Source organism: Argiope bruennichi, chromosome X1 (assembly GCF_947563725.1).
Source record: "Argiope bruennichi chromosome X1, qqArgBrue1.1, whole genome shotgun sequence".
Lineage (NCBI taxonomy): Eukaryota > Metazoa > Arthropoda > Arachnida > Araneae > Araneidae > Argiope > Argiope bruennichi.
Genome location: NC_079162.1, coordinates 57,046,491 through 57,118,579, shown reverse-complemented (window position 1 = coordinate 57,118,579; position 72,089 = coordinate 57,046,491). Strand labels below are relative to the sequence as shown.

At 30.6% G+C, this 72,089-nt stretch overlaps 1 protein-coding gene across 1 annotated transcript; it reads right to left on the bottom strand.

Moving 5' to 3' along the window:
- Positions 1–18,445: 18,445 nt before the first annotated feature.
- LOC129959234 (uncharacterized) lies at positions 18,446–62,430 on the bottom strand. Its single transcript, XM_056072058.1, has 2 exons — positions 59,730–62,430; positions 18,446–18,618 (listed from the first exon to the last, which is right to left on the bottom strand). Exons 1-2 carry the CDS (start codon positions 62,428–62,430, stop codon positions 18,446–18,448), a joined length of 2,874 nt encoding a protein of 957 aa, XP_055928033.1.
- Positions 62,431–72,089: the final 9,659 nt, after the last annotated feature.

Genomic DNA, 72,089 nt, shown 5'->3' with positions numbered 1-72,089 from the left:
AAGTTGAAAATAAAGTTAATCGAAAATAATATTGCACTTCTCAGTATCACGTATATTAGATACCATCAAATATATATATATATATATATATATATATATATATATATTAATCTGCTCTAAAGTTGGCATTTTTAGTATCTCATACACCCCTAAAGTTGAGACACTCGTCACGTCCCTGATTGAGGCAACTTTTCTTAGTTTTGGACGTGTTTGGAATTTCGATATTATGAAGAGCGCATTTGCTAGTTTTTGATTTTCAGATTCCAGAACAAAATCAAGATTTTAGAAAGAAAAACTGTCACCTTAAAGCAAGCCTTAAGGAAGGCTTGCTTTAATATTTATTGAAAGATCTGGTGAAAGTATCTAAAGTCACGATTTCTGTTGCCACAATAATTGTATTTCGTATCCTCGTTTGAAATTAAATCCAGTATTTATAACTCTATTATAATTTATATATTTTATAATTACGATAAAGTTATGGAAAGGAGTCAATTATGATAGTTTGCAATGTATTGAATTACCAAATAAGTTTAATATATTTAACACAATTATCTCTATATGCATAGGTTAAAGTTCAGTGTCTTAGGCCATTTTCAAACAGAAAAAAAGAAATGCTTATAATTGCTGCACAAATTGCAGCTCAGATTTTCCGTTCAAGGGGAGAAAGCGTTTTTTATTTCACTATGCGCAGAGAGTGAATTTTGATGTTTCTCAGAGCTATTCATCGTGCAACCCTGTCCTCTGTCTCATCTACTTGCTGATTCATTTTCTTTCTTCTTTCTTGGTTTTATTATTATGATTTTCCTTTTTGTTGCCTATCGAACACTCACTGTTGACAAATAAGCAAATGAAATTAAGAATGAAACACAAATTTTTAAAATAATTTTAGGAATGCTGCATCTCTAATGAACGATCTGCTAATGGATATCGAATTCCCTATTGCGGTGACCAACAAACTGCTTTTAAGGCGAAGATTACATAATTACAATGCAATATTACAAATGTATTCTGCAATTAAATGCAATATCACAATTTTTTTCTGCGAAAACAGGTATTTATTAAAATGCGTCTTTAGTTCATAATTGAATAACCTTCCAATTAATGCTTGATTTCGCAATCGTACTATGAATATTAATTCCTAAAGTCGCAAAAAATATTTTGGACATGAAAGCTTATTTTGTTAGTAATTAAGACCTTCAAAATGATTCCTTCATCTATCAACAGATGGCACTGTTGGAGAACGGGCAGATATTGGGCAGCAAGGTAAGCTCAGAAGGAGCATGCCCTAAGGCGATAGAGGAATTTCGACATCATATCTTTTTTTACACAAGTATTCTAATATAACTAGAAAATAATGACGACAAGCGAAAATCATTTTAGAAGTTTCAGCAATATGAAAATGACATTGCACACTTGTCAAGACGCGTGTGCTGATAAGGTCACGTGCCGCGAACATATATGAAACGAATGAAACACATGAATATGTAAAATATAAGACGGCTTTGGTTGCACTAGAAGCGCCGCTGACCAAATATTTTGCCTGTGCCTGTACGCATGGATGTTAAAGTGATAATGCTAGGCAAACAAAGTTTCAAGAGTAGTTTCCTGTCAGCATGATGCATAGATTTTTTTTTAGCTGTCCAGAAGTGGTGGACTGGGTCTGAAACTTCTAAAATTATTTTTACTTTTTTTTACACTGAATGAGTCCCACTCACATCTACATTGCTATTATTCTGTTTTCATAAGGAATAAATAAAAAAAAATTTAAAAAAAGGAAAAGAAAAAAGAACTGAAGCCAAATGCTGATAATATAATTTTTTGTAATTATATATGAATTGAAAGTCTGACTATATAAATAAAAGTAAAACTCATTAATATTTTTCACGCAATAATAATTCATTGATTTTTCTCAAACATTACAAATAATATGACATCCAAGGAAGGTTCTAGTTAAAGTTTACTGATAATCAAGGATATGATTATTTTTTTATTAATTAAAAACTATGAATTCTTCTGTAGAAGATAAGTTTATTTATACCACTATTATTCCAGTTTCATTAAAATACTGTAATATTAATTAAAATATTAAATTAAATTTAATTAAAATATTAAAATATTGTAATAATTTTAAATCAATTTATTTATTCACTTCAAAGGCACCACTTGCAATGCTTCGTTAAATTTTGCATCATCCTTTAAAAATTATCAACTTTCAGAAAAAATTTCAGAATTTCAGCAGGGTTTAAAAGTCGTTTGGTACTGTCTGTTATTTCTATAAGATTTGAAAGTTGTTTGATGGAAATAATATTCATATTTTAATTAAAAACAATCCATACTATAAGAGGGTTTTGTATAGTATAATAAGTTTATCTAAAATTATTATTATTTTGCATTACAATACTTTTCACATAAAAAATATTATATTTTTTAATGCGTTTATTTGTGTGTGCGTTGACATTCTGACAGGTACTTATACTTTCATAAGAAAACATTAACAACGCTATTACATAACAATTATTTATGTTACTTTAAAAACCCAATTAAATTTTCGAAATTTAAAATACTAGGTATTAAAGACTACGAAAATTAAGTGACTGGTCAGGTTAAATTGCCGAATTCAATGAAGTAATCTTTAAAAAGTCAATGCGAATATTAATCAAATCCAACCTTTAAAAATGTCAGTGCATTTTCAAATGCAATAAAGAAAGAAAAAAAAAAAAAAAAGGAGATTTCTCCTATTTATCAGGAAGTCTGTATTTATTTAAAGGATAATCTTTTCTAAATTATAAGGAAAAAAAATTTACAAATCCAGGTTAATTAAAACGAACATCAGTGCCCTGCAATATTCTGAAAAACAAGTTTTTCAAATTTAAACCGAAACTTCAACGAAAAAATACGAAAATATTTAATTAAATTTTTTTCAATATATTGAAGATTCTGCTTGAATATAGCAACTCGTTTTGATAAAGCAGAGTTTTTATTATTATTATTATTATTTTGGTATACATACTCAATGCACCACCGGATTTTCCAGCAAAAAGTTCAAGAAAACGGATATTGTCAAAAGAGTTTTAATAAAAATAATCTGTTTACTGCTAATACGAACTTGTTGTTCAGACCGTCATTTGTAAAAAAAAAAAAAAAATCGACAGAGGCGAAGTGTTCTGTTGCCGAATGGAACCAACTAAATAAGGTTCTTTTTTGTGGTTTTCGCATAATGCTGTCATGAGAATGAACTTTTAAAAATATCCAAGAAAAAAGATTATTTTTCATATGGCTTCAAGAAAAGCAATTAAAATCATTTCCTTATTGTAGTGTCTACCAGATTTTGCGAACTAAAATCGCTACGTTTGTCTGAAATAAGTTCTAATTTTCTACCAGCTACTTAAATCAATTTTTGTTCCTATTATACACATTAATTTAATTTGACTTTTTTCACGTTTATGAAGAACGAATTTTGTAATTGATTTTCATTCCTTTCTTGTGCAATAGAATTTTAATTCTTCCACATTTATGCATTCTCAATGACAATACACTGTTTTAATATTTCCCTAACTTAATTGTCCGTTAATCAATTGATTTAACTGAATATCGAAACTATACTAGTGTCGCTACCTGGAATTAAACTGGGGAAAATTGCTATTTCTGGATGCCATGATATTTATAACAATATTAAAAATTAATGACTAAAACCTGAAAAATTATCAAAATAAATAAAAAAACATCTGTTTTTTAGCAAAGTGTGTGTTTTTAAATGCTGTTTTTAATAAATTTTGACATTAATTTACTCATTTCTTACTTCCTTTAAACTGGTGCAAATTGATATTTCCAGTTTTAGATGATAAATTTCCTAAAAATAAATTTCTAATTAGCAAAACTAGTTTGAAAAAGCTCGCGCCGAACCAGATGGGTGTTACCCCTAATATATGATCAAAATGTGTTTGCACAAAATGAGGAAATAACAGAATCTGCATGGTTCTTAATTTTAAAGCCTGATTTAAATCCAAAATTAGACATACCAGTAACGACCTCAAATATAGGGATGAGAAGTCACCAAAAAGTAAGTGGGTTCGCCGAACCAGATGAGCGTAAGCTTTAATATATGATCAAAATGTGTCTATACAAAATGAAGAAATAACAGAATTTGTATGATTCTTAATTTTAAAGCCTGATTTACATTCAAAATTTGACATCCCAGTAGCGACCACCTCAAGAATGTGGATGAGAAGTCACCAAAAAGTAAGTAGGTTCATGCTTCATAAAAGATACAATAATGGTGGTGTAATTGTATTGGCTACATCTGAATGACTGGCTGCACCTCTTATATGAGGGGTTGGTACATGAACTAGTAATGGCTATATTATAATTTACATTAAACCCGTATTACTATTCTTAGCAGCCAGTCATTCAAATACACTAAGTACCAGGTAATAATACCAAGTAACCATAATAATGCCAAGTAACCATAATAATACCAAGTAATCAAGTACCAAGCAACCATAATAATACCAAGTACCAGGGCGAAATTAACAATATTTACTAAACTCGAAACGAACATTTTGCAATCGATATTTAACTTGGAAATATTTATAATGTTATTATTGATACCTAGCCTGGACCATAGGTTTACCTACATAAAATGGTTCTCAGGGCAATTATCAAAATAGTTCACACTCCCCAACTTTTTTTTTAACTCCAATCCTCATATTCCACCCCGAAATCTTATGGCAGAGAATGCTAAGACTGAAACAGCAATTAAAGTTAAATAATTATTTATAAAATATTCTCGAACTCATCAGATACTTGCTACTTTTGACCAGAAGCTTATTCACTGATTAAATTAATTTGGTATTGCCAACTTATCTTGATATAGCTTCTGAAGTTATTTAATTTTGGTACGTCGGAGGCATGAATTGCTACAAATAAAAAAAGAAATCAATGGAAAATAAAAAAAATATTAAATAAAAAATGTGTTGTTGTTTGAATTTAATTTTGATGCATAAATAAAATGAAAATGCTCTGAATTTTCCCAGCTAATAAAGTTAATGATATCTGTCTATATATTTAACCATAAAAAATCGTAAAGCTGAATGGTCTAATGGTTTTCTAAAAAATATGAGATTTAACGAAAATTATTTGTTTTGATAAAACGAATATAATTTAAATTATAATAATTGCATATTACTTTGTTAATTACAAAATAAATATTTAAAAATATATAACACATCACTAAATGACAAATTAACTGCTGGAGAATCTTTTACCCTGAAACTAAGCAAAATTACTGTCTTACGAAATTCTGAATTAAATACGCCTTGAAACTGAGATGCTTTTTTATTAACCTTACTGGTTACTTCGAGCCGCCGGAAGACACACGGAAAAAATCTGAATGACCAAACCGCCTCACCGGCAACACTGGCGGCAACTGTCGTTGAGTCCTAAGGGTCATCACCAGCCACGGTATAACCTTTCTCGATGGGAGGAGACAGACCTGCCCCCCCGACCTTTTTATGTACAAAGATGGCGAGAACCAACCACCATGCCGGAAGCTACTCATCCTCAATTACAAATTGCCCCTCCCGTGTGACACACTTTTGTTTTACTGGGGAAATTATATTTCAAGAAATAAGTGCCCTTATTTCATTTTATTAAACTACAAAAATAATTCGTTAATGAATATCACAATCAGTGCAAAGATTAAAAAAAAATTAGCACAGATCATTAATGGAAAACTTTGTGTTAAATACTAAATTAAGTAACTGAACTCAAAATATTTTTTAAAAATTCAAAAATAATAATTCGAAATTAATTTAGAATCATTTTTTAATGCTAAGAATCTAGCACTAAACCTTCAATATAAAAAAATATATATATTCAAAAATTTTAACAAATTATATGTTCTGCAAACTTAATAGTATTTATTGTTAAATATTCTTAATAATTCAATGATATATTGAATAAATCTTGTTTTTTTTTTATTATAAAATTCTCTGAAATTGAATCAATCCTAAAATGGAGATCTAATCTCAGCGAAAACTTTATGTACAAGCGAGGATAAAAATATCAGAATAATTATTAATTATTATATCTAGACTATCTTTCATCAAAACATTATTTTTATTTCAGGAAATTGTTTTCAATGCTATTAAGTTAATATAGAAAATTTATTGAAGAAATTTATTCCTGCCTCTTCTTATTCAGTTTGTCTTAGAGCAATATTAAATATCAAAACAAGCTTCTGAAAATACTAATAATTCTCTTAGGCTGGATTTTCAATGACTAAAAGAAAAAAATAACTATAAAGAAACCTGTTTTTCAACTAAAGAAAAATAAATTATTTAAAGATTTAATGAAACAATTAACAAAATTGAAAAGCAATTTTAAAGCAAAATTTTTGATATAAAATGTTAATTGAGATTTAAGGATCTTTTACAACATATTTAAAAATATTTTTGCAACTTAGTTAAAATAATAGTGAAATTGTATAAAAACTGAATATATATCATTGAAAAGGCAATTTTTGGAATTTTAAGCTGGTGTAAAAATTGTTTTTGTGCAACAATGTTTACTGCAGTTATTCATTCAGAAATTCTGAAATTTCGTTTATTGTTTAATTAATAAAATTCTAATTAATCTTCCCAAAAATCGCTTAGAGGTGCACATTCTTATTCTTCAAAATATGATTGTGTCAAAATGTTAAGCAGCTTCTAAGTTGCATAGTCTCTTACTTGAAAAAAAAAAAAAATAAGACGAAATGTGTTCAAATCTCTTAATATGCTGAAAAAATCCAAAAAAATATCAATAATAAAGACAAAATCGATTCTCACTGCGCTTTTATCAATGGAAATTCTAAATATTCATAACCTGGAACAAATTCCGTTCACATTTTACCAAACAAATAAAAGTATTTCTTTTCGCAGTACTGACTTTCTTTACTATACTATGAAGCACCCATTCTCATGTGTGGAACTCTGAAAATAAAAATCTGAGCACTCAGGGCATTCATGGCCTTGTTCAGGGTCCACAATGCTATGCGTGGGAGGGGGATAACACCTTTATCAAATAATATGAGAGAAAATATTCTTTACGAATATTTTCTCTCATATTATTTGATATAACTCCTATTGGTGTTATCCTTAACGAAGTTGAATTTTTCACTTTCTAAAAATACAATCTTTCGTGTTAAACAATCAATATATATATATATGTAATGATATTTTAAATTCTTAATTTCAATTTAATTAATTTCCAAGAATTTATCTTAATTTAGCCCATAGTAACTTCATTCTAAAAATATTCTCTTATTTCGTGATCTAATTCCACTTTTCTACTTAATTAATTCAAGAGAAGCTTCATAAAATTGCTTAGTCAGCTAAACACCGAGATACTTTCACACGCTCGGCGTGAAGGGGTAAAAATGTCCAGTAAGCACATTCTTTCTTAAAAGATCCCTGTGTTTCCCTTACATGTGATCGACATGCGTCAGAAATCCCTATCAGAATCTTATTAATATACTGGCACTGTGAAGAAATATTTTCCCTATCAAAATCTAAGGTTATATAAGGCGAGGGATAATTTATTTCGGCCCTTCTTCCCCATTTCGGCTTTTGTCTGCGCTGCGGCTGACGTCTTGTCCGCGTCTCTGCTTGTAAATAATTATGCTTTCCCGATGGATATTAAAAAGAATTTTAAAATGTTAAAAGGTCTCTTCACTGCTGGTCACAACTGCATTCTGCTCACATAAAATAATATTAAATATTAAAAAGCCGACAGGATTCCAAAAGTATTACATTTAAAAAGCCTACAGAACTTCGAAATTTAATACATTAAAAAGTCGACAAGGATAGTTTCCTGTGAAAAATTATGAAAAGAATTAAAATTAAATCCGCGTGAAAGGAAAATGAATCGTGCAATAGCTCTTCGCCGACGCTCTTCGGTCCGGCCAGCCGTCTGCTGTATCTCCGTGGCCGTGGTTCGAAATGACCAACCGTCTACAGTCTCCCGTGGCATGGCTTCGCTGCGTCTTTCCATGTCAACTGATGCAATATCTCCTGCATTCCATAACCTGAGATCTCATCCGACGTTCCTGCTCTGCTATTCAATAGATATTCTTGTGTTTGTGTTCCATATCGTCATGTACGTGCTCCTTATATCTTCAAGGATTTGGGTCTCCTTTTCATCATAAAAAATTTCTGGCTCCTTACCTGTGCTGAATAATCCCGATCTCGACGTCATTTGCTTATTATATCATCACCACAATAATAATCACCTGCTTTACTCGCCAGTGGTCTCCAGTGCTAAATTGAATCAACCAGATTTTCAAAATATCACTTGTGTTTTCCGTCATCACCAAAATAGTTTTCCGTCACCTGCCGTAATCTCCAGTTCCAGTGTTCAAAATTGCATTTTGTGATTGATTAAAAAAGTGATTATTCTTCAAAAAGTGATCAGTGTTTAAAGAATAAAAAATCATCCATCAACTGACTCAACGAATGAAATTCAAAATTTATATTCTGTACTTTTGATCTGATTTTAAATTGCATTTTCTATTATAATACAATTGCAAATAATCATTTTATATTATTATTCAAAATATCATGAGTTTTAGTTTAAAAATATTGTGTTTTTAAATTTTTTTCAAATCTATTTTTTAAAATTTATTCATAATTTTATAATTTGTTGAATTTGAAATTTATATGCTTGCTATTAATAACTAAGAAAAAATGATTTCCCCAATTTAATTAAATTTATCTAACTCAAAGGTTTTTAAAAATTATGCATACAAACCTTGTGAACGGGAAAAATGACATACCAAGATTCTTATATACTTAATAATTAATGGCACATGATAATTAGACAAATGTAGTGAATACCTCAGAGGAAATATTTGCACCTCTGACAGTTATTGAGCTGCCGTCTGTTATCACTGTGTCCAAATACTTGTTTTTTACAAAATACAAATATTTTTTTATATTACATTTTTTTTTATCTTTTCCAAATACTATAAGATTATTTTGAGTCTTGCGTTTGTTACATTCATTCACAAGTGTTTTGTTTGATATTTTTGAATTTTGCAATTATTATTATCATTTCCAAATGATTTATTTGAAATATATGAATCTCACATTTATTTACATTTCCAAAAGTTTTATATGAAACCATTCAATTTTACAAGTATTATTTTCATTTCTTAGAATTTCATTACATATTTTTGAATTTTATATTTATGGTTTCAGTTCCAAGTGTTTAATATCAAATATTTCAATTTTGCAAGTATTATTTTCATATCCAAGTTTTTTACCTGAAGTTTTGAAACTTGTGTTTTTATTTACAGTTAAAATATTTTACTTAAAATCATTATTGTACTGATATTTCAATTGGGTGAAATCATATCAAGATTGATATTATATTTAATACTTTTGAGTCAGACTTTCTAGAATTTAAGAATAATATAAGCAAGACAAGAATATTATTTTCATCAAATTAAGTGAAATGCAGAATAATAACAAGAATACATTTGTACACTATAACATTTAATTTTTAATATTTTGTTATTACTGATGATTATTAAGATTTCTATATACTATTTTCACAAATATAATTCTTTTTATACTTCTAATGTAAAATGATGAATGGGATTTCTGAATTAATGTTTATATAATGTGAAGGTAAGGGAAACTTTGTATCAGTTATAATATGCATTTAAATTTTAATTTTTCTTACTTGACCACCACTGTAAGATAAGGCTGTGTGTCAAGGGCCCGACATACTTTCACGTCTTGCAGTGGGGGGAAAATGTAATGATATTTTAAACTCTTAATTTCAATTTAATTAATTTCCAAGAATTTATCTTAATTTAGCCCATAGTAACTTCATTCTAAAAATATTCTCTTATTTCGTGATCTAATTCCACTTTTCTACTTAATTAATTCAAGAGAAGCTTCATAAAATTGCTTAGTCAGCTAAACACCGAGATACTTTCACACGCTCGGCGTGAAGGGGTAAAAATGTCCAGTAAGCACATTCTTTCTTAAAAGATCCCTGTGTTTCCCTTACATGTGATCGACATGCGTCAGAAATCCCTATCAGAATCTTATTAATATACTGGCACTGTGAAGAAATATTTTCCCTATCAAAATCTAAGGTTATATAAGGCGAGGGATAATTTATTTCGGCCCTTCTTCCCCACTTCGGCTTTTGTCTGCGCTGCGGCTGACGTCTTGTCCGCGTCTCTGCTTGTAAATAATTATGCTTTCCCGATGGATATTAAAAAGAATTTTAAAATGTTAAAAGGTCTCTTCACTGCTGGTCACAACTGCATCCTGCTTCACAACAAATAATGTTACATATATATATATATATATATATATATATATATATAATAGTATTTTCGGAAGCCCCTTAGCTCGGGGTAATAGGATATGGCTTTGGAGGTAGTTACCGTCCTTCTAATATGATTTAAAATAGTGATTTTCAAAACTTCATAACTCGGTCAGTTTTGGTTGCAGATGAGAATTCTTTTTATGTGTTATGTTTTTAAAATGTTAGCTTGTCAAGAATGTTTTACTATAAGTAAATGATAGAACCAGGTGATTATATAAAAATTTAGATTTCATAATTTTTCAGAGGTACGTTTATCGATTCAAAAAATAGATATTAGAATTATTTATGTCATTTAGAGCAATTTCCCAACTGGAAATTTATTTCTACCTCTTACGGTTTAGAAATATGCTACTGATCCCCGATTAGATCGAACACCCTTTATAAAATTATACTTTGCATATCTGGTGTATATGAAATGACCTAGACTGCTTTCATAATTTTTTTTAAATCAAGAAGTCATTTTTTTTTGTACTCACAATATTTTCTCTTAGTAGATATTACATATTCGAGAAATCAACAAACTAAACTAAATTCTGTTTTTTAAATAAACAATAATTTAAAAAATAAATCCCATCAATAAATTCTCTCAAATAAATTCTCGTTTTTAAAAATCTGCTTTAAAAAAATTCCCTATTCCAAAGCTGAGTACAAATAGAATAGAATAGCCGACAGCCAACAGAATAAACTCACAATCTTATTGCCACTGTGAATGGCAGAATATGAAAATAAATAAATAAAAGGTAAAATATATTGACATTATTTCTTAACGTTTCCCGCTCCCTTTTCTTTTCCAAGGTTTGCTTTTTTCATAGCTTTGAAACATTGTTCAGATTTTGTCCACTTCCAGCTATACCCCCCCCCTTACACATATCCCCCCCTGAAAGCGCTTCGTATCGAAATTCCAAAAATTCTGGCCAATTTAATACATTGTATCTATCTTTACAAATAAAACTACTTACCTCACTTTTCCACGAGGAAGAAAAAACTTGAATTTTACGCATTTAGTAAAGAATATTTCTGTGGGTTTTTCCGCCCATATATGGTTTTAAGTTCAAATAAAAAGTATTTGATATTGGATTCATAAAGCTCAATTTATTCTTCCTTTTGAATAATTTAGAAAGTTTTGAGATTGGTTGTTTGATTTTGTTTAGCGGCGGCATTCCACTTCACGGTATTATATCTGATCATCGAAATTGCTTTCTTAAGTTGACTTCTTAAAAGCAATTTCACTTCACGATATTATAAATATCTGATAATCGAAATTGCTTTCTTAAGTTGACTTTTTAAAAGCAATTTTGATTTGAATTGATTTGAATTTAATTTGATATTCAAAGAGCACCCGCAATGAAAATCAGATACATTCTTAACAAACCGATACTTTATAACTCTCATTTGTCCTTGTGAGTTGTTTATATCTGCACCTTGACACTTGACTTTTTCTATGTAGGAGAGAATAAAGGTAACTTTTTTTCTCTGTCTTCTGAACGTCCTTTACTTGCAAATAAGCGCCTAGAAACAAAATCGATTGCAAAATATGCTAATGTGTAATCCAAAGGGCGTATTTATTTCAGTGTTCTACTTTTTATTCCGCTGATGTTTAAGGTAAAAATAGGGCATTGATATTCTCTGGGAAGATAAATATGTTATCAATATACCATTATTCAATTACTTTCGTGGAAAAATATTTCTAAACACTATTAATATGATAAACTGGCTGCCAGCTCACAATTAATCTCACTAGATGCAATTTGAATTTAAAGAAGAGTATTCTTAGAGAACTCTGAAGATTATGTGTTACACAATGCTGTTATTATGCAAAGAATTAAACATTCGTTAATTCCTTGCATATTGTTTTTACCCCTTAGAATAAATAGCAGTAATGTTCTGAAACACGTATCTAAAAATTATTGAATAATTTTTTATTATTATCTTTATGCTGTTTTCTTAACTGTTTAAGGACATAATTCCGAATAAAAAGTCATGTCCAAATTCTAATTCCCCACTCTTTATATACCAGTGTTAAAAAAAGCACTTATTATTAATGAGGTGATCTTTTATTCATAGCAACTAACGTCCGTAATATTGTGTTACTGGTCGTAAAGTGTTCATACTTGTCGACCATTTATTTCTTATTAACTATCTTTTTCTATTAACTAATTAAATGATATCTTTGAATTAGATGAATTAGGACAGCACTTCATTAAATGGCGTGTTCTGTTTAGATTTCGGCATAATTAGATACTTCCCAATCGGATTCTGCGATAATTATATATCATTTAGTTAGATTCGATTCTAATTAGATGATGCCTTCGAATTACATTATAATTCTAATTAAATGCTATTTTCTGCTCTGGAAAAACTCTTGTTGAAAAACTATTTTCTATACTTGTGAATTTTGAGGCAATTTTTATATCGGAATTATAACGTGAATGAATAATTTAAGTTAATAAAATATGATAATCTCATATGCGTATGATGAGCGTGCCGGAAAATCAAATAATAATTTTTTTCTTCGTAGAAAATTACGAATTTTCAGCATTCATTTAAATTTTTAATAATTTTATGAATGAAATATAATAACATCAGTTGAGCTGTAAAATTGGCAGCGTCGTCTTTCACCGATTTTTTCCGATGGAAATTACATATGGTTGGTCATGTAAATGTAATTGAAATAAAGGTAAAATGGGCAACATTTTTCAGATTTTTCTAATAAAGCCTCTAAACGCTTAATGTGAAATGTTTTAAACCATTTCCATTAGCATATGTTAGAAATGGTTTTTTTCCCTATATTGATTTCATAATTGCTGCATTTTCGGATTTCTGAAATGATTACTTATATTTTTATACAACATTTATATCTCCCCCCTCTATAATAATGAAAATTAGTTTTAAACCAAATAATCCATAAAATATTGTTAGGGCAAGGCTCTGAACTTCGAAACAAAAAATAGTTTTTTTACTTTATCGTATGCGTGTTTAGAGAAAGAATAGTAATCGTCAAAAAATTCGAATTCAAGATTTTGACGAATCTACACGTCCATCCTCAGTTCGAAAAATATATGCTTGGAAAATGTCCGCCTGTCTGTCAGTGTCAGAGATAACTCAAAAAACTTTGAGCTATACGGATGAAATTTGGTGTACGGTCCTTATACCAAATTTGCAGATATCTATCAAATTTTATGCAAAATCTGTTCAGAGTAAATTCGTGTGTTCGAATATGAGTTAATACGATAACTGCAAAATTAAGAGAGCTAGATAGATAAGATTCGGTACACAGATTTAACATCTATAGTTTAGACACCTGTCAAAATTTGAGCCAAATCCAACGATAGATTGATTGTCTGTCGGTCTGTACTTTCAGAAATATATAAGTGCGATAAATCAAAAATGCAGTGACTTACATTTATCAAATTAGATATGTGTCTGTGTGACTACAAATGCAGTTTTGTGTCAAATCTCTGTTTCAATCGGTTGGGAAAAATGAGTGTAAAGGACAGATTCGATTTTCGAATACTATTAACGGCATACCAGAGATTAATCGCCAAAAAGCTTGCCAAAGATCACAGGATAGTCAGTAAAAATGGTAAATTCACTCCAAAAGTTAATATTTCGTAACTATTGCACGCCAATGAAATACAAGCCGTTCTCTGGCATGACAAGTTTAATTAATCTCTAATAATTATGCGAGAAAGTTTTAGGGAGACAACCCCCATGGGTTTAAAAATTTTTTAATTAAGTAAAGTTTCAAATTGTACAATTCCAGCTGTATGAATGTCGAATATATAAGCAATGAACAGCTATATTTAAATAAATTATATCTCATTTATAAAGGAACCTAATAATGTTTTACACTCTTACGAATGTCTCCAGGTACAACAGGGTGTGGTACCTTGGGACGCATAGGGGAAAATATATATTTTAGAATTTTATTAATGACTAAATACAATCATTATTATTACTACTGGCAATTTTTGACACTTTTGTCAATCTAAAGAATATAATAGATTTTTTTTCTTTTCTTAACAAAATTACTTAATGAAAAAGCCTATCTATACTTATAATAAAGCTCAATGTGTGTGTGTGTGTGTGTTGGCGCTCTACAGGCCAGACCATTCAACTTACAGCTACCAAATTGGGTACATGTATACCTTAGAGGTTGGGAATGTGCACCTGGGGTCCCTTTTTTTGAAATTTTATTTAGAATTTTAATTATTAATTAAAAACTAACTTTCCCGCCAAAAAAATCTTCAATTTTCCTCACCGCCAAATGAGTAAGGCTTCAGTTTTTTTTTCTCCCAACAGTAATGACAGTTTCTCCCAACAGTAGGGTTAACATTTTTCGGCGAATTATTTCAAACGATTCTGTTTGTTTTCTTAATGTTTTATGCATTTAAAATTAAACATTGTTAATTAATCCATGTTTCATATTCATTCTGAAGTACTTTTGAATTAAAATAACACAGAATAAAGGAAATTAAAAATGTATAATCTGCATAGCGTTACTCCAACTGGCGTAGAAAAATTCACGCATTTGCGTTAGCATAACTGGCGAAGTAAATTCACGCATGCGTAGTGTATTCTGATTGCTGCCATGACAACCATTCTCAACGGATGATTTAAATTATTTTTCGGTTAGTTGCATGCTTTTGTAAGTAAATTTTATTTATGTTAGTTATATATTTTTTGTATATGCTTATAGTTTTAAGTACATCGTTTTTTAAGTAGATTTTTTTAAACCTGTTTTAGACCGATTATTTTAAACGATTCATTTTATTTTCTTAGTGTTTGATGCATTTAAAATTAAACATTGTTAATGAATCGATGTGTTCATGATGAATCTGAGAAAATTTTGTTGACAATTTCTTGAGAGATTACATAAATTAAGAAAGATATTCTTTAGTGCCCATAAAGTTTAAACGCTCAGTGACTCTATTATCAGTAATCATATTATTAAAAAAATGCTTTGTTTCAGTAAAAAAATATTATTATATTAATCGCAGATTAATCATTTACACTTTAATTTAAAGCATAAATTCTACGAGGGGTAACAGAAAATTAGAGAGATACATATCACGTTATAACTGAAGGCCTTTATAATATTATGAGTGAATTATATGACTATCAAAATTTGAAGTTTTAAAATATTTTGCTGAAGAATCTATTAAAGTTGGAATTGCATAAAATATTTAATTATTAAAATTTTAACTAACATTAAGATTGGCGAACCGGCTGGTCGCCAAAGGCGGCTAGTATATAATAAATCGCATCAATTGTGACTTATTATGCCAACTCTGCTGTACCTTAGGACATCCTGAGCTACATGTTATTTATTCTCAAGTACACCAGTATACCATGGGAAAAGTAGCATGAAACATTATTTGAGATTAGCTACACAATAGCACTAATCTTACCGTTACATAAAACATATTTCAAAATTATATTTGACAGCTTAATATGAGAAAATAAAGAATAGCAAAAGTATAAAAATCAAAATTGTGATAAAAAAAATGTTTATTTGCTATAAAGTAGTTTTAAATTTTTCCTAATCATAACAACAAAACATGTGATAACAAACCCTGCTCTCTTGTGGCTAGGCGAGTAACGCCATATATCAGGTAGTCTGACATACACTACAAGAATGCGTTTAGTCTCAAGGTACAACACCTGCCTTTATTTTTTTTCTGCTAGTCAGTATTCTTTTTGTAAACTATATATATATTTTTTTTTCAACGCATTACTTTGAATTTTTCAAAAATCGCAATAATTATGGTTAATAAATAACAGTTTTATATTCTTCTTATTATTGTTCCTCTAAAGCGTTATGTGACGTATTATTTATACATAGACAGTGAAAGAAACGTAAAAAAGAAACAAAATTCCAAAATATGAAATAGCAGAGGAATTTTAAGCAATAAAATGAGCATTTGCTTAAAAAAAAATAAGAATAAGAATAATAATAATTATAAAAATAAAAATGGAAAAACTGAAAATTTTATTAACAAAATCAATACGTTTATGTGTCAAAGTATTTGTGCAATGAAGAAAGAAATCTATATTTATAAGATTAAAATTAGATAAAAAAGAAACACGAAAGCCATTGAAGTCCAAAAACTATCAGTGACATTAATTTATGGGAAATGTATATTATATGGTGTTTTCAGTGCCAAATATAATCCAGATAGGAGTATTGGCTTTCTTGTAATATCGTATAAAGCCGGTAAAACCAAAATTAAACAAAGACGAAGTGAATGGATTAAGGACAATGAAATCAAATTAAAATAATTGAACTGAAACAGTAAAAAATAATTAAAAGCTGTTTTGAAAACCACACTTCTGTTAATGTACTAAACAGTAGAATTTTTGTTATTCTTAATTATCTTCCAATTCTGCATTTAGAGATCAATTTTTCCAAATTAACTACCAAGTGTCGCCACAGGTACAGAATTAAAATTGTATTCAATTAATGATTAGCTGAGGATTAAGCTCTGAAAATGTTAAATACTATATCGTCGACAAGAATGTATATTTATGCAAAATTTCAAAATTCCAGCGCAATTGGAAACGAGTGAAAATTGATTAGAATTCCATCTTTGCAGATATGAAACAAGTCAATTTAAGTAAAAGTTTATAGGTCATTAAAATTTATTAAAACTCAGAAAAATATGCCTCTGCGCTTCTGGAACTAGGCATTGTATCTTCTTTTTAGTAGATACCGAATGGAGAAGTAAATGCTTCATTTATTTATATCGTATTTGGGACAAAAATATAACTTGATTACATATTTGCAGTTTGGAATTTTATTGAACTTTTCCTTAAATTTAGCTTTAGTTATGCGCGAAAATAATATTCGTTAGGAAGTTGATGATTTAGTTTAGTTACGTTGGCGTCTTATTTTAAAATAACACGAAGGCTGCAATGAGACAGATTTCATTACTTCTTGCCATGGTCAAACGACACTTGAGTTAAATAGTTATCAAGACTTCAGTGCAACACCAAGGATACAAGGCTTCACCCTTGACGTAAGAATTTGCACCAGGTGTCGAACCCAGAACTTTCAGGCTTCGAAACCGTGACCTTATGCCATTACGGATATCGTGTATTTTTCAGGGGAAAAAATATTCTGAAGCTGGTTTTGACGTCTATAGAAATAAACATTCATCAATGTGTTAAAAATGTTTGATATTACATGTTAAAATTCTGTTATAAATAAGTGCGATGAACTAACAGGTATGTGCAAATAGTCTTTAATGGGTTTTTTTTTTTTTTTTGGCATCTAAAAAATTTGGCATTATTTCCTGAAAGCAAAGTCGTCTAAGATGTAAAAATTCGCATTTGTTTTTAGTAACTGTTTTTTTTTAAATCTAACTATGATTCGCAATCAGAATATACTTAAAAAAGTTTCTTTCTTTAAATTATGTTCATAATATACAATTGAATTATTTGTTATAGTTTTTACGTTTACATCTAAATCCAGCAATCAGAATGAAAAATTGAAGCAATTCTGAAAACTTGAAAAAAAAAAAAAAAAAAAAAAAGAAAGAAAGAAAAAGAAAAGAAAGAGAAATCCTTTGTTCAGCAGCTTTTTTTTATCACCTTTTTTTTCCCGTCTTATACTGTAATTAATGTAAATATATGAGAGCAATTAATCACAAGTCACCTTGGGGTGCTATAATTCCACTCAAAGTTCACAAATCAACAACATATCGAATGCCTATACAGCACATGTTGATTTAATATTCACGCATCCCTTTACCAAAGAAAAAATGGTTAAGCTCGAAAAAAGTTTCGTAAACAACTATAAAAAATCATTAAAAAAAAGCGAAACTCAGAGGAAATGCCTATCAGGAATGAAAGATCATTTTTTGCAATTGCGGCATTGAATCTTCTTCCTACTATAAGAAGTATAGAAGTGAGAAGCAAACAGTGAGTACGTGACAGTTGCAACGACGAAGGTTACCAGAAGAGATAAAAACAAGCCATCACTTAAAGAGGCCCCATCCGTCCCCTTTTCAGGGCCTCACGTGGATTTCTTTGACCCCCGTCGACTGTATAGGTACGTTGTTTAGTAGGGGATGAAATGCCTGCAGACACCCTTCCCCCTCTCTTCCTCTGGCAGTTTCCGTTCTGGGTACTCATGTCCTAAACGATGGGGATCTTGAACAGGAGTTGCATGGGTTGCCTCAGGAGGGTGCGTTGGGTTGGGTGGAAGAGTTGGAAATTGTTCAGAAATGAACCCTGTTTTAATATCCGGTGATATGTTTTGCAGGAAATTAAATTTAGGTTTTTAAAACTTGAAATATTCGCTAAAAATCGAAAGTAGTAGATGGATGAATGAGGAGAAAAGACATTCCAAAAAACTGTCTATCTTATTTTGAGAAATTCCTTTGTCCAAATTTCGTTTTTCGAAATAATTATGCAACTTCTGGCTCGAAATGGAAATATATGGAAGAAAATATTTAATGCTGGGAAGAATAGAAATCCTATTTAGAAATCTTTATTTTTTATAAAATATTAAATTGGCCAGATATCCCAATATTTCTTTGTTCTGCTTGCATACAAAAACAACCCTTATTTTTCAGTTTTTTTTTTTTTAAATTTTTTTTAGCAATTTACTTTATTAATGAATTTACCTTGTAATCTGCGTCTTTAGAATGATATTAAAACGGCAAGACGTCCGTATGATTGATCCTTTTCACGATTTTAGAAAAAATAAAATAAATAAATAAATCCCGAATTCAATTCTTATTAATAACGTACTTTATTAATGAGCTTATTTTATAATTTTTGCATTTAAAAAATATTAAAATGACTAGATGTTCCTATATTTCATTTTTCGTCTCGATTTGAAAACAAAAATTGTCCCGGATTCGACTGTTCACTTATTTATTAGTAACCTACTATAATAGTAATCATTCTTCATAATTTGAATCTTTAAAATATTGTTAAAATGATCAGATGTTTCGATATTTGACTTTTCGACCCTATTTAAAAACAATGGTCCGAATTCTACTGTTTATTTATAAACTAGCAACCAGCCTTTCTAGTGAATTTACTTTACAATCTGCATATTTAAAATACTATCAAAACGATAGGATATTCTGATGTTTGATTCTCTGGTCTAACTTTGAAAACAAATATGTCCGAAATGCTCCTTCTTTTTTTTTTTTCTTCCCTTCGTGTTCTTCTTTTTAACAAATTGTTCTTAACTGAAAAATACTAAGAAGATATACTATATATTAATTTTAGAAAACTAGCTTTTGAGCAATTCCCCCCCCCCCCAATTTTAATTATAGATAGAATTTGGTCATTCATATGCCTCGGGATGGACTTTTCACTCAGCTTGATTCCTTTCTTTCACTATATCAGAAATTCTGGCGAATTTAGGAATAAATAAAATTTTGAGATTAAAGAAATCTATGACAACTAGTAGCAAAACATCGAAAATTCGGCATTGCCCAATTTTTTTTTCTCCCCTTCCCCGCTAAAATTCAGTATTTTGAATTTCATCTCCCTTGCTTTTTTCCAAGTCACACAAGAGAATCGATGATTAGACAATACGAATCGAGTGAATTTTAATTTTTTGATCCGTAACTAGATTCACCGACAAGAAACTGTCAGTGCATTTCTTTCAAATATTAATTTGATGCGTTTATGAAAAAGTAAAAATATATAATACTTATATTATAGATTGATATTTTTTAGTTAAGGCTGCTGAGATAATTAAGTTTTATTTTGTAGAAAAATCACTACGCTTGTTTTACATCATATTATTACTTTCTCGCATTTACAAAATGAAAGCATTGTAATCGACAAAAAATTCAAACTCGAGATTTCGACCCATCTCCATAATTCAATTCACCCCGAGTCTAAAATACACATTTCTGGAATTACATATTTTTGATCTGTTTCCTTGGGAATATAACAAATCAAATTGAGTGAAACGGATGAAATTTGGTATAGGATCTTAACCTCAAATTCGTAGATTTCCATTAAATTTTGAACGAAATTCCTTTAAAAGTCTGTTTGTCCGGCTGTTCGAATACCATTTAACACGATAATCACAAAACGAAAAGCGCTGGATGCATAAAATTTCGTACACATACTTGATATCTAAAGTGTAGATATATACAAAATTTGGAGCCAAATACTTCAAGAAGTTGACCGTCTGAAGGTCAAGGGCATCGAATCGTCGCTCCTCAAACCTATAATCTGAAATTTAAATCATTAATTATCGCTTATATCTATACAAAAATACAGAAGCAAAATATCCAGATAATATATTTTGACATATAATATATAATATCCATATAATATATTTTGCTCATAATCCAGAAGCAAAATATATTACATGGATTCTTAATAGAATCAGTAGGGACAGCATATTCCCAAAACAGAAGGTAATATATAACTAGAGGAAAAAATATAGTTAAGGGGTAAAATTATCTCTCATTGGGACTATCTCGCTTTCAGGATTCACCTCTGGACGTTGCTGTCGTAACTTCTTTGAGGCGCCGTTTGCACACTAAAGCCATTTCTCATAGACCCCCCCCCCCTCCTCCACCCCTTTTTCAAGGAAAATCTCTATCGCACTTTTCCATCAAAATTTATTGCAAACTTTCTGAAGAAAATGAGAATTTATTGGCCGTTATTTTTTTGTGTGCAACTACAACGAAGTGGCCAACGCTGCCAATGGATGCTCTGGCAATATATACATCTATTTGAGGGACGCCAACTAAGATCGGGGCAGGATTATTTAAAGGAAAGAGTCGGCAGTTACTATTGGATTCCAAGAATTTTAATTGTATGTTTTTGTTTAATTTAACCCGTTAAGCGCGTTCGACGCGCATATGTGTCAATCAAAATCTTCATTTAGGCGCGTTGATATATAATTTTTATCTAATAAAAATGAAATCTTATTCGCTTTATAATGATTTTTTACAAAATTTGTGAGGCAACCATTTGTATTGTATTCGATGTGCATATGCGTCTTCGCTTGATTTCAAAAAGGGGAGATTGAGGGACTTTAAAAAATAAATTCCGCAATTAACTGGTTAAAGGTCTATATGCTCGAGACATTTATCAAATTAATTTATTAGGTTCGAATTGAATATTATAAAATTTTGTATTTAATTTTTTCTAACATTTTTTTTAAGTGGCTCCATTTGCACAGAATTAAAATTTAATGAAATTAATCGATGACCTGATGGTTAAATCTGAAAATAATAAAATATTTTACCATCTTGATAATCCGTAGTATTATATAGAATACACCAACGTAGAAAATTTGAAAACTTTGACACATCAAAAAGTAAGTGAAAAATCGATTGCAAAATTCATAAGCACGAATAAAAAACATACATATTTGTAAACATGAAGTAAAAATAAAATCTTTACAAAAAAAAAAAACATATAAAAGTATATAAAAATATTTCCTGCAACGTTTAATATATATAAATAAAAAATATATATCAGTTGAAATCAGTCTTTCAATAAAATTATAATGTAAAATTTAGTCAATTAATCTAATATTTTTAATTTCGTTGTAATAATATTCAGCGTCGATATAAATATTTATCTTTCATTAATTGTTAATTGAATTTGTGATTTACAGCATTTATTATGTTTCTTCATTGTTTGATTAAGAAGCTTGTGTTCTTGCTTTTTAAATTTATTTATTTTTGAGTAAAACTAGAATTTGTTTTTAAAAAATTCAGGGGTTTCATAAGTTTGGAAAATTTTCAGATTAAGTCTGTTAAACACCATAAATATCGAACACAAAATTAGAATTTTTCTCTGAAGCACTAATCTTATCTGAAAACAAGCAGCACGTGTTTTTAAAACAGAGACAGCGAAGAATTTCTTCGTATTTTAGAAAATTCTCGATAAAATAATACTTTTCTATTGAATTTCGCTTCACTATTGAGTTCTGCTGTATGAAAATTCAATTACTTCCCTAATTATCTAGCTTTGAATTTTGTTATCCTAGTTTAGGACCATCTCTACGATAAAAACAGCCCTGATTGAATCAAGTTTGCTGATTGATATAATTTCTTACTCAGAGCTGGTTTTGCCATTGGGTGACCCTAGGCAACCGACAAGGGGCGCCACAACAATGGGGCTCTTGTCCATCAGACAAAATTGCTTCTTAATAAATATTAAAATGCTGTGTTTATTTTACTTTAAGTATATACATGCTTTCGACAATTATATTAATATTATAGATTTAGTAATGTGAACCACTTTGATGAGCTACATATTACCCCAATAGCAGAAAGTTTTATTTTAAATTATACTTGCTGAATATGCATAGAGTATTCTGATTGGTTATCTATGTTTCTAAAGTTGTGAAATAAACTGGTGAAATCACATTAGTTGTTGAGGCTAGTAGCTCTGTCAAAGTTTTATTTTGAAATATTTCACGACACTGAAGGGTGGTAGGGGTTGAGCCACCATCGACGATGTTTCCATGCACTATGATCTTTCATATGAAATAAAAATAAAAAAATTTCGAAATCGATACAGTGGTTCTGGTGGCAGAACCCTGTGATGGTTTTTTTTTCATAGAGAATGTGCAATGAAGTATTTTTTTGAGATTTTTCTTACGATATCTCAAAACATGGAAGAGAGGAGGTGGGACAGGAGATCTAAAGATCATAAACTTTCATATTAAATAAAAATCGGCGAAAATGGACCAGTGATTGGGGCAGATGGACTGTTTTTTTTTTTAATTCTGTTGATTCCATTGGTGTTTTTACATCTTTAAATGCTCGAAATTTTGATAAAACCTTCTTGCAAAAAAATATCATAAATTAAGATATAATGAATATTTTTTCGTTCAGATTTAATATAATAATTTCTTACTATGTTGTATAGTTCCTGAGCAACATAATAAACAATCTGTTCTTACAAAATTATTCTATTGTTGTTTTCATGTTTCGTTATGCGAAAAAAAATCGGAATTTTCTCAATTTTAGTCAGTCGAACTCCAGTAGTTAAAAACTAAAGTGAATTGCAACTTATTTATTTCAGGATCTAGGCAAGTGAAACATTTTGCGGCCTAAAGCAGTGAAGGCTATCTATGAGGTCCTCTCTTTTAATAACTTATCAATTTAATTTCACATTTCAAAAATTTGTTTAGCTTGACCAATACGTTAATGATTCCTTCAGTTTTAATTATTTATTTTATTTTTATTGAATGTCTTAAACGATTAAATATATATCGTATGAAAACGAACTAACAAGAGAAGTCTTGAAAATGAACCGTAATTAATAGTTAATGATGCACTTACTTCCGCATAAAAGCACTTAATTATTATTATTTATAACGAAAAGATAAACTTAAATAATATAAAATTTAAGAAATATAAAATTAAAAATGATTATTTTAGAGAACTGGAATATAAAATAACAAATTAAATACATTATTAATATTCCAGTATATTAAAAATAAGTATTTAGTAATACTTTTTAAAATTTTATAATCATTTTAATAATTTAATGTAAGCACACACTGTATTGCTAATATTTTATAATTCACAGAATTTGATTTTTTTTACAAATTTATTCATTTGGCAACTAAGCTTACAACATATTTTATACATCTACTTGCTGTTTCCCTTCGCCAGTGTAGGTAATATATTCCTTAAGTCGTCTGCAAAATTTGAATAAATTATTTTATGAGCTTTTAAACTGGAATGCTTTTATTTCATGTAAAAAAAAAAAAAAGTTGATTTTTAATTGATGTATTTTTCCTTCATATGTATTTTCTTCAATCTATTTTATGCAAAAATTTCAAAAGCATTTTTATTTTATTACATATTTAAAAAATAATTCACTCCTAATGTAGTTAATTCTAAGAATTTGCTGTGAAGGCGATTAAATTCTTGCAAAACATTGATACTCATGGAAAACACTCCATTTTAATGGAAAAAAAATGAAAAAAAAAATAGCATTAGTTGGTTTTTTGATTATCAGTTGACTCTCATTAGAAATATATTTTTTGCTAAAAAAAAAAAAAAAGCGCAAATTGAATTCGGCAAAAACAAGTTTTAATCTTCGGCTACATTACCAAAAATGTTAGCTTTTAATGTACAGTTTCAATAAATTTTTCGAGCTTCTTAATTAAAAAACATTTATTCAAAACGTTTCTTTTTTTTTTTTTTTTTTTTCGTGCTCAAAAAAATCTCCATACAATTTCGTAAGATAACGTCTCTCTCTCATTTTAGAAAACATTTTATACTTTCTTCATTTCAGCTTTTATCATCAAATCTCTGACGTGAATCCATTTACTGTGATACACTTGTTTTCGAAGTAAAAGAACAGTCACATCACTTACTCTCACACTAACCTGTAACACTTTCCTCAATTTGTTTCTCTTTCAATTCTTACCATATATATATGGCATTTTTTCGTTCTACGGAGACAATTTCTTTTTCGGAAAAAAAAAAGGCTATGGATTCTGCATGTTAATGCATCTCATTAAAAGTATGCAATTCTCCATCAACCCATTCGTTTCTGGCTTTGGACGTTTTATGTTTTTTGTTATCTTTACATTTAGGAAACTGTGCGAAAGAAAGCGCTTTTATTTTATTTTTTAGTTGAAGTTAATGTCTCTTTAAAAGCGACTATTTGTTTGCGTCCGAACGATCGCCTTTGCAATAAACCTATACTTCTTCATGCCTAGGTCTTATTTCTTTTCTAGGTTATAAATCTGCGGACAGATAAGATAGGGAAGAGGGAGTGCACAATTATACCCAGAGGGCAGCAATATATACCCTCTCCCCCCAAAAACGAAATAAATAAATAAAAAAGGGAGGAAATTCCGTAGAGTAGAAAACATTTTTGGATGTTTTTCAAAGAGCGAACAATCCAATCGCGAAATATTCATAAAAAGCGGAGGGGAAAAAAAAGAAAAAAAAGAAAGAAAAAAAGAGCTAGAGCTGGAGTAAGGTCTATATTTACAAACAACTCTACTGAGTTGCTGAGTTTGTGATCCTCAGAAGAACCTGAATCAACTTTCTTTTTGTTTTTCTGGCCTTGCAAGGTTTTCTGAAATGAGGCATCAGCGTTTTCGACTTTTTTTCAGCCTGAAAAAAAAAAAAAAAGGCGGGGGGAGGGGGGTAAGCTCATATGCGCAAAAATTTATAAATTAATAAAAAGATTTTTCCGATATTCCAAAGTAGGAAAATATATTATTTTGCAATGTTATTTATAAAGATGAAGGAGAAAAAATCCTATAAATACTTTAGGCTAAGTAATAAGCCATGAAAATTTCTTATTTTTTTAAACATCTTTTTACAACAAGTAACGACGGTTGGATAGTAAGTACATTGAAGCATTACTCATTTTCCAGTCATAGCTCAAATCTTTCGAAATGCTTCGGCGGCCTTAACATCATAATTAACACGTTGACTGCCGCGTGAATCATATATGATTCATTCCTATTTTATAGTTAAAAGGCCTTTCTTTGATATAGTTGAGAGATAGCATAGAAAAGATTATCTAATTAGATAGATGGCTCGAATCACAGGTATGAGTCTGCCTGCAAATAGGTTAAATATATATAAAAAATGCTTAATTTTGTAAATTTGACTTTCCATTTTAATGATGAAAAAATCCACAAGAATGATAAAATTGAAAAATCAAATTATTTCAATTAATTCAAACATCTTATAGAGTAATAACTTATCTTTGAAATAATGCAAAGAATTTTCCTAATGCATTTTATTTCAATATGAATTTTTAAACTTGAAAATAAAACAATTAAGGTTATATTTGTTTGGAAAATTAAAGTGAAATGTTACAAATCAGTAGTATCAGTTTTCTGGAGTATTTTTTTTTTCTTTACCCATAACTGAAAATGCTGAAAAAAAATTCAATACATTTAGTCCAAATATAAATTAAGACAAAATGAAGAATTAATTAAAAATAAGCAAAACAGATGATGTATTTCGATGAAAAATTTTAGATCAAAATGGATTTTTCAATTATATTTTCTTATAAATACTATCGTATTCTTCTCCCGACTATACTGATTATTCGATACATCCTTCTTCCAGCCATAGGTACTCACTTTCAATGATTTTGTGACTCTTAAATTCATGCATGAGACCGATAGTCGAAGGTAGTTTTGATCTTAGATACTTTCCACTTGCAATACCATTTTAGTAAAAATTCTTTAGTTACAATTTTCTGTACATTTTTGCTATTCCAAAGCGACAAGGACAAAGCAAATAAAAACAACAACAATGAAGTGTTAATGTATTATAAAAAATAAATTAAAAAGAACAAAAAAAAAATCAATTTAAAATAACTTTTCTTCAGATTTTAAAGAATTGTTTGAAGTCCATTCAATTTTCCCAACCATTTTGGAATACTAAAGAATACATCATTGAAGAAAGAATATGACAAAAACAGGCGACAAAAATTTCATTCTTTGGCCTTATTTGCAAGCCCTAGTTGGGAATGGATTTCACTGTTGAAAGTTCTGCTCCAAGAAAATATTGCAGAACAGAGCTACTCATTGTACTTCCAAATGTAAATTTCAGAGTTTTCCTTCATTTATATTCTCCTAAATGAGGGAGAAATACCAAGAATGAGTTTATAACATGATTAACGCTCCGTTTATTCGCTATCATTTGTTAATAATAGCCTTATGTTATGATCTGGTCGCCAAACTCGTGAAACATTCGCCAACTTCTAAAATCCTTGTCAAAACGGCTACTCTCTTGAATTGCAGCAGAAACGTAGTTTCGCGTAGCAATACTCTTGTCGTTTTTTCAAGAGTGGCAATTGAATATGTGCTGATTGCCACATTTGGCGAGATATCGACTGATATAGTGCATATTTATATAACAATACCGCAACAGAGAGTTAAAAAATTATTAAGTCACTATTTTTTATTCTAACTACAAGTAATTACTTGCGTATGAAGAAAACAAATGGATGACTAATATAATTAAACGAGTTCGTAATAATATAACTGATGGAAAAAGTAAAGTTCTTCAGAGAAAAAATAGTAATGAAAGAATAATTTCAATAATGTAAATACTGATTCGAAATTATATACCAATAAAGGAAATTTCAGTAAAAAATGTTTGAACTTCACATTTTTCCAGCCGTCAAGAAATTAATTAATAATTTTGTACTTTAAAAAAATGTCGAACAATTAATATAAAGAACGATTGCGACATTATCCTTCCTCATATATGTAAATACAATGTTATAGTATTATTAATATTATGCTTTAATTATTAATATTTATACGCTATTTCAAAATAAGAATTTCTGTTAAGCATTAGTTTTTGTACTAAGAAAACGATGACCTCCTTCAAAATTAACCCTTTTTAGTCCGTCACAATATCTAGAATCACCGGGGGAATCTGCCATTAATGATTAACACTTATCATTGCATGTACTCCTTATATATATGTCATGTTACCACATCATGTTACCTTATAAATGGTAACATGATGTGGATACAAATAAATAATGCACAGAATTTTTAACTATGTACATATATTTAATAATTAAGTAATGATTTAATTATTATTAATGAGTTGTATTATTAATTATTATGCTATATTATTAATGAATCATTTTTATTAATAATTAACATTGTGGACTGGATTAGGTTAAGTGATGTTGTACCACCAGCCTGATTTGAAGCTATGTACGCATGTGCGGGGTTGAATTCTTAATTTTGAACTTTGTCCAGAAAACGAGAACAAAAACATCACCCGGCATTAATTTTACGCACAATTTTACCGTAAAGATGACTGACTTTAGACGCAAAGACATAGCAAAAATTGTGGCGCCCGGGTCAAAATATGTTTTTCCCAAATTGGTTAAGCCAGCGTAAATGGCCAGCGTAAATTATAAATTTTTCATCCAGTGGCGTGAGTACTCTAACGTTTTGTTTTCATATCGCCCCTCCCCCTACACTAACTATCGCTCCTGAGACATCTATACTAAAGGGTACATTGAGTCTGAAAATAATAGTTGTCTAAAAACAATAAGGAGTCGCTAACATCTATAATGCTGTCATTCAATTTTTATAACAAACAGATAAAATTTTGACGGATTTGAAACCAAAAAAAATGTAAATATTACTTCTTCAATATTAAATTATTTTTATTTTGTATATCAGTATTTATCTCAAAAAAATATTATTTATGTTCTTTAAAAATATATATATTTATTGGCGCATCCAGTAGTGTTCTATCAAATGCTGTTATTTCATATATTCTTACTTTCTTTCAAACGATGTTTACACTACGTACCAAACAACAGCTAATCTAATGCAACAACTATAGCTTTTGTCATGCCGTTAAGTTCTTAAAATTTTGCTTATTAGTACGAAAGAATAAAAAAAGTTTAAAAGAAAGTTTCAAGATAATCATATATGTAATATTTATTAATACAAAGCATAAAAATATTTTCATTCCGATTAATATCGGATGCACCAGTTAGTAAATAAATATTAAACAAATGAATATCAAGAAGTTAAAGTTAATCTAATCTTTTTCTATTCTAAAAATCTGTTATATATATTTATATTTACAGCATACGCGGATTTTGCATATACCATCAGAAATTTTTTTTAAAAAAAGTAAAAACTAATTTTATGACTGATATAGCAATACTATTTTGTGGTTGTACAGCATACTGCTATTTTGAGAATTTTTTTCAACAAATATCCAACGAATTTTTAAAAAAATATATTTCTTGGTCAGATATTAACAATTCAAAAATTGCAAAAGTTCCTTGGATGCAATCCTCTGTATCAAGAAATTTAAACAAAAATCGATCGTACTATGTCGTATTCTATAATATAAAAACTGTAAATAAAATAATACTATATTACATATTAAATACAAAATTGCAGAGTTTAAAGTGAAAGAATAAAAAAAATTAACAACTGACAATGCGTCATAAAAATATTTTTATAAGTTTAATCGTACAATTGCTATATCTTAAAAATGGGTTTGAAATATTTTTGATGACAGTTTTATTTATTTTTTGAACAAAATTCTGAGTAGAAGAACAAAAGTAAGTATAGTAATTGATATTACAGAGAAATTATCTTAATCATAATACGAATTATTAACGAAATCAAAGCTATATAAATATGAGGAGAGCCTTCTTCACTTATCAGGATAATTAAATGTTTATTAGTTCTCATAATAAATTGGCATATAATCCCTCAAATATGTGAAGATGAATTGATAAAAAATTCATTTAATTTCTGATGAATATAACATTTAGATATCTTTTAGATATTAGAAGAAGACATTGGAATTTCTAATACAAGCTCACATTCGAAGCTAGTTCATCAAAATGATCTGTCAGCTAATCCCCTAAGTTTTCAAAATGTATTCTGACATAAGCGAGACTTGATTTAAAGCATTACTTATGCTATCTACATCTAATATAAATTTGGATTTGATTGCAGCACTTTTTAATATCCGCGTGGAAGACAAACTGTCAGTGAAGAGTTTTATTTTGCACTCGATCATGAAGGTTTACTTTATCGCAATGTTAATATTTAATAGTTCTGTCTGGAGAACGTTTGAGCCACCATGCACATCCTGGGGCCCATATTATCTTAAATCTAAAGGTCCCGCTTGTCTTCAGGCACGCTGGCAATCCGTCCCTCTCTATACCCTCCTGGCCGTGTACACTACGTTTCTGCTTAAACGCGAAATTTAACGTGAACCACGGCAAATCTTAGTGGCACCCGAGTATCCTTTCTTCAATATGGCAAAAGCACTAAAATGTCTCCATGGAAGTTTTTACTATTCAGAACATCCATCTCCCCCCACTGGCTACTACCCTTTTATCGTAAACGTACGATCCTGATGTCCAGACCTTACCAGAGTTCAAAGGAGCTTCTTCAAAGGTTGTCTGCTATAACATAATAGTCATCCGATGAGATTAAGTCCCCTTCCTAGGCAAGGGAAGGGACTTAGTAGGTGTCTATGCAAGTCTGAGCCTGTTTCCAAATGCCAGATGCTCAACCCCTCAATCCTCAACCCATTCCCCCCTTTTTATCAGCTGGAAATCTTGACTGGTTTGCCAAAGATGGACAAAATCGCCCTTGAAAGGACAAGATGGAAGGGAGAAAATCCCTAAAAATGAAACTTTCTAGAAAAGGCCCTTGACCCTCTCCAACCTTTTTACCTGTTGAAAATCGCGACTGGGTTGCCGGACATGGACAAAATCGCCCTTTAAGAGATGGGACAGAGGGGAATGATACAAAAAATGGTATTGATGACATTCTGATTTACTTATATTCGTACACAGAAACATATTCCTGTACGTTGCAACTATTGTTCTTGTGTATATGCCATTTGAATAGATTCAATATCATTAACAATAGCGTGCTCATATTTTCTGTACTTCAGCCAGGATGTTCTAAATATTGGAAGGAAAGGCATCAAGCCAAGATAAAAAAAGAAAAGTGAAAACTGCTGCCATCATTTTTCAAACCGGGACTTCTCCGATTAACTAAGCATATCTGTTCATTTTATTAGTATTCAACTAGATGTAGCATTTACTGATAAGTATAATTAGTATTAGGATGATGTGGCAGCGGACAAAAAGTTTCGGAAAGATTAACTCGTTATAAAAACAATATGCAAATGTACAGCTAGACAAAATTTCGCATATTCTTGAAATTGAATTTACATATCAAAGATATAAGCATAAATTAAAAAAACAAAATCTATATTTTAGCACTGTTATTCTTTGCTTGGTTTTGGCGATTTCTGCATTTTGATAACATGAAATTCTCTCTATGTTTTTCGCCAACATTGTTGGCCTTTTTAGTAGATATTCGAAGTAATAATTATTATTTATTCCTGTTGAACCAACGGGGAACAAGTGATAATGAAGGCTGGATTTGTTTGTACTGGGGGATTTGGCCACAGTCTTAATTTTTTTTTTAAAAAATATGGATTAGAGAAATTTTTAAATTATTTATTGGCAACACTTGACATGTTTTTCCGCTCAAACGCATCAAATTCTTTTAAAGAGTTTGTTGATAAGTTTTAGTGTTATTATTGTTTTTAACGAAAGTTTAACTTGCATATGTAACAATATTTGCAAGCGATTTCTGAAAATAAAATTTTCTGTCAATTTGAAGCTATTACATCGAAGTCATAGTCGAAAGTTATTGAGCCTAAATAGAATAATCGAAAAAGGATTACATACGATTAAAAATCATCCTCGTTATAAGTTAATTGAGATTATCAGAGAAACTCTGAATTTACTGCTGTAAAACTTATTTCTCACTTAAACCTGGAATAAAAATATCATCATTTTTATTTTTTAGCCATGAAATTAAGATTTAAAGTGACAAAAGAATACGCTTAAGTGATTTTTATGATTTAAGTGACAAAAGAATACGCTTTAAATTTAAAAAAATCCTTTACTATATCTAAATTGTTGAAAGGAAAGCGATATCCTTATCTCGGTGGGATGCGGAATAGGGTACATGTGACAACATATTTATAGTTGTCACATGTACAACTATAAATATGTTGTCTAGCTTTAATTACTTGTCTGGTTTAATTACTTGTTGTCTAGTTACTTTGTAAATGACTTGTCTAGTTTTTAAATTTAGGCAAGTAATTAGTTTCAAAAAGTCTCATATAATTGTTTATAGTGTAAAGTTCATCAAGCATTTTGATATATTGCAACAGGAAAATTATAGTTAGTAGAAATATTTAAACTTTGAATCAATGTGTGATGCAGTAAAATCGGTACCCACTAATCCTACCTTGCTGTACTCACATTCTTGTTCAGACTTGGGGTTTGTTATTAAGCTTTTTTTGGGGGGAGTGATATACCTAAGTTCTCCCCCCCCCTTCTGTTGTCCTATGAATGATAAATTAAATAGTCAGTGGGAATGTATGTAAAGTATACTTAGGAGGCTAAATGTGCAAGTGGTACTGCAAGGAAATATCATTATTTTAAATTGACCTTAACACAACATGTCTCCCATAAAAATGTGTTCTGGAATCCTTTTAAGTCATTGTAACTCTGCTACGCAAGAATTGTGTAGCAGAGTTAGTAACAGGATTTCGGTTATAACTCAACCAGTATTCAATCACTTCTATCCTACCTCTCTCAATTTATGTAAAATTTACGATAAATTTCTCTAAACCTAAACTGATAGAAATTTCTGTACTTCAATATATGAGAAAAGAAAAAAAAGGAAAAGCATACAAGTACCTGCCAGAAACAAATGAAAAATAAATAATTTTATTTTAAGGAAGCTATTTTATATGGAAGGCACATAATGATGAATTTCAACTTGTCCCTAATTGGCAGATTTCAGTTAAAAAGCCGGTAGCTTTTAAATAAATATTAGTGATGATTAAAAGGTTTTCTAAAACCGTCATTTTACTTATTAAAATTTATTCCTTTATTAAGGTAAAAATTTATTATTTTAGTTTTTTCATAATTACATTTCGCAGAAGTTATCCTGAAGATGAACAACAAATATATAAAAATTCTATTAAACTATCACTGTAATGTCTTGTCACAAAATTCGTTCAGACTGTTTTACTGCAAAATAGAAATAATTTAGAGATAAAAAGTAGTTGAAATAGTTAAATTCGATTAAAGCCCAGTAAAGACATTTGATAAAGAAACTTGCGAAACAAGTTGTAATTTTTAAAGTTTTTTTCCCAACTGTCTAGATAAGAAACTTATAGTGGATATTCATTAAGATGGCCATAAATAACTTATTGAATCTCGACGGAATTTTTTACTTATGTAGATGAATGATAAGACAAATTCTTCTTCCACCTTATCAGCAATATCCTCTTATCAGTGGAGTGTAACGACCTAAATTTTTTCTTTTAAATTTTTGATAAATTAGAAGCTGAAGCTTTTGTAATTTAAACAAATAATTAAGAATATTAAAGACAAAAACAAAAACAAGTACAAACAGAAATTTAAAATTGATTACTGCACTTTCAGGGAGCTAATTATCAGCCATTAAGTCATGGACAAGAGTCTTGGTTCAGATTGTAAACCAGGAAACGACGAGCCATTGACGTAATTTCTGTATTATGATAAGAAATAGCGAAAAATTTGAAACTAATTATAAAATTAAAATATTAGCACTAAATAGCAATGTCCGATAGATGCATCGGATGATGATGGAGAAATTGTTCTGAATATCTACTTGAATTTTAGCTAAAAATGATGTACAGTAAATGAAATTTCCCTATGGACTGAAACAGAAGCACCAAACGTTGCACCATTGTTTCGGGGCCCGTGTCTCTTTTTTCCCGACTCTGCCACTCAATGGGGGATCTCCAGTTAGGCAGATGGACTGAGGGATGTGCAAAATAAAAAGAATAAAAAAAAAATGTTTAAGCCTACTTGTCAAAATAAATAAAAATATGAAAGACACACATTCCATGAATTAATTTCTAATTAATGATTAATTTATTGAAAATTTTAATTTATCGATTAATTTATCGAAAATTTAATCAGGGCGCTGGAAAATTTGCTTTGAATGTCAACTTCCACGAGAGCTAAAAGTAAAGTATATTAAATTACCTTTATTAGTAGAAACAGCGTCACCAGATGTCATACCAATATTTCAGGGGCCTTGTCTCTTTATTTCAACTGCGCCACTCGAGTGGATCTTTAATTAGGAAGCTAAGCTGTGTGAAGGGGTATAGGAAGGTCAATAAAAATTTCTACACCTAAAACTTTCCCACAACTTTGACCTTTATGCAACTACAATACATTTTTTTTTTATTGTAGTTACAAAATGATTTATTAAAAATATAAATTCTGTGAATTATAAAATATTAGGAATGCAATGCGTTCAAAGTAAGCTATTAAATTTAATTATTAAATGAAGCATAATTAATAGTATTATGTAATAATATTAATTAATAATAAGTTATAAATTTTAAAATTAAATATTTTATAATAATTTAATTAATAATATTAATTAAATTATTAATAGTATTAATTAATAGTATATATGATTATAGCAAAATTAATCATAAATAACATTAATAGCAAAATTAATCATATATATATCAATATTTTACATTATTATTAATATTTATGATCTATTGGAATATTAATTTTTCATTTAACTAATTATGTTATGCTGTTCTTGACAGGTTTGGTAAAATAGTAATCTTTAGATTATATTTGTTTGAAATTTATTATTCTCTTTTAATCTATCGTAATAATTAAATACTTTTATAGATAAATAAGAAAATCATCATACTAATTCAGGCTGACTTTTCACAAGTTACTAAAACAAATTATTAACATGTTAATTAAATTAAAAATTTGATGGTATGTGAAACTAAATAGACCAGCAGTAAAAGGTGCCTCATGAGATGCTCTGTTTTTGGCCTAAAAATATCTAAATCTGCCATTATCAGCACGTCAAGCAATAGTTCGTTAACCGCAGACATGATAATGCCCTCGCCAATCCTACATTCGCTTCATTCTAAATACCTGACATAACGTAATCGAGTCTAATTTATGCGCCAAGGAACTCGTCAGCACTGAGTAACCAGTTTGAATTCACTAGACGCAAAGAAACGTTTTTGCTTTTAATAGTTTGTATAGGGCACCTTTTTTTGAACCGTTAGCTCTAGAGCTTAATAACATCGTGATACCAACACGACAGTCATAGGTTCGATTCCCCCGCCGGTGCGGGTATTGACTTTTACTGCCTGTTCTATTCTTTTTATTTTTTCTATATGTTCCTTGAAAATTTATTGATAATAATTCATGATATTTACATGAATAAAAAAAATTTATACAGCAAATTTCAATACATTTTGTTCCGAATAATACAATTAGATCATTTGGATTAATAGTATTATACATAGGACCCTGTAATCTGCGAAAAATGGACAATTCGGGGATTGAATTTGTAATTTTGTTAAAGAATTTTCACAAAATATATACTTCAGTATACTACAGAGGATGCCACTTAGAGGGATGGTGTTAAATGCTACCATTTTATTATATTATCAAAATTCTCTTTATATTATCAAAATTCTCTGCTCCAGTACTGGTGTATAACGAACATATTTGTCTATCTAACATATTTATTTAAATCTTTGACTACTAACAGGAAATACATGCTCCATTCACATTTTAATTCAAATTTTAAATTCATCTATCAAAATTCCGTAGTTAAAGGCTTCATGCTATCAGTTTCGGAGTAAAGAATTGACTTTTCCTTCATTTTCAACCAGTGTTAACGATTAATATTAATGAGATTTCTTACTCCACTTGTAAGGAAACATCTGACAGTCATTTTCCCATGGGGCGAGGGTTCATATCTTTGTGTCTGGACTAGAGCTGTCTGGATTGTTTTAAAAGGACAGAGACACTGCCAGGTGTGAATTGAAATCGGAAGAGCCGTAAACCACTGGTGCCTGCGATTGAATTATAAAATCCAAATGGATTTAAAAATAGAATTGATTCGAGTGTTAAAAACAGAATTGAAATTCTTAACAGGTGTGAAAGTTCATTTTAAATGAGTTATAATGATATTATCGCGCAGAGAAAAATCTCATATCCTCTTTTTCATAAAATTTCGTGTATCGTAATTGTAATCTATTTGCAAACAAAACCAAGCAATAAATGATGATTTTAACGGGGACGAATATATTGAAAAACGTCGATGGGCCGCGGTGGCCTGGTGGTAAGGTCTCGGCTTCGGAACCGGAGGGTTTCAGGTTCGAGATCCGATTCCACCGGAGAACCGTCGTGTAAGGGGGTCAGTTGCACGTTAAATCCGTCCTGACCAAACGTCCTCCCGTTGGTGTGGTGTGGTGAGGAGAGGGGGGTGCCAGCTCAGGTGTTGTCCTCGTCATCTGACCGCGGTTCAAAATTACGAGGTCCGTCCTAAAATAGCCCAAGTGTTGCTTCAAACGGGACGTTAACATAACCAAACCATTGAGGAACGTCGAAATGAATCAAGCAATGGATATATTGAAACATGACGTGTCGCATCATTTAATAAATTTTTAAAAACCAGTACCAAAAATATATAAGTGGGCTTTTAACGAATAATTATCTACAAACAATAATGATTTTTTTAACAATTATTTTTGAAATAAATTATCGATAGTCCTGAGGTAAATGCTTTTACTCCCTTGATGTGATAAAATTAAAACTGATTTTGCCCAATTCGGTTATTGTTATCAATCGGTTAATGTTATCAAAATTTTAAGTTCTGAAGTGACCACAGCTATTCTATTGCGAAATGGCGAAAAATATTGCGACGAAAAACATTTTCTGCGATTATGTCGTTCTAAGCTAACGTCAATCCGATAATCAGAAATAAAATAAACAAACAAAACAAAACGCTTTGGCCGTCGAGCTCCTAAATAACATACCATAAAGGCAATACAGACAAAAAATTATACAAACAAAACTAACCCAAGCACATTTAGCTGTTTTTGCTTTGTAAATAAGCGAGCGTGCAAATCTAGAAAATGCCCTCCCTTATCACCTATCAACCACCACCAATTGACGTGACTCAGAACATTTATTGGAGGGTGATGTGATTTGAAAATGTGAGTGACCCCTGCAAATGAAAAGGTGATTGAATATCCCTGCCGTGTTTGGAGAAGGGAAAGGAGGGGAAGATAATAATCCAATAAAGGGCTCACTGTCAGCTGCAGCTGCAACGTATGATCATGTAAACAGCAGAAATAATCTGGGTAATGTATCGGAAGGTAAATAGGATTTGCTGTTTTGATATCAAAATATGCTTCCGTGTTTTCTTATATAAGAAAGAGCAAAAAGGGGGAAGCGATGGATAGAAAATAATTCTATAAACAGGATTGAATTAATATATGCAGAAGCTCTTCGATAATGCAGAAAATTTTCAGAAAAGATGTTTTTTATTCATTTTATTTTGGTTTTTGAATGAGTAATTTTTAAGCAATAAATATTGCGATAAGCGGAAATTATAAACATTTGATTGTTGATAACCTTCCTGAAGTGGGTTTCATAGTTTCATGTTTATAAAAAAATTTTTTTAAAGTAAACAAAATCGTAAACAAATGACGAAACAATCCGAATACATTGATAAAAATATTTGTCAGATCTGTTGATTTGTGAGTCAATCAATCAACTACAAAAAACAATGTTCCACACTGATATGCATGCGTGAAACTTTAAAAAAGATCCCAAATATTCATTTCAATAAGAATTAAAATGATTTAAGAATTATTTTAATATCTAAGAATTCCAATTATGTAAGAATTTAAGAAGAATTTTTAATTTTCTAAGGAATAATAATATACGATAAACAGAAGTTGGAAAGAAGAATTCCTATTTACTCTTTTAAAAATTACTTATTTCAACATTTTTAAAATTGAATCCTGTTACCTTTTTTTAATATTGGTTATTTATAAGATTCAAGACGTTTAATAAAAAATCATGAAAAATGCAGATTCCTTTAAAAACTTTCTTTTATAAGAAGCATATAAAGAGAAATTATTGCAATCATTAAAAATTCGATATCAAGATTTTCCAATATACATGATGATTTCCAATATATATAACATATAAATCAAATAATCATATAAAATTGCATAAAAATTCAATAAGACGAATTTTTCTAAAGCAAAAACCAATGAAATAATTAAGAAACATTGTAGCAAAAACTGGTAAACTGCATTTTTCAAAAATAAAACTCAAATGAAATTAATAGCAGTCTAACGTGTCCTCTACTTCACCAACCTTATCAGGACATTAAAAGCACTTAACGTTACTAAATATCATATGAAAAAAATGAAAAAAGAAAAATTCGACACAGCAAATCTGTTAAAATCAGGATCCATTAAATCTTTCAATTAAATATAAGAGCTGAATGAGTAATCCTCATTAAGAGAAAGATGCACGTACTCAATGAAATAAAGATCTGTCTTTTCCTCTTTTATTTTTATATTTGACCTTTTTATTTTAGTAACGTAATGTTTTCGATTGAAATAGTCTTTTTTTTTTTCTTATTTTACTTTTAATTTGTATCCCTGCTTTGGTTTTTCTATCTTTTTTTTTTCTTTTGTCCTATTGTCGTTTGTGAAAATGGACTATTTTTTACTAACGTTCTGTGGTTTGTGTCATGAAAGATCGCTTTTAATTTTCTTTTTCTTTTTCTTTTTCAAATAAATCCCCTAGCTAACTGTATAAATTTGAAATTAATCCTTTCGCCATGTCCGCGTGTCATTCCGGCTCTGTATCAGGGCTTTTTAATTTTATAAATTAAAATTAAATCATTAAAAATACTTAGGGGGTTCGTTTGTACTTATGGATTGATTAATAATTTTTATATCGGATTAGAATGTCTTTAAATGGTTAAATTTAAACTTATAAGTTTGAGAAATGATGATTTTACGTACACATGACGAACGTGCACGATGGTTAAGGGTCAAATCTCGTTAGTGAAGTGCAAAGTTTAGAAAGGGTGACTACTGACTCAGATGCTATACACACACAGGTATCGTAACCCCACCATAGTTCAAAATAAACTCTTGATTATTCTAGAATTAGACCCCGTGCTTCATAAATACATCAAATTATAGCTGCTTAAACTTACAAAATAAAATAAAATGATTCAAAGATGCTGTAATTCGATATAAAAATTACCAATTAATCCACAAATATCTTAATTACAGTACACTCCCGATTATCCGCGGAATTGGGTGGCGCGGCCGCCGCGGATAACTAAAATCGCGGATAATCCGAAAAAAGCTAAAAACGGGTATAGCAAGAGAAAACAGTCATTCCAACTTTGAAAAATCGTTTTATGTACAATAAAACGTAAAAGAAACAGAAGGAAATGTCTAACTAACGCTTAATATTTTAGTATATCACTCAAAACTAACCTAAAATGCATTTTGTTAATGAAAACAGAAAAGTGCTTTGTACTTACGAGAGACGTCAAGGATACACAGAAAAATGAATACATATGTACTGTTTTAATGCTGTAATGTATTATGTAATTACAAAAACATAACTGTAAAACTACACCTTTTTGAAGAAATCAGTCATTTGTGTTTGTTTTTTGCTTTGGAAGCATTTTCTCTTGATCCGAGATTGCATTTCTTGTAGCATAAGTTTCTCGGCCAACTCCGCACTGCAAGGGTGAGTAAGAAATCATTTACTCATCAGAGGGGAAGGTTCCGAGAAGGCCTGGGATATTTTTGCCATAAATAAGCACTATGTTAGCAAATTTAACGTTTCGCTCGGTTTTGTGAACATTTTTATTTTCTTTGCTTTACAATTGTACGAAAAAAAAAAAAAAAAAACTTTGTGCGACAGGCGCGGATAACCCGCCCGCGGATAATCGGGAATCTACTGTATTTCATAGATTCTTACATAAATGAATTTTTCCAAATGGCATTTTTCCAAAATTTAAGGTGTTATTGAATTAAATATTTAAAAAGAACAGGTAAAAGTTATTATTACTAAACCACTCCTAACCTATACTATCTTCGAGTAATTTCAAAACTAAATCGTAGCCTAGAGACAAATGCCAACCAAAATATGAACTACTCTGTCCACTCTTTAATGAGCGTGCGAATTTTTCTAATATTTTATGTATTTCAAAGATTACAAATCAACATCTAAAAGGTTCATTAATGTATATATATTGCCATTTAAAAAGCAATACTACTTTTCACAATTTTCAAAATCCCGTCAGAGGAAGAATGAAAACAATACATCTGAATTTTTTCACTTCCAGAATTAATGTGCCTCATGTTTCTACTAGATGTGAACCAGCGGGAATGGTCTTCTCGAAACTTTCCAGTATAATCGCTAATAAAAGTATTATGTTACCACCTTCCTGGATAAAAATATCTGTATTTTGGACAAAGTCGGGAATGCAGAGCTCAGATTTTTATTTTCAAATACCTGCATATGAGTGTTTTGTGCTCCCTAATAAAGTAAGGAAATCCGAGTAAGCATTTTGGGAGCCTTTTATGATTGAATGGAACCAGCATTTGACAGATAACTACAATTTTAGTTACTAAATCACGTACCGAATTGCATTTGTTCACAACTTTGCGTGTTTACATCCGGCGAACGCACACTTTTACAGAAGGTCAATTCTTTGACAGATTTGGTTTAAGACTTCATACGTTTCTACATCTTAAATGCTAAAACTGTGCACCAAACTTCATTTATCTAAGTTATTAGTTTTTAAGTTTTATATACATTTATATAAAAGTATCTTCCCCGTGATCTGGGCGTCCCGGGTTCGAGTCCTGGTTTGGGCATGGTTGTTCTTCCTGTTCTATCTGTGAGATGTGTGAATGTGCCCTCCTGTAAAAAGGGGTTGTGCAAGCGAATGAGTCATGCGTGAGTAGCAAAGTCGTACTCTTGGCCCTAGTTGGCGCTACGATAAAAACAAGAGGCGTCCCCCTTAGGCTTAAAACGGCTGTGTTTGAACAGCAGGCTTGTCCGTGGCAAGTGCCATAAGAAACAAACAACAAACAACAATAAAAGTATAAAGCGACAGATGGTCAACTTCAAAATTTGATATGGGTTTACAAATTGAAGGCTAAATGCCTGTACAAAATTGTATTGATGTTATAACAAAAGACTCACAGTTGTCATCATAGTTAGACTTCATGTGAATGAATTTAGTTCAAAATTCGATAGAAATCAATAAAATTGGTGTAAAAATTGTACACCAAATGTCACATACTTTTTTTAAAGCGTTTTTGACTTACCATTCTCCCAGACAGACCTAATTCCAGACATGTATTTTTCATACTCGGAAAGATTCAAAACGTCCAGGTTTGTCAAAATCTCGAGGTCAAACTTTCGGACGATTACACTACTTTGCATACGTAAAAGTAAATAAATAAAAGAATAAAAAATATATAAAAAAATTAGAATTATTCAGTAATGGTTGCGAAAAATTCTGTTTCCCCAGTGCGAAAAATCTTGAAAGGTGGTGCGTTCTTGTTAAGTGATATTGTACAAATATAATAATCCTGTTTCAAAAACCTAGAGACGACTTTGTTCTTTTAGCCTACGTACATTTATAAAGTGTGATGACCCTTCTACTACTTTCTTTCGTAATGTATTGAATTTTCGCCTGCATTTTTCATTTCATGCAGGTTTTATATGTGCCTTAAATTTGTGTTCTATGAAAGGTGTTTCATCTCCAAAATGGGTTTTTGCATCATTTTAGGCTTGATGTACGATAAAACAGTCGTTAAAAGCCTTTACAATACCTAGAGAGAGGTTTCAAACGCGAGCTGAAGTACTGTTATCACTGTTAAACTCATTAGAATGATCAATGGTAAAAGTGGCCTGTCGAGTTGAAAAGGTTAATGTGCTATAAATGCTTGCAATATTCTGTCAGATGCATTTTCGTGTCAATTAAATAAGAAAAAGGCTAGTGATTTAACTCGATATATTTCCTTTTTTAGTAGCTTATCTGAGAAAAAAAAAATATTATTCACTTCTTAATTGAATCGTTCACTGCTTACAGAGTGTCTTAAACGAGGTAATTGCTGATAATTCGGTAAAGGTATCTAGTAGCCAATAGTGTTGCTAAGAATTTTAATGATCAGCAGTTTTGAGGTAAACGACATTTGTGTTTTTATCTACATAAATACACCTATTTTTCCCAGGTAATGTAAGAGTTTCTCAATTCTTCAGAAGTAAATGAAGTTGCAAAAATTACGAGAAGAAAAATCGAGTTTTTCCACTCAAAAGATTTAAAACTGCAGTGTCAATGATTTCTTGAGTTGAATATGAGATCTTGATAAAGGGTAAATATCATTCCAAATAACAACTTCACGAACCATGAAACGTGACTTCTTAGCTGTAGGCTAAAGCTATCTTTTTGTAAAAGCTTTAGTAAGACTCAGCGTTGTGTTTTCCCACAATGCGCCGATTATATTTGATTCACTGTAGCTTTTATAGCAGTGGGAAATTTTAGTAGGAGGGTTGGTAGGCAGGTATATAGAATTTAATGACGCAAGAACCAGATATGGTTTAAGAACCAGATAACTTATGATAAGGATAAGAATCTATTTAAACTTTTAAAATCTAATATATAAAAATGAATTTTTGTTTGTTCGTATTTTATGGGCTGGCGTACCTTTCAGCTGATGGCGAAAATAACTTAGTCAATTTATTGCTGTCAACCTAGAAAATCCATGTTTTTCACATGGCCCGTTGGATGTTGGATGCTCACGAGTCGGACAACCAGGAAATTTATTTGTTTTTGTTGAAGACGGAAAGACAAAATATACTTTCTACCCTAAAGCACTTGAATAATGTCAAAAAAAAAAAAAAAAAAAAAAAGAGAAAGAGAGAGAGAAGAAAAGAAAGAAAGAATATTATTTATACTGCCCCTTTATATATCATTCAATTTCAATGAATTTATTCCTTGTCAATAAGAAAATGAATATCATTCTTTCTTTCAATTCCTAATTAAACAAGAGAGCTATTTCAAATTTCAAGCGATATTTCCAAAATTATTTCTTTTACAGCTGCAACGGGGGGTACTGCGGGTACCAGTTAGTTCCCAGTAAAATTCCTTCACTGTGATAAATAGTGTGGTTAAAACTGAAATTAAAAGTAATTTTGGCAAAATTAAGAAGCATGTAATACCAAAGTAAAAATATTTCAATCTCTCAGATTTGATAAAATTCAAAAACACAAAAAATTTAAGGAACCAAAACAAGAAAAAATAAAGCCGATTCCCTTATAATTTGACAGGAGCATATGAAATTATTGTAAGTGCTTAACAGAGTGTCGTTTAACGCACTTGCCATGTACACAAGTATTATTATAAAAGGTATTTAAATACTACCATCGGAAGGCTCTCATTTTAAGTTTTTTTTTAAAGTTGCCTTATCCAAACAAGCAGAGTTGATAGAAAATTGTGGTGTTTGTTCAATACCAAGAGGCATTTCCTAAATGGTCTTATGTGAATCATAATTCTTATTCTTAAGTCATACAGTTTCTTTGGCAAGCTGCTAGTAGTCAATGTGCATGTCTTCCGGATTTGATCTTACAGAAGATAATACAACAGAATGTTTAGAAATCGTGGAAGTATTTACTGTTTCTGTAGAAGGAGGTGGTGATTCATCGACTTGCTTTGAAAATGAGTTTGAAACTTGTAAAGGGAGGTTTTTTAAAATTTAAATTGTGCTATTACTGTTTCATTGTTATATTTTATCTTTGCATAAGACTAGTTTTTAAGTATTTTTTTTTTTCCTTTTTCCTTTTCTGCCTTGTTATAAAACAAGTTAGATTCCGTGCTTGATGTTGGGCCGGATTATCAAATATACGCAATTTATATGTATAGGCAATTCCTAGGGGGCCCATAACTTTGAAGGGCTCCGAAAAGGTTTTTGCTATATTCTCAGGTTTTCTAATTTTATGCTTTCATCTGATTTACTGTTGTCATGTACTTGAAAATATTCAAATTAAAACCAAATATTATTTACATTTTAGAACATTATTCTTAGAATTTTTTAATTTTTATGTTTTCAAAGTCGCTTGTAGATCATGGTTTTTTTTTCCTGTTGGCTGCCTGACTAGCAAGAATAACCTTTACAGGCTTTGTATATAATAAAGATTAAAGCAAAATATTAAAAGCAGTGTCATTTTACGATCATTTCCAGCATTCATTTAGCAGCGATCAAATATTTCGTTTAGCAAAAATATGCGACTATTAGATCTACAAAAGATATTGGTAAAAAAGTGTTCGAGATATTTTTTTTAAAATATCAACAGTTGGTTCATTTAGTGACTTCTATTTATCCGGTTCTGAAGTTTGACTTTCAGATCCCAAAGTCGGGACACTACAACGACGTCAGCTTGTCAAGTTAAACTAGATTATCCTAGTACAACCACGATTAAAAAGCAGGAAGCTTATTCTAAAACAGCTCTTATCTTGCTTCAATTTGGGATATTAATCCAATGACACTGAATGACTTTTGATTGTATAAGCAGGTTAAAAAAGTTCTGCCCCATTTTGAGGCTACAAGTGGGAACTGACTGAGAAAAGATGACGAGAACATTGTCTGAACCGTACACATTTTATAAACCACCACACCACACCAGCTGAAGTACTTTGACCTTGATTGGATACAAGTGGTACTTTGCCTTCATGAAAGGTAAATCTTTCATGGAATAGGGATCCGAACCTCTGACTTTGTGATCACGAAGTCACCTTAGCCAAGGTAAAAAAAGTGAATGTTGTAATCCTTCCTCTTATCTTACCACGATTTAAAATCAACAGGTGCAACGTATTCATTCAACAGACTGCTACAAGTGGGAATAGTATTAATTGCTTTTCCCTATGTTTCTTAGATTTGGTCCAGATATGAAGGTGCCAATGGCGGTCGGAAGGTCAAATGTGCCTGGATTCGTACTAGGTATGTGTGAGATAATTCTGAGATTCTTACGGAGACAAATTGATTACCAGAAATTGATTCTGGGAGAAATTCTGAACAAATGTGTGCGAGAGCACTCGACCGAGGGATAATCGGTCTAATTCATAACATGTAATTTGTCCATATTTGGGGTATGTAACTAATAATTTTGTGTAAAGAGGGCAAATAGATATTTATTTCAAATTATAACTGAATATATTCAACTGATTACCTGAATTTGATTACCTCACACACATTTGTTCAGAAATCTGGGAGAAATTGTGAACAAATGTGTGCTAGAACACTCTACCGTGTGATAGTCGATATCTAATTCATAAATATGAAAAGTCCGTATTTGAGTATGTAACTAATAATTTTGTGCAAACAAGGAAAATGGATAGTTATTTTAGATTATTATAATTGAATGTATTCTATATTCACCAAGCTACTACGGATACACTACAAAGGAATTCCATAACACCACACCACACAAAACGGAGCAATAAAATAAATAAACTTCCAAAAGCTTTCAAGAAGCAGTAAGTCATATCACTGACTCTCCGACCCGCCCGAAGGCACACTGATGATAAATACTGAATGCCCGGACCGCCGCAACAGCAACACTGGTGGGAACTGTTGTTGAGTCCTAAGGGCCATCACCGGCCACGGTACAACCCTTCCTTAAGGAAGTACGTCCCGTCATTGAGGGAGAAGTCTTCAAGGAGCAGTATCTAAATGATTAAATAATATGTGTGCTTCTTTGTAGCTTAGAAGACTCCACGATAAGAAAGGAAAAATTTTGAAATCTGCCAATAATTTATATGAAAGTAATCTTTTTATTTTTCATATAAGATAGCGGAAATACACGAAAAAAATTAAATATCTAGGTTAGAAAGGAAGAAAAATAATAATAATAACAATAATAATAAGCTTATATATAAAAAAACACGATCCTTCTGGTTTATAAATTTTCTCCACTGTTACATGTTTTTCTCTAGTCTGTTTTGACTGGAAACAGCATCGAATTCACGGGTAAAGTAACGTTTGTGTTTCTGGGAGATAAGAATACATATCAAACAAACAGCGAAAAATTCTGTATCAAGATAATCTTCTTATGTAGATATAAAGCATGTGTCTTTCCTGAAACAAACACGGGGGGCACAGCCAAGGTTTGGAAATAGAATAAAAGAAGTAAAGAGAGCAGATATTTGTATCAAACTTCAAAATGAAAAATTGTTTAGCTTATTTGCTTACCCGTGTTTTTTGCTAACCTAAATTGACTGGAAAAGGTACGAAACTTACTGCTAAAGTGACGTGTGGATTTCTGGAAAATGAAAGGAACTACAAATAAAATAAGATAAAATTTAATATAAGGATAGTTTTTTGATGCAGTTATAAGCATATTGTCGGTAAACAACTAAGAATGACCATGTTGTATTAAAAAGAAAAATGTGATAGTATGTTCAAGTTGTTAGAAAATGTCATCTCTGCTGCAGAGAAAATTAATCATATGAGTCTGTATATAGCATATGTTGCATAATGACAATACAGGGTACCCACTTTAATTGTAGCTCAAACGCACACTTCTAAACCATCTTAGGCATATATTCCCTGCTAGAAAAATGTTTTAAATAAAGTAATAAATTATATTTTGAGTTGTTTCATTCACTAAATGCATGTAAAACATTTTTTTAAGAAACAGGCTTAGATTTATTCTTTGTTATTTTATCGAAATAGTCCAATTTTTATCTTTTATCAAAATTTCTTGTTAAAGCTATGACACGCACAGTATTGAGAACCGATCAGAAAGGCAGAAAGCAGGACGAGAAACAGTGAGAAAGCGTTTTGAGCTTATATAGTTTCAGCAAAGATTCTGTGGGCGCAGTATTTCGGTTCTGTGGGAAAGTCAAAACGTGCAGTGAAGACACTTTCAGTGAGGTGGGAGCTTTTAGAATGTTGAGTCGTTGAAATTATTACACGGATTACTAAAAAAATTACACAGACAAAAGTTTTATTTAATTCTTGAGTCCTGTCAATCATGTCATTAAAATATTTTTGATACTCCAACATATTAAACAAAAAAATTTCTTAGCTTCTACCACTAAAACTGATAGAATTATGATGCTTTTAATTTCATCCCTATAGGCGAGTAATCAATCGATTCAAAGAAGCGCTGGGTATTTTATATATACTGGGTAGAATATATACTAGGTATATATACTAGGTATTTTATATATACTGGGTATACTTGGTAGAAGCACTGGTGAATCTTTTTCGATGCAACCACTGAAGAGCTTGCTCTGAAAGCGTCTAAAATAGTGATAGACAAGTTTCATATTTCTGTCAAATTTTGGTCTCAGAAGAGTGAAACTTTTCTTTTATTTAAAAAGTTATGACATCAAACATATTTTACAAAAATTGGCTAATAGAATCGGAGAATTGAATAAATATGTAGGTTTTTGAATTGTTTAGCAATAATTGTAAGTAAATTGCAATTATGTTCATATCTTAAGTATTAAAAATTGCTATCTTTCAGTATTATGCTTTAGCTTATATACAAGATGCCCCCTCTAATCGAGGCCCAATAACTAAATTGTAAACAGTCATATAGAGTAAACGAAAAATACTCTATGTGACGCAAAGAATTCTATTTTATGTTATTTGAGTGAGTAAATATGTTGCTGGAAAATTTTACTGTCTTTTTTTTATTCAGTCATGATCGTATCAATCATATTTAGTAAAATATTCTTCACATTTTAACATTCTAAAAAAAAACATATCTATTCTGACGAAAACTGCCTGAATTAGGAAGCTGTGAATTTCATTATTTTATGGCAATCAAAAGCCAACTCGAGAAAACATCGTGTGTTGATTGGCGTATCTTCCTAGAGACAAATATTTACATGGTTTGAAATAATTTAAAATAGTGATATTCAAAGCTTCATAGCTTTCACTTTCAGTCGTATACAATAGGATGTTACTTTGTTTGTTTCATATGTTAATACATCAAAAATATTTTGCTACTATGACTAATAGAAATGGAGGACTGTAAAAATTTAGATTTTGTAATTTTCCTAGCAGTACATTTGTTAATTAATACAGCAAAAAAACATAATTCTTTATGTCGCTAAGAGCATTTTTCCAACTGGAAATATATACCTCTAAGTTACTGTGTAGAAATTAGCTTTTGGACCTTGATTAGAGTGGACACTGTTTATTGAAATGCGGCATTTTAAAGAAATAGCATTTTTGAACAAGTTTGAACGCATTTTCTTTTGATTTGGTCCTTTTCAGCTTTATATCGATTATGTACCTTTTCTGGAACAAATAGGGGGATATACCAAAGAGAAATAAAATAGTAATAGAAGACAGAACAGCAAAACTTATCAGAACAATTGTCTTTTCATATTAAAAAATCAATTTGTTTTCCTATTCGTCTTGTTGTCTGACGTAATTTGGCCAAAAATGCTATCCAACTCACGGGTTAAGTAACGTGTGCGTTTCTGGATGATAAGAGGACATTCCGAGCAGAGAAATAAAAACTCGATATCAAGATTATCTTTTGATGCAGATAAAATCGTGAATTAATTAACGTGTGTGTTCGTTGCAAAAGAACAAAACGGACAACCAGGAAAAAATTCGGTATCAAGATAATCTTTTTTTAGAGATAGGGTTCATATCTTTGTTGGGAAAAAAAAATAAGAGGGTGAGAGTGGGGATAGACCTAGGGTGGAACAAGAGAGGCTAGAATTGAAATTCAGTCTCAGAGAACATGGTTGTGCGCGTGCCGTTTGCTTTGTCGAGGAAAACAAACTTGTTGTGTTCGTTTGTTCGATAAGACAGAGGGTAATGGGTGAAATCACACTCCCGACGGGTCTAAGAAAAGTAAGCACGATAAAAATATCACTCGTGCGTCAATCGAAGAGATGGTAAACATTCATTTTATGTTCCGATCGCGATATTAAATTTATCAAGATGTCTGATATATTACAAGAATCGGAAGAGTGAGAGCATTGATATTGATTTATGTCCCGTGGCAAGTAAAAGCAGAAGTAAAAAAAAAAAAAAAATGTCCATTGACAGACTTGCAAAGCTGGGCTAAGACATAGTTATCAATATTTCGGGCTTGAGTCGAGGTGAAAAATAAACAGAGGCGTTGGAAAACATTTATTTTATGTTTTAATCGCGATATCAAATTTATCAATATATCCAACATATTTCAAGAATCAGAAATGTAAAAATGTTGGTCCTAATTTACATTCAGTAGCAAACGAAAACCGATGAAAAATGTAATGTCCTTTAACAGACTTGTAGAACCTGGGCTAAGAAATGGTTTTCAATATTTCGGATCTGAATCGATGTTGATATTAAATTAAAGATATTAAGATTTAAATCTATGTAGATATATATTAAATTTTTTTCTTACTCAAAATTAGAGGTGTTCATTCATTTTATGCTTCCATCGCGATGTTAAATTTATCAAGATGTCTGATATATTTCAAGAGTCCGAATTGTGAAAATATTGGTATTGATTTATGTCCGGTGGCAAGTAAAAACAGAGGCAAAAAGTAATAATAATAATAAGTGTTCAGTGACATATTTGCTCGGTCTAGAACAATGTTTGTAGTATTTCGCATCTGGACCATTAATTTTATGTTTCGACCCGATATTAAATTTATCAAAATGTCTGATATATTTTAAGAATTAAAATTATGAAAGCATTTGTATTGATTTACATTTAATAGTAAATAAAAGCAGATATAAAAGAAAGGTATCCATTGATAGATTTGTAGGAGTTGGTTAGGATACGGTTTTTAGTATTTCGGTTCTGAATCGGGTTGAGATGATAAATGTAATAAAATGGAAGCGGTGGAAAACATTTATATTATGTTTTGATCACGATATTTGATTTATCAAGGTGTCTCAAATATTACAAGAATCAGAAATGTGAAAATATTGATATTTATTTTTGTACGGTAGCACAGAAGTTGAAGAAAAAAGTAATACAAATACTTTATTAATGCGAAATACAAAGCCATTAATAGACTTGTAGAGGTTGGACAAAGACATAGTTTTCAGTATTTCGAGTTTAATTTTTGCAATTTATAATTTTTTTTCCCGAGTTAAATTTTTTTTGGGGTTGAGATGGTTGCTGAAAAAAATAGGGGCGATGGAAAACATTCTTTGTATGTTTTGATCGTTATATTAAATTTATCGAATTACTCTGATATATTTCAAGAAGCGGAACTATGAAAACATTGTATTGATTTATATTCAAAGGTAAGCGAAATCAAGGGAATAAAACGACATTGGTAGATTTGTAGGAGATTCAAAATTCTTGTCCAAAACATTGTAGCATGTCGTTGTTAAAAGATTGGACTTGGCAAAAGCGAAGAACATATTTTTCGAATGGACCGGGGATAGCAATTCAGGCTCGGTACTGAAAGTGAATTACATTCCAGTCGCATCTATCTATAGTTTTAAAGAACTTTTGCTGGTTAATAGTACTTTCAATATATAAATTTGAATAACATTCCTACTCTCAGAAGTTGCTGTCAATAGTAATTCAAATGCACTGTACAGAGAAATCTATTTTTTACATCGTTAATGTAAATTAAACAGTCTTTAATATTATGATGGTACATTTAAAAGTAAATAATAAATTAGAACATAACTCTGTTTTAACTCTATAAGTCCAGTTAGTGTAAAAATTCCATTGCCTCAAAATACGAGATAATTTTTCGTGCAAGAAAATAGAATGGAATTATTCCTTCTATATGAGCGGCTAGTTGCGAATTACCTTTCACTCCTAAACCAAACTTTGTCAAACCATGCGATTTAGGCGAATCCGGGCTCATAGGGTTAAACGTAAATAATCAAAATTCTGTTCAATAAATGTGTACTTACTAAATTACATTTAATATGAAGTTTAAATTTCATAAAACCCTTTCTATAATCTAAAGATCAGTAATAACTTGCTTACGTCAATTATTGGAGATGCGATTTTTTTGGTAATTTTCTATGTACAGTCAACTTCAGTTGTTATTGTCTAGATATTTTGTTTCTACTGTCGTATCTGTTCGGATTCAAACTTCAAAGAGTATAAAAATATATGAATATACAGTAAGAGTTTACAATTCTTCTAATTTATATAATCGGGAAAAGAGTGCCGCATAGAATACGAGGACGAGAAGTTACCGTTAAAGTAAAGAGATTATTGACTTATTTTGGAGAAATGTTTATAGTATTGTATCTGATTAACAACCCCATAGCAATTAAAGATTCTTATTTTCTTGAGAAGACTCTTTGCATGACACACTCATAATGGGATTTTTTTCACATGACTCTCAGCATCCGGTAATCCGTGGTAATCCGATTATTAGTCCGACACTGATTAATATAAATTTTTCAGATTTTACATTTAAATTTTTGTCGAATTCCTTAACCTTTAATTATATTTCATTTGTTGCTATTTATTTTGTTTTATTTCTGAAAATAATGAAACTACTTAACATGTTTTCAAAAAATTATATTATATTATTAAATCAAAAATTTTATAATTCATATCTGAAAAATACGTGAAAATTTTATGTATATACCTCTAAAAAAATAGGCCATGACGTGATAAGAAATGCTACAACTGCAATTAACTCTCATCAATAGCTGATAAAAAGTATTCGCGTATAAAAAGAAATAAAGTCATTAACTATTCCATCAGATGACACTAATGAAGCGTTGTTATTAGTCTTTTTTAATTAGGGACATCGGAATATCTACAAATGAGATAATGTCAGGAGATGTTGTGATTGCAATATTTTTGTTCTAAATGTGAGTTTTTAGAACAATTCTTTTAATAATAAATAAATAAATAAAATTAGGAGAATCCTTATACTAAAGATTTAACCCAACCGGTTTTTCGTTTTCAATTTTTCATAACAAATTATCGGAAGTATACACTTCTTTATTCAATGAAAGAAATAACTTCTTTTTTATAAAGTTAATTATCGAATTGATTATTTAAATTATCGAATTGTGCGATATTGAATAAATGAACCCCTAAACACTTGATTTTTTAAACTTGGTCGGAAATGTTTTTTGATTTTTAATTCTTGAATAAAGCAAAGGGAAAAATGCTTTAAAAATCATATTTTATTTATTTTGGATATAATTTATGGCTGAGAAACAGCGTGTTGTCACTTGCAAGACTTTATTTTAGTTAACAATAAAAAAAAATTAAGAAAAGTGATAAATACAGATGGAACTACTTTATTTTTCAAGCAGCAATATTTAATTCGTCATTGCAGTACAAAGCATGTATTGTATTGATGAGTCATTGCAGAACAAACATTCTCAATTGTACAAATAAAACAAAAACGACATACATTCAATCGCAAATGAAAAACATCAATCAATTTTTGTATTTAAGCAGCATTCGTGTTGCCTTGTACATGTTGTAAATTGATTTAATGGCGTTTTCATTATGCATCCTGCACAGAAAAACAGTCTCTAAATTTTCAATCCTATTTTCATAATATTTCAGAAGACACAATTGAGTTTGTTGCTGAATGGAAACACTTGGCATTTAAGAATTAAAGCAATATTATAATATAAAACAGAGGCTCTGATCTGAAAATTGAAACCAGCAGAATAAATGAATATAAGACATACTTTTGGATTTAATGAGAAGTAGGCACGGTGTTCTTTAATATTAAAAAAAAAATTATGATGTTACTAAAAGAGTTCGATTTTTAAAATCCATTATTAAGATTTCTTTGTTGGAACCACGATCAGCGGAAGACGCAGTTCGAAGAGGACGACAGAAAGCAGGAAAAAGAAATTATGCGAAAGTATTTTGAACTTACTTAGTTTTAGAAGATAATTTGTTGATACAGTGTTTTTGGTTCCGCACGTTTTAGAGTTATCGTGGGAAATAAAAGTCCGCTCAACTCAGAAAAGGTGATTAGAAAATAATTATTTTCAGAATACAGATAAAGAGAAATTATTACATGTATATATGTAAAAAAATATTTTTGAGCAGTTTCTTGGCCTATGAGAGAGAAGACACTTTGAATTTTTAAACTTCTCTTTTATTCCATCCCGGGAGGCATGATTTATGTACAAGAAGCAAGGACGAACTGACGTCCGTTCACATGCGATTCAAGAGCAGAAGAGCGAAAAGAGAAAAGAGCAACAGAATTATTTTCCCCAATGATTATATACCATGAGATTCTGATAGGGATTTCTTTACACGTGCCGATTTAGGTAAGGGAATTAATTATAGGTATCTTTTAAAAGAATTTGTTTAGATCGACAGAATTTTGTCCCTTCACTCGGAGCATGAGAGCCGCTGATTTAAGCATTTTACAAAGCTTCTGTGTCATTAATTAAATAAAAAAAGGTGGAGGATCAGGATATAAGAGAACACTTTAGAATGAAGTTGATAAGGGCTAAATTGAGATAAAAATTAGGAAATTAATTAGGATTTAATATAGATTTAGAGATATTACATATACTTGAACATAAAACTACATGTTCATGACTGATGCAACAAGAAAAGGCAGAAATATTCATTATTGGTTGCAAAAAAATTAACTTATTGTTTCTCTTTAGGAATTTTGAAGGGCAAGTAGGGTTGCTTGTTAAATGATGATATATTATTAGCAAAAATATATTACTCCTATAATTTTTTCAGAAAATTGTATATGTTTATTTTCTGGGCCTGTAAAACGATTTATGAGAGTAATTCGACATCAGATAAGCATTTTATTGAAAATGGGACATATGCATAAGCCTAAGCATATTTCAGCGTAAAAATGATGGGGTGATTGCACTGGAATGATAATGATCAGTTGAAATGATAATTTTTTTTGCGTTATTCATATTTATATCTGTCGGTAAAAGTTTGAAATATTTTTAACAGTTGCTATCAACCGATAGAAAATTCGTTCTTATCAATAGTTAAGTGCTTTCCAATAATTTTTTTTTTTTACCTGCCATTTATCTAAGCTAACGTTGTAAAAGATTAGAACTCTACTTCTGCCATTTGTTGCCAAACAGGATTCGAATAACAATTGTTTTCAGAGAATTGCGACAAAAAAAGTGAGATTTTCAATGCTGGAGATTGCAGAAAGTGTTATCACGTACACTAAACCTTGAATTTACAGTTTAACGAAAATAACTACACAGCGATAATTTACAGTAACAAATATGATTTCGAAAAAAAAAAGATTAATCCCGGCCTATCATATACGAATCTCGGCAGACGTAGCACATTCGATCAGAACTTTGGAAACTATTCATCACTTCCATTACTCACCGAAACAGTTGCAAGAAATCATCTGGAATGGTCTGTCCGAAATTTCCTCTCATAGCCTTTAAAAAATGTACTTGAGTATTGTTAACCGTATGACATTGTAAAATAATAATTAAGAAATTGCATATTAAAGTGCAATATTTGGCGTTTTCGGTGATTCATTGCTGGGATAGGGCTAATACTAGAAAGCTAACTGCATTTTGACAGTTTTTTTCCCCCCGATTGATTAAAACCAAAATTTGACACAAAACTGTGACTGTAATCATAAAATCACATTCTAAAATTCATATATTTATTTAAAACAATGTGTTTTTTTAGTTATCGCTTGAAAGTACAAGTCGACAAACGTTCGTCCTTTCGACGAATTTAGCTCCAAATTTTATACATATCTTCACTTTAGACGTTACATTTATGTATCGACAGATGTTCATTCCAACGACGAATTCAGTTCCAAATTTGATACATATCTACACTTTAGATGTTACATTTATATATCGACAAATGTTCATTCCTACGACCAATCCAGTTCCAAATTTGATATATATCTACACTTTAGATGTTGCATTCATATATCGACAAATGTTCATTCCTACGACGCATTCAGTTCCAAATTTCATACATATCTACACTTTAGATGTTATATCTATATACCAAATTTTATTGCTCTAATTCGCTTTGTTGTGTGGTTAATGTGTTAACTTATATTCGGACAGCCGCATAGATAGAATTCTGAATGGATTTCGATTAAAATTCGATGAAAGTTGTCTACAAATTTGGAATAAAGACCATATACCAAACTTCATCTGTCTAGCTCAAGGCGTTTTTGAGCTATCATGCTCACAGAGAGATGGACAGACATAGAGATATAATTCGAAAAATGTGCTTTTCGGACTCAAGGAAGTCTGAAATATGTAGATTCGTCAAAATCTCGAGTTCAAATTCCTTGACAGTACTTTCTTTTTGTATATTTCGTATACGAGAAAATAAAAAGTTAAGACCGGGCAGAGTTTATCTTGTGATGTATCAAATAACAAAAATGAATATGCAGGTTTTTCACAATTAAATATCGCCTATTCAGAGCTGCTTATGGCCGTATCCGTTCATCAGAAAGCTGTGAAACTCTGTGGATGACTTAATAAAAATGACAGAAAAAACATTCAGTAAAAAAAGTCAGCTTTTTTCTGGTGCTTTTTTCTCGTTTGAATCGAAAACAATTTTACATGTGGATTACAATTTTACATTTTTTCCCCCTGTTAAACAATTTGGGATAACTGAAATTTTATTGTTAAACTTGAATGAATATATTTTCAGTAATATTCAGTTTTTTTTTCACTTTTGTGCTGATCTATCTTTAAATCAAAAGTTTCTCCCGTTATTAGTGTTTTAGCAGAAAAATAATATTTTTCCAGGAAGAAAAATCTGCTCAAAACAACAATCACGTAATTTGATGCAGAAACTGAGCATATGTAATATGCAGAAACTGAGAAAATCTTCCAGAAATGATCATTTGAGCGAATTACTTTCGAACTCAAAAAACCAAGTAATCGTAGCGAAAAAAAAAAAAAAAAAAATTCGGATTCGGATTTCCCAATGAAATTCATAAAGCATATTGCAACACACTATTTCGATGCTTTATGTCACCTGGTGATGACAGGTAGAATTTCTAACTCTTTAAGCATTTGTTTATAATAAATTATCTTCAAAATGAAAATGCGATATAGCTATCTTAAAGGGATGAAATCTAACTTCAGATTTGTGAAAGGAAATCTTAAACCGCAGATATTTATTTGCTGAGTTTCCTACTTGACGTAATTCCAAACGTATGTTACACTCTATTTATAACGAAATCGGGTTATCTAGTTAGGTAACAGGGAGTTTTGGAACGCCGTTTAGTCAGAACAATATTGCGCGTCCAACAACAGAACTGAAGCCACGATAAAAGCATTTTAATATCTTAAACTGATGTAACAGGACGTTAACTGAGAGCAACGGAGGAACCTTAACCACAAACATCCTTTAATGCTAAAAATTATTGGAGAAATTTCTGTAACTTGTTGCAGTCGATTTATTATTCTTTTTGCGGTGACAAGAAATTATTGGATTTGTATTTTAGACGAATTTAATGCCAGTTACTGTTTTGTGATTTCAAAATTACATGTAAACATTCAACAACGTCCGGAGTTTCTTTTTTAATTTTTTTTTAATAATAATGATATTTGTGGCAATACTTTTTCTCTTTTATCAAATGACATTTATGTAAAAACTTAATTTAGTGTACAAAATTATTTTAAATATTTGAGAAAATAAATTTGATCTTTTTTTAAATAATGATATTTGTAGCAATATTTTTCTCTTTTCAAATGACATTTCTGCACAAACTTAATTTAACGTACAAAATTATTTTAAATATTTGGGAAACCAAATTTCACCTTTTTTTTTAAACACTCAATTAAAAATAAATTACCGGAAACGGTATATTCTTCGGTATATATAATTATAAATATATTGGACATGGATAGAAGCAAAAATTTAGTATTAACTCAAAATTACAAGCTTTAGTGTAACATCATAGATTTTTACGAAATGTTGATATTTTTTTTTTCAAAACTTAAAAGTCATATGACTTTACAATGGCTTATCGTTTAACTTATATTTTAGTTCATTCCCTATAAAATATTATAAAGGAAACATACGACAAATTTCAGACTGATATTTTTAATAGTATTTTAGTAATTGTATTTGAAAAATGATAATTTTGGGGGAAAATAAATTTTGAGAAAAATGAATTTAAAGGGGTTTTTTTTCTTTTTCAATTTTTAATGAGATCAAAATAGGATTTTCCCCAAATTTGTAGGCTGTTTTTTCTTATATGCGGGAGTAACTCATTTTCATATGTTTTCAATTTTTTAATTTTTTTTTTACTCTAATGTGTATTTATTGTAATCAGCACCGATGTTTTCTACATTTCTTCTGTCATTTGACTTGAAAATGTATATTAATTCATTTAGAGATACTTTTATCAAATAATATTTTTCATAAGTGTAACTGAAATGCATTTCACGCACTTATTGTCAGAAATTATAGCATCAGTGGAAAATCAAGATACTTTAGTGATTCAGGATGCAACAGTGCCATTAAAAACAAAGAAAATCATACTAAAAATATTTCAAAATACTATCTAGTATATGATACATGGAATTAAATACAAAAAGACAGTAATTTCAAAATGACTCAAATAAAAAAATGAAAAAAAAACAACTTGTTTATGATATTATTTTCATTCCATTTTCAGTTGTTTCTTTTAAACATCTTTCATTTCTAATTATTGTACACATAAAATAAAACCATTTTTCGAAGATAAAATAATAAGGTTTCAGTTAAAGCATTAAAAAAAGTGTGATTTTCTGTCAAAAATGAGTTTTTAATATCAGCAGATATCTTAAAAGCAAAGTTCTACTATACCGAAAAGTTAGAATTAAAGCCTCTTTATTCAGACTGCTATTAAGTAAAGCTAATAGTCATAAGAATAACGAACCTTGATGACATGCCATGGAAACACATGAGGTAAAAAAAAAAAATGCTTCAGTCATAATAATATCGGGAAAAGATGATTACTCCATAGCAAAAGCATAATTTAATCATCGTCATAAAATACTTCAAACACAATAATGAAGTACCTTAATTCGATTTGTAAGCGGTATGGAGTACAAACGATAGTAACAAAGATCTCAAACGAATAAATGATTATTAAATTAGTGCATTTTACATAAACAGCATTGTTGTGGAGGTCTATGATGGCTCCACAATTGAGATTGAGAACTAAATAATGCGGTGTAACTAATTGAAATTAACTAAGGAAATGCGGTGTAGCTATAAGGATGAAAACGATGCTTCTATAAAATGCGGTTTATTTCTATGAGAAGGGGCATGGAGTCACCCCGCTACCAACGGTAAGCATCGCGTTCCGAGTTCTTAACAGTTCTGGCGGGTCATGACCCCGCGCAGTTACAAAAAAGGAGCAACCCTAGAATGGGCGCTTGCCAACTTGGCGCGTTGGTAGCAAAGTACTGAACATGCCGCCCCCGTTGAAATATACATTTCAATAATTACATCAATTACATTTTTTGTAAAAACAAGGGAGACAATTAATGCAGTAAATATATGAAAATAACAAAATGACATTAATAATTCTTAAGAAATATAAATAGTTGCACTAGCACTGAAAGAGAACAAATAAAGATAAATAACAATGAATATTGAAGTTTTCAGATATAATATTCACTACAAATATTAAAGAGAATCTTACAGATTTCAAGGTACACATTTAGAAATGAATTATGTAAGGTGAAATTAGACTTCCAATGGCAAAAGTGCAATTTTAGAAATGGATCGTTTATATATACCAGAATGAGTTTTAACATTTACTACTCTTACTACATTGTCTTTACCATAGAATACATTTACAATTCTACCTAAAATCCATTTACAACATGGAAGATTTTCTTCTTTGAGCAAAACCATGTTACCAATTTTTAAATTTTGGTTCTTAATTATCCATTTATGTCTTTGTTGCAAAGTGCTTAAATAATTATTTTGCCATCTTTTCCATATGACTTGTACCATTTTTGAGGTTTTTTGCCATAAATTCAATCTATTATTTTCCGTGTTTGTTAAGTTTGGTTCAACAATGGATGTGATTGGCCTACCAATGAGAAAATGTCCAGGTGTCAGAATTTCCAGATCGTCTATGTCACTAGACAAAGGAGTAATAGGACGGGAATTCAAAATTCCTTCTATCTGATGCAGAATAGTAAAAAATTCCTCATATGTTAACTTTGAAACTCCAACAACACGTTTTAGATGGTATTTGAAGGATTTGACACCTGCCTCCCATAAGCCACCAAAGTTAGGTGCTCTGGGTGGAAGAAATTTCCATTGAATGCCCTCTTCAGATAAAAAATTTGATAAATATTCATCATGTTTAGTTACCATAAGAGCTAATCTCTTTAATTCAGAATTACCACTTACAAAATTCTTACCATTATCACTAAAAATAAATTGCGATTTACCTCGTCTTGAAAAGAACCTTTTGAGGCATGCAATGAATGCTTCAGAAGTTAGATCAGAAACAATATCTAAGTGAATACATTTAGTAACCATACAGATAAATATACAAACATAAATTTTATGATATAAACCTTTCCTTTGACCTTTATACTTTATGAAAAACGGTCCACAGAAGTCGATACCTGTACAGTTGAAAGGAGAATTTACATTCACACGTTCTTTTGGCAAATTGCCCATAATTTGTTCATTAGTCAAAGGTTTTGCTTTGAAACAGGTAATACAACTGTGGACAATTTTTCTACAAACATTCCTTCCATTTAAGGGCCAGAATTCTCTACGAACACAATACAATAAATTTTGTGGCCCAATATGCAAATTTTTCAAATGAAAATACATAACAATACTTTTTGTTAAATTACTTTTGTCAGGTAAGATAACTGGATGTCTCTGGTCAAAATTTACACTGCTGTGTTGAATACGACCTCCTACTCTCAAAATTCCATCTTCATCAAGAAAAGGATTTAGATTTTTAATCTTACCTGTGGGTTGTTTTCCATGAAGAAGTAAATTTATATCACTCTGAAATGCAATTTCTTGCACAGATTTTACCAAGAATGATTTACCCCTTTGTAATTCTACTGTAGAAAGAGGTCCATACAACCTATTCTTAGGATTTCTTAAATTGTTACAAAACCTAAAAAGAAAACTTACAATACGAATTAATTTAGAATATTTGTTAGTAATACATAAAAGTAAATCTAAGAATGTAGCATCCACACTTAAAGTTAGAGTCTTAGTAGTCTCTCCTTTCAGTTCATGAAAATATTCGTCATCAGTAGGAATGTTACTTTCATCACTAAGTTCAACAGTAACTTGTTGAAGAAACTGTGGACCATTCCACCACAAATGATTGTTCATAAGGTGATGAGGAGTCATACCACGGGAAATAATATCAGCAGGATTTTCACAAGTTTTTACATGGTGCCAGGAAAATTCTTTCGTCAGCTCTTGGATGCGGGAAATTCTATTTGACACAAACACCTTAAGCAGATGCAATGAAGTATTAATCCAGGCCAGCACTATAGTCGAATCTGAGTAGAGGCAAATTTTATCTATTTTCAGGTTAAGAGATGACACAGTTTTAGAAGCGAGCTTAGCAAGAAGCTCAGCAGCACATAGCTCAAGACGGGGTATTGTCATCACCTTAATAGGAGCAACTTTAGATTTGCTGCATAGTAGAGAAACTTTCACATGATTCAATATAGTAACACAACGAAGATAGATGACTGCACCATAAGCATCTTTCGATGCGTCAGCAAAACCATGTAGTTCAACTTCCTTGATGGAGTCAGTTAGAATGCAACGAGGAATCTGCATCTTTGTAATATCCCCTAAACAATATCTGAATATTTCCCATTCGTGCTTTTCCTGATGTGGTAACACTTGATCCCATTCAATTTTGTGTAGCCACAATCTCTGGAGGAAGATCTTTGCCTTTACTGTCACTGGTCCTAGAAGACCAAGTGGGTCAAAAAGTTTAGCTATATCAGTCAAAACGGTTCGCTTTGTGGGAATGCTAGTTGATGGAGTGACATTGAAACCAAAGCAGTCTTCTTTTGGGTTCCATTTTAAGCCAAGTGTTTTAATTGTATTTTTATCAGAATCATCAAACTGATAACCTTGATCTTCAGATGGAACAGATTCTAAAAGCATTTCATTGTTTGCACACCATTTGTGCAAATCCATGCCACCAGCTTTTAGAAGAGAAATCAATTCTTGCTGTAATTTTATTGCAGTAGAAACGTCATCTGCACCAGAGAGAACATCATCAACATAAAAATCTTTTAAGGTTACAGCAGATGCTAAAGGAAATTTGTGTTGCTCATCTATTGCTAATTGGTTTAGCACTCTCGTAGCTAAGTAGGGAGCAGATTTGGTGCCGTATGTAACTGTAAGAAGCTTATAAAATGAAGGTTCCTCAGAACTCCTAGTTTTCCAAAGAATGCATTGAAAATTACACTGCTCAGGATTAACCCAAATCTGTCTGTACATTTTCTTGACATCAGCAGTAAATGCAACCTTGTGCTTTCGGAATCTCAATAAGATTGAAAACAAGTCATCTTGAACAACACCTCCTTTTAGCAAACAGTTATTCAAAGATACACCTGAAGTAGATGCAGCTGAGGCATCGAAAACTACACGTAACTTTGTTGTAGTACTATCAGCCTTGTAAATGCCATGATGAGGCATGACATATTTTACATTGTCACTATTATCTAATTTTTGCATATGACCCAATTGTTCATATTCTTTCATAAAATTACAATAAAGATTAGAAAAATTCGGATCATTATTTAATCGCTTCCAGAGACTATCTAATCTTTGTTTTGCAGTTTGAATGGAATTGCCTAATTGCATATTCTTCTTAAGAGGAAGGTTAACAATATATTTACCTTGCTCATCCCTACGATAAGTTTGCACGAAATTTTCTTCGCATTCTAATTCTTCTTTGTTTTTAGATGTAGGTGTATCTAAAATATTTTCAACTTCCCAAAATTTCTTTAACAAATTATCTAAGTTATCTATTTGAGAGATTAAACCACAATGATGTGATTCCTGTTTACCTTGAATTGTTCCACTTAGTATATGTCCAAATACAGTTTCTTGCAAAATTAAGGAATTATTTATATCAAATCTATTTTCTTTTAAGATACGAAAGAATATTTCTGCCCCTATTAATATATCCACTCTTTTGGGGGAAAAGAATTCCGAATCTGCTAATTGGACGTAAGGCGGAATTTCTATTCCTTCTAAATCAATAAATGTGGATGGCATTAGATCTGTGATTTTCGGAATGACCAAGAAATCTAGTGTTGCAGTAAAAGAACCATCCGAGTTCAAAATAGTGGAGGTACTTTTTCTTTTCACATTAAGAGTAGTATCGGAAATCCCTGATATTGGAACATTTATTTTTTCTTTCTTTAAACCAAGTGCATTGGCGAAATCAGATGTCATCAAATTACACATGCTTCCAGAATCTAATAAAGCCCTACCCTTTCTGACAGTTCCGAAACTATCCAAAACATAAACAACAGCCGTAGCTAGAATGACTCTTTTCTTCTGCGTAACGAAACAGGAAATCGGGGGGGAAGGGTTGCACGACGAACAGGGGTCAGCAACTGAGGGAGTCTGCCTTGAATTTATTGAGGATGAGTCATCGCTTACTGTGGACACCTGCATCCGGTGTAATAGAGTATGATGCTTTGCTTTGCAAGTGAAACAAGTGTGTTTCGATTTACATTGAGCGATTTTGTGAGATCCGAAACAATTTAAACATAAATGTTTTTCTCGAACAGTTTCATATCGCTTTTGCGGGGATAATTGCAAAAACTGATCGCATTTATGCAATGGATGATCAGCGTTTCTACACAGTATACAATACTTGGGATTATTCGATGGCTTAACAAATAGAGTTCGTGCTTTATTTTTCTGTTCACTAACATCCGAATATTTAGATTTGTATGGAATATTGTGCCCAATGGCATTTAAAACTTGATATCTTCTTTCTAAAAATTCTATGAAATCATCAAAATCAGGAACTTCCTTGTTTACTAAGGAAAGTTCAAACTGCTTTCGAGATTCGCGGTCTAATTTTTGCAAAATTATATTTATTAAAATAGCATCTGACAATTCATTACGTTCATATTTTAAAACATTTAATGCTCTTAAATTTTTAAGAATACAATCTATTAAATTGCGTAAGTCTTTCGCGGATTCATGAACAATTTTTTCTTGATTAATTATATTTTTGATATGGGTGTCTACAATTACACGTTTATTTTCGAATCTTTCTACTAAAGCTTTCAGAAGGGAATCATATGTATCTTCAGACGTTTCTATCAATTTTGCATCGTTTCTCAAACATGAACGTAAATAGTAGCACTTTTGGTTTTCAGTTAAATTGGGATTATCATTTATTAAATTTAGGAATTGTTGCTTAAAGGAATTCCATTCTTCTATTTTACCGTTAAACAATGGAAGAGGTATTTCCGGTAATCTAATTGAAGTAACTTTATCTATGGACTCTTTAATAATAGCACCATTTGTAGAATTAGAAACAGAAGTAGATTTGAGATCATGTAAAATGGATTTGAGGCTTACCTCTATTTTCAAAATTTCATCCTCGAGTTCGGATAGATTGGATTCCACTTGATCAAAGTCATTGTCCGACACAGTCCTATAATATTCGTTTCTCAGTTCTTCAAATCTTGTACTTGTTCTCGAAAGAATATCCAGTTGGGTAATCACTGTCGATTCAGTTAAATGCTCTCTTTTTTCAATGAATGTTCGCAGTTTTGTCAACTGTGCTCTAATACTCCCCTTTCTTCTATTTAAGACAACTAAATCACTTGCCATAACTAATTTGAATGGATATCAAATAGAAATCCAGTGCGCTCAGGCTCCGACGGACCAAAAAATGTTGTGGAGGTCTATGATGGCTCCACAATTGAGATTGAGAACTAAATAATGCGGTGTAACTAATTGAAATTAACTAAGGAAATGCGGTGTAGCTATAAGGATGAAAACGATGCTTCTATAAAATGCGGTTTATTTCTATGAGAAGGGGCATGGAGTCACCCCGCTACCAACGGTAAGCATCGCGTTCCGAGTTCTTAACAGTTCTGGCGGGTCATGACCCCGCGCAGTTACAAAAAAGGAGCAACCCTAGAATGGGCGCTTGCCAACTTGGCGCGTTGGTAGCAAAGTACTGAACAAGCATTTATGTCAAAAATTCACATTTTTACCAAATGTTTTCTACTATTATTCTTTTTTATTATTTCTGTTTTCTTGTGTCAGAAATGATGTATACCCCTGTTATTGGTGTCTTTTTAATTAATGTTCTCTTTAGTATTATTTAAATTGATAAGTTTTTATTCTTGCTTAACTTGCTACCTGCTCTGTCTGTTCGCTGCAAATTTTGCAATCGATTTTAAACTAACTTCCCGATGAGCTAGAGACTTGAAACTTGAAACATAGTTCAGAATTGGATGACTTAGCAATATTAACTCTATTTCTTGGCTCTCTGTATGTTTGTTTGGTACAGATTTTGCAATCGAGTGAAGCATTTCATTATCAACAGATAACGTCATATCAAGTCGTTTGTTTATCGGGAAGTTAGTTTAAAATCGATTGCAAAATTTCATACATAAAAGGCTAAAAAGCAAAACAAATAAATAAAATAAATAATTGAATATATCATGTTTTTCAAAATGTATGCCTTTACTAATGTAGCACGGAAATTTCATTTCCTCCTTTTTCTTACAGTATAGATTCTGAATCTTTTTAAATTTGCCTTAATTTTTGAGAAATGTATGGATTCACTAACAAAAGAAGAATTCTTTAACTGTGGTCATTCTGTTTCTCGCTAAAGAATAGACAAAGTAAAGCATAGTAAGCAAGTAAAAATCCAAGGTTTCATTTTATTTTTCGGAAATTAATTTGAGCAATTATTCGGAAGTAGGAAAAATGCATATTGAACTTAAATTTTCAATTTCGAATAAGTAGATGAATCCATTAGCCCCCTTCCCGGCCCATAAAAATGGTAAATCATTTATTATTTTAAAATTTAATTTCTGCAGGAACGAATATTAGTAAGAAAAGGTTTTGATAAAATTGTGAAACGTTAAGAGAGACTAATTAACAATGCAGATCACTTTGGTGGCTTCCCAATAGATTTTCTCCGTTTCATCTTTATAAATGCATAATGTACAGAGGTTCTTAATACACAAGCTATTTTTTATACACAGAGCATGATGTTTATATACAATATTGTATGTCTTCTATACACAATATATATCTTATCCATTGTATCGAAGTTACTTACATACCTTATCTATTATATACAAAGTATCTCAAATTATACGAAAGTTTATTATATCCAAGCCATTCCTGCTCCTTTTCATTCAAAAGGCACGCTCAATAATAAATTGATCAGGCCATATTGAATAATAATGTTTATTATTATTCAATATGGCCTGAATAAAAAATTATAAAGATAATAAAAAAATTATAAAAACTATAATAATTAAATAAACTATATAATTGAATATTGACTATTTTTAACAATAACAAAGGCAACAGCGCTAAAAAAAATGGAAATATTTATTTAATTTTGATGATGAAATAAACATTTTCCTTTCGTAAAGAAGTTCACTCTTTTGTGATGAAATGCGGTGGACATGTTACCACCTGCATGCAAACCTTTTTTCAGCGAAAACATAGGGTAACTTTTTTTCTTCTTTTTTTTGCGGTTATTTTAGGGAACATGCTACCACCTGCCCACAAGCGTTTGCAGCGAAAGATAGGGTTACCTTTTTTCCGGTCACTTAAAGCGACATTTCCCTGACGTTTCCTATATTTATCCCAGAATGTATGAGCTCACTAGATTACACATAACTTATCAGGATTAGTTAAAGTTTTAATTGGATGCTTTTATAGTTAAACTCACGAAACTACTTAGAGGCTAAAGTGAAATAAAAATTATATTGTATTTTGATTTTATCTTTTCTTTTAACTTTTAAACCCTGCTGAGCTGCCGATATGCATTATCAAACCTCAGTTTTTTTTTTTTACCTTTTTTTCCAATGGATTTTTAGATAATTAAAAATGAATGAGATAAATTATACAAAATTACCTTATTGAGTAGAAATTTTTAATACAGAAATTTTCATAAAAAAAAGAACCATTTATTAAAATTTATTAACTTTAATAAAAAAAGTTTTAAGTGGCAATTCAATTTAAATTTAATTTTCTTTCAATTATCAATAATAGATATATATGATATTATTTTCATTAGAAACCTATCCTTTGCGAAACCTAGTATTTAATGAGTTCAGTTTAAAAAACCCAACCTATGAGTTGATTGAAAAAATTAGAATTATGAAATTCGGATTCAGTGGCGTAGAGAACAGAGTTCAAGGGAGGGAATAGCAGTTGATCCAGAAGTTAGCTTCAAGGGGCGCCATGGTAATAAAGCATTGGTATTTTTATATCATTTTTTGCTTTCTTATATTCGAAGTATATAAGAAAGGGAAAGCATGGTAATTGTCAAAATATTCGAATTAGAGAAATAAATCAAAAAGACTTTGAGCTAGATGGATGAAGTTTGATGTATGGTTTCTACTCCACGTTTTCAGATTTCTTTCGAATTTTGAACGAAAACCATTAAAAAGAAGCCTGTCTGTCCGGCTGCCCGATTATAAGCTAACATGATAATTAAAAAACGAGCTAGATGGATAAAATTTGTTACACAGATTTATCATCTAAAGTGTAAACGCGCATCAAATTTGGAACCAAACCCATCAAGGAGTTTGACCGTCTGTCGGTCTGTACTTTCGATAGTATGTAAACCTGATAATACAAAAAACGCAATGACTGTAATTGGCATGTGATTTTTTTGACTTCAACTGTAGTTGTGTGTCAAATTTTTGTTTTAATTGGTTGGGAAAAAGGCGCGAAAAATACATATGTGGTTTTCTGGTACTTGTGCATTAACCGCGATTAATTCCCCCCCAAAATTGCCAAAAATTGCTGATAGATTATTTTGTAACCACTGCGTGCCAATGGCATAGAATTAATAATACACAAGTACATTGCTTAGAGAGTGTGCGAGAAATTTTCGTGGAGACTATTCTTGCTGGTTAATACCAAAATATGATGAAGGGTTATATAAATAATACCATGGTTCAAACACTATTTACTTTCAATAAGCTACTGACAACGACAGAGGGTAAGACAAAACCCTCACAACACTATTGTTTGGAGAGTCGAACTTCGTGATTTGTCTACGTGATAAGTCAGTCATCTAACTCTCCTACCCGCCACGAAAGCACACGGATTTAAACCATAAAAACTGAATGACGGGACCGCCGCAACAGCAGCATTGGCGGGAACTGTGGTTGACTCCTAAGGGCCGTCACCGGCCACGGTACAACCCTCCCCGAAGGAAGTACGTTCCGTCATCGATGGGAGGAGTCAGATCCCCCACCTATTAGTGGCCACCCTCCAGGGTGGCGAGATCCAACCATCATGTCGGAAGCATCTCATCCTCATTTTGAGGTGGGGGTCTGTCTACGTGATAAAGAAGTCGTACAGAAAAAAAAAAAAAAAACATCTGGGAACTAGAATTTTTTAGCGGAAACGCTATCAACCAATGTTCAGCCACAAACCTTGTGATGTTATGCCACAACGTTACATGAAATGAAAACCACAACATTTTTACGTAAGCTTTTATGAAAACGAATAAATACCATACAAACTGCTTTTACATTTTTAATTTTACTTTAATATTCATAATTGTGAAATTACCTTGAAATAGCAACTTTCATGAATCTATTTTTATGTACCTCAAATATATGAAAACAATATGCATATTTTTGCTCGCAAATTAAAGAAGCAACCTTCACTGAAACAAGGTAATAAATTCCAGACAGATAAAATAAATTTGGTATGGATTTCATAAAACGTAGCAAATGATTATTTACGCCCATATATTTTACGTATTCCTGTAAATAACTGAAAAACACGCAATCTAACAATTTGTGGCGGGCGTGACGTATGCGGCACGTCAGTTGCGAGTTATGTTTGCTGAATAGCAAATTAAACATATGCACGAGAACTGACACACTTTGTTTATGCAAACAATCAGTTCAAAAATATCTTTTCTGTTGAAAATCGTTAGCTATCAAAATGAATGCCTAAAAATTACGAATAAATAATAGAATAATATCGTGATTCCAGGAATAAAATTCTTTTTGGTAGCATATTTTTTTTTTACTAGAAATGATACACTTCGGATTTTATTTTATTTTTTAAGAAACGGAATTACATTTAGATAATATTTGCGGAATCTTAAATTTGCATGGGTTTGTTAAAAAAATTAACTGAAATGGTGTCTCCTAAATTTTCTCGTATATTTTCTAACAAATGTGTGTTGTTTATCACATGTTATAGATGAACAATAGCTGCACCCGATCTTAAGGAATGAATTGCCAGGATGTGATTAATTTATAAGCACCAAAACACTGAATGTATATTCTGGAGGAATTTTTTCCAACCAATTAAAATCAAAATTTACATAGAACTATAATTGTAGTCACAAGATCGCGTACCAAATTTCATTTATTTACGACATTGCTTTTACATGCTTGTGAGAGTATACACCAACAGATGGTTAACCCCTTGATGGATTTCGTTTGAAATCTGACAAATTTCTATACTTCATATGCTAAATTTGCTTACCAAATTTTATTCATCTAGTTTTCGGCGCTTTGTATTTATCGAGTTAACTTATATTCAGACAGACGGACAAGTAGACTTCTGAATGGAGTTCATTCAAAATTTAAAAAAGATCTATAAATTTGGTTTAAAGACCATTTACCAAATTTCATCCATTTAGTTCAAAGTGTTTTTGAGTTATTATGTTCACAAACGAATAGACAGACAGACAAAAATATTCCAAAAATGTATTTTTCGAATTCAGGAAGGTCTAAAGCGTGGAGATTCGTCAAAATATCGAGTTCGAATTTTCGACGATTATACGTTATCTTTGTATGCTTTTTATACAAAAAAAGTAAAAAAAAAAAAAAAAAAAAAAAAAAAAAAAAAACTTTATAAACACATACATATGATTTTTCTAAAATATATATGTGGTAAATTTTTCTTTCCACTATCTTAGATCACTCTCTTGATTTTGAAATCATCGGGAATTCAATTGTTGAGTTTCAAATTAGATTCAATAATATTTTTCATTTAGGTGTTTTCTAGAAAATTATAAGAGGGTATTTTCCATTTTTAGCCTTTATATGTCCTTCTATAATGGTCATGGATGGATCTTGAATGTGACTTCAATGAATATAAAATCCCTATTTAAAATTCTAGAGTAGAAAAAATTCAGAGATTTAAGTAATTTTGGAATCTTTGAATCAAATTTTGAATTCCTTTAATTTTTTTATTCTTTTTCAACTACGAAAACATCACCTTACGTAGATGTATATGCATGTATTAGTTAATAAAATGTACAAAATTATGAGGCTTCCGTACTCCCCTGATTATACAACGATCCCAACATATCGTACCTTTCTGACTTAGTGCCTTTTATTGGAGATTTCAGATTCTTCCACCTTTTATGAGTACTCAAGTAACCAATAGAAGTAGTCGAAGGTAGTTTGACCTCTAACCTATTCATCCAATTTTAATACCAGCTTTCTACGTTTCTGTCAAAGCAAGTCAATGATGTTAACTGCTTTCAAACGTATAATAAATGTTTGAGTACGAATTTATGAGGATGTGTAGAAAGTGTGTCTAATACACACGTGTAGAAGAATTGCTAACATATTTTTATTGCTACTGCTTCACTGCTTTTTTTTTTGTATAAAAGTGTATAATTTTACTCTGTAGTATGTTATTTTCCTCACTGTTTTTGTTAAATGAAAATCTCCATCCGTATCGTGGAATTTCTGGCTATAGCAAGGTTCTATTTCTCTTGTAAAAGTCAATGAGAATTAAAGGTCAACACAAAATGTGCCATCGTGCCTTGTGAAATATCAATAAACATGATCAATTAATATGTTTGAAAAGAATTTAAAAATCATCTATATTCTGCACAAACATGTTATTTTTTCATAAATGCATAATAAATCCACCGTCTTAAAAAAATATTTTAATATTAACTTTTTATTTCAGAATATTTCTGTCTCAAAGATTTCAATTAATTTTACGCACCATAGTTGTACAGAATAAACATCATCTTTCTCTCTTTTTCCGAAGGATTTTATTCCAATTAACTATTATTTTAAAAAAAAAAAACTTTTTAAGAATTTTTGGTGTAAATCTTTATGAGTTAGCAATTCGTTTGACTAAACAAGGTGAATAAATATACATTTTTTCATTCATTTTTTTTTTTATATTTTTGAAGTAAAACGTAAACAAAAATTTCTAATCTTTAAAATTTATATCCATAACTTTGTAATGCACATGCCAAATAAATAAACAAACGCTTGAAAAAGAATTTAAACAAGTGAGAATAGTTCGGCATCGTAGTTACATAAAACTTAGTTACTTAGTTTACTAAATTAACATTTCATAGGTAAATGAAAAGCTAATTTTTTTAAAAAAAATAAAACAAATTCTTAACTTTTTTTTTCTCAAAATTTTTTTAACAGAACGAACATGTAGTGACATCTGACATCAAAGTAAATTTTTCTTGTATATTTTGATCTACATATGGATATTTTTAAAGCGCGCATGTTATGTGGCTTTATTCGTCTATTGCATAATCTGTGAGAAAAAGAAACCAAAAATTCGTAATGCGTATCGATTTTGCACGAAGAGCGTGCGCACATATAAACAAATCCATTGAACAATTTTTCTCCGCCGACCTTGACCTTGAAGCACAGAAGCAGACATTTCGTCCAGTACAACTACCAGCACGCATGGACGGACGAGGAGCAAGTCAAAATATCCCCATAAATCCCTACGCTTGCTCCTCTTTTTGGAAACCTCCATTTTCACCACCCTCCCCGCAAAAACAGTTGAGCCGAGCCGAAAGTGTTGTAATGATGAAATCCAGCGGTTTCATTGCTTTTACCGCTCCAACGCAAATCAAGCTGATAAAATTCAAGTGCAGAGATTTGCACTTGTTTTTTTAGCTAATTACTCACTTAAGCAGCTTCATTAAATATAGTCTAACTTGAAATAAACGCTTTAATAATTATTCGTACAATGAAATTAGTTTGCACACATTTTAGTACAGCGTTCAATACACAAGTTAAATATTTTTGTGATGCTAAGTGATAGAATTCATCAAGTCGCTGAATTTTTCAAATCATTTCGATTAATTTCCATGAAGTAGAATTTATGTACCGATTTTTTTTTCTTTTTTTCTTTTTTTTTGAAAAAAATCATTAAGCTCTGAAGTTTAAAAAAATATCTCTGCCATCACATATTTCTTTGGTCATAAGGGAAATTTTAATGGAAAATTTGAAAGTGACGTAATAGAATTCGATTTATATTTTTTTTCGCAATACACGAAGAATATTCATTTTCGACAGTTGCATTAGTTTTGTTTTACAGATATTAATTTTTTAAAGTTCATTGTTTATAACCCTTTCAAGATGGATTGGAAACAACTAGACGATAAACAGGGATAATTATATCTTATAAGTCCCAAAAATGTTAAACGGAAGACATTTTATTTAAATTAAATTGCTTTTCAAGAGCTAGAAATTACTTTTGGAAACAAAAATTTATTTGAATACATGTCTTAAAACATGACGAAAATCAGATTTTAAATATATTTATTTTTCGAATTTTAATATATTTTGTATGCAGCAGAATTTTTTATTCGTATATTATATATAAATATTAAAAATTATGATAAAAAGGCAATAAAAATATGGATTCGCGTTTTTCTTTATAACCATTGACAATGAAATGAATGATCGAATATTCTATCTTGCTATGTAGATTCTAAAATGAAGAAAAATGTTTATATTTTGTTGACTTATGATGAGAAAATTATTTTTATTTTTATAGGCTATTTATTTTGCTATTTGCCTTTTGTATCTTCAGTTTATTTATTGATGGTGTGCAGATACTATTACCTACGAACAATAAACAAGGGTCGAAAGTTTTGACAGATCATCAATAAAGAATAAGCAAACTTTAGGAAAAATTAACGCATCTTCGGATATTCTAAACAATTTCTTAACCTTTTGCGACCGTCCTCGACAATTCAGGACAAACGGTCACGAAAATAAACGTTTCGCAAAATGAATAACTCTGAAGCTTCTGGAAATATTCGATGCCAAAACAGTAGGCTGATTTTCCAATCAGTTTAA

Coding starts and splice junctions, on each gene's coding strand:
- LOC129959234 (XM_056072058.1), bottom strand. CDS start 62,430: ATGCAGGTGTCCACAGTAAGCGATGACTCATCCTCAATAAATTCAAGG. Junction 18,619..59,729: donor TCATGGAAAACAACCCACAG/GTAAGATTAAAA, acceptor ATATTAAAACAG/GGTTCATTTCTGAACAATTT.